General features: G+C 41.3%; 1 protein-coding gene across 9 annotated transcripts; it reads left to right on the top strand.

The window, feature by feature from the left end:
* Positions 1–13,043: 13,043 nt before the first annotated feature.
* Positions 13,044–58,686, top strand: LOC140487181 (uncharacterized). 9 transcript variants are annotated; one of them, XR_011962722.1, is made up of 4 exons: positions 13,044–13,155; positions 30,380–30,474; positions 54,530–54,640; positions 58,374–58,686. XR_011962722.1 is itself a non-coding variant. In XM_072586831.1 (3 exons), exon 3 carries the CDS (start codon positions 38,101–38,103, stop codon positions 39,304–39,306), a length of 1,206 nt encoding a protein of 401 aa, XP_072442932.1. In that variant the 5' UTR covers positions 13,044–13,155; positions 30,380–30,474; positions 37,986–38,100; the 3' UTR covers positions 39,307–41,514. The 9 variants fall into 9 exon arrangements, 4 of the variants coding, with proteins under 4 accessions (XP_072442932.1, XP_072442933.1, XP_072442934.1 ...); XR_011962721.1 differs by lacking the exon at positions 54,530–54,640; XR_011962725.1 differs by lacking the exons at positions 54,530–54,640; positions 58,374–58,686 and adding an exon at positions 43,965–44,243.
* The last annotated feature ends 13,403 nt before the right edge of the window (positions 58,687–72,089 follow it).

Below are 72,089 nucleotides of genomic sequence, written 5' to 3'. Positions count from 1 at the left end.
GATTCATTGAATCAAACTTCAATGATTGATTCAGTGACTCAAAAGTTATTCAATGTTTCAATGAAACAAACTGAACACTCTTATTTAGTGAATCAAACTGCACACGATCATTCAATACAAGGGTCTCTACTTGTCAATTCAATGAGTAGAGCTACTCTCATTTAGTCAATGGCAGAAGTTTCACGCATTGTCTCTATCAAACTGCAGACGTTTCCTGCATGAACCAAACTGCACTCGTCAATTAAATGAGTAGAGCTTCTCTCATTCATTCAATGTGTCAATTTAATTCATACAATTTAATGAAACAAACTGCTTTCGTTGAATCATTGAATCAAACTGCATTCATTGATTCAATGAATCACACCAATTTTCTTGTTTCAATCGATGAAACCTACCTCACTTATTTAGTGAATCCTACCACACACGTTCATTTATTGAAACAGACTGCACATGATAATTCAATGAGTAGTAGTACTCTTAACGCATTGTTTCAATCAAACAAATTGCACACGTTTAGTTCATGAAGCAAACTGCATTTGTAAACTTAATGAATAATGCGACACGTTCATTCAATGTCACAAGCTTCACACATTTTGACAATCCAACTGCACTTGTTAATTCAATGAGTAGAGCTTCTCTCATTCATTCAATGTGTCAAGCTTAACTCTTTCATTGAATGAAACAAACAGCATTCTTGATTCAGTGAATTAAAGGTGATTCAATGTTTCAATGAACCTAACTGGACAAGCTTGTTTAGTGAATGAACCTGCACACGATCATTCAATGCAAGAGGCTGCATTGTAGAGCTACTCTCATTCATTCAATGGCACAAGTTTCATGCATTGTATCTATCAATCCGCATAGGTTTACTACATGAACCAAACTGCACGTCTTCATTCAATGAGTAGAGCTTCTGTCATTCATTCAATGTATCAAGCTCACCGTTTTCATTTAATGAAACAAACTGTATTCATTAAATAATTGAATCAAACTCCATTCATTATTTCAATGAATCACAGCTTATTCCTTTTCTGAATCGACGAAACCTACTTCACTTATTTAGTGGATCCTACCACACACGTTCATTCAATGAAACAGACTGCACTTGTCAATTCAATGAGCCGAGCGACTCTCATTCAATCAATGTGTCAAGTTTAACGCTTTTATTCAATGAAACAAACTGCGTTCATCGAATCATTGCATCAACCTACATTCATTGATTCAATGAATCAAACCTTATTCCTTGTTTCAAGCGAATACAACAATCTCCATTAGTTAGTCAACCAAACTGCATACGTTCATTCCATGATAGAGGCTGCACTTATCTACTCACTGAGTAGATTCTACTCTCATTCATTCAATGGCACAAGTCTCACGCATTGTGTCTATCAAACTGCACACGCTTATTACATGAACCAAACTGCACGTCTTATTCAATGAGTACAGCTTCATGCAATGTGTCAAGCTCACCTTTTTCATTGAATGAAACAAACTGCATTCATTGAATCATTGCATCAAACTACATTCATTTATTCAATGAATCACAGCTTATTCCTTGTTTGAATCGAAGAAACCTACCTCACTTATTTAGTGAATCCTACCACACACGTTCATTCAATGAAACAAACTGCATTTGTCAATTCAATGAGCCGAGCGACTCTTATTCAGTCAATGTGTCAAGTTTAACGCTTTCATTCAATGAAACAAACTACATTCACTGAATCATTGCATCTTAGCTATCAGCCTCTGCTCGGCCACTTTCCTCTGCTGCCTGTCCCGATGTCCACTTTGGAGGATAGTCATCCGCAGGTCCGAGGTCCTGGACCACTGAAGTGTTCCCCAACTGGGAGGGAACCCTCCTGTCTGTTGATTGTTGTGAGGTGCCCATTCATCTGGTGTCGTAGCCTTTGCTCAGTTTCCCCAATGTACCATGCCTCCTGGCATCCTTGCCTGCAACGTATAAGATGGACATTGTTGGCTGAGTCACATGAGTACCTGCCATGTACAAGGTGGGAGGTGTTCCCACATGTAATAGTGGTATCTATATCCACAATCTGACACATCTTGCACCATCCACCATGACAGGGTTGTATGGAGTTGTCCTGAGAGCCGGGCAGTTTGCTACGAACAATGATCTGTTTGAGGTTTGGCGGTTGTTTCAAGGCAAGTAGTGGAGGTGTGGGGAAGGTCTTGGTGAGGTGCTCATCCTCATTGATAATGTGTTGCAGGTCACGAAGAATATGGCGTAATTATTCAGCCCCTGGGAAGTACTGAACAATGAAGTTGCAGCATGTGTCTGTCTCCTGAGGAGGTCATTACGGTTCCTTGCTGTGGCACGTCGGAACTGGCGGTCGATGAGTTGGGCATCATACCCCATTCTTGTGAGTGCATCCTTGAGTACTTCCAGGTGTCCGTCACGTTCCTCCTCATCTGAGCAGATCTGGTGTATGCATAGGGCTTGCCCATAGGGAATGGCTGCTTTAATATGTTTTGGGTGGAAGCTGGAGAAGTGTAGCATTGTGAAGTTGTCTGTGGGTTTGCGGTAGAGTGTGGTGCTGAGGTGTCCGTCCTTGATGGAGACGCACGTGTCCAAGAATGAGACAGGCAGTCGAGAGTAGTCCATGGTGAGTTTGATGGTGGGATGAAACTTGTTGATGTCACTGTGTAGTTTTAGCAGTGACTCCTCACCATGGATCCAAAGGAAGAAAATGTCATCAATGTACCTGGTGTACAATGTTGGTTGGAGATCCTGCATAGAGAAGAAATCTTGTTTGAACCTGTGCATAAAAATGTTGGCATATTGGGGTGCAAATTTGGTCCCCATGGCTGTTCCGTGTGTCTGGATGAAGAATTGGTTGTCAAAGGTTATGATCGAGGATAAAGCGGATGAGTTATAGGATGGTGTTTGGAGACTGGCAGTTGTTGGTGTTGAGTACTGAGGTTGTTGTTGCTATGCCATCCTTGTGGGGGATGCTGGTGTTGAGTGTGGAAACATCCATTGTGACAAGGAATGTTCCCGGTTTGAATGGTCCGTGGGTGCTGATTTTCTGTAAGAAATCCGTAGTGTCGCGACAAAAGCTGGAGATCCCCTGTACAATAGGTGTCTTCCACATAGCCGGAGAGATTCTCACATAGGGTCTCATTGCCCGACATGATGGGACGTCCGGTGTGTTGGCTTTGTGTACCTTTGGAAGGCAGTAGTAGTCGCCTACACGAGAAGTACGTGGGATGAGGGTGCGTAGGGAACTCTGAAGGACTGGATCCAAAGTTCTGATCAGTGTGTTTAATTCACGGGTGTGTTCTTTGATTGGATCAGCTGGTAGTTGCCTATAGTGTTCCTGGTTGTTCAGTTGTTGGTACACTTCCTTGCAGTTCTATTCTGAATGACAATGGCTCCTCCTTTATCTGCTGATTTGATGACAATGTTGTCATTGGTTTTGAGAGCCTGGGTGGCATTGTGTTGTGAACGGGTGATGTTTTGCTCTACCTTGTGGGTACAGCTGATGAATCTGGTATTTATATATTTCCTGACAGTTTGAGCATACATGTCAAGCCCAGGGCAGCAGCCCTCCGATGGGGTCCATGTTGACACCTTCTTTGGTCGCTCCTCTGCAGATCCCTGTGATGACTGTTCTAGTTCATCAGTGGGCTCAGTGGGATCACTGCCAGCACCTTGAAAAAATTCCCGGAGTTTCATTCATCTGATGAACTCCTCTGTGTCTGCTGCCAGAATCAACGGGTCCATTTTGGTGGTGGGGCAGAACGTGAGACCCCTACTCAGGACTTCAATCTCTTCTGGTCGAAGGGTGTGGTCCGATAAGTTGGCAATAGACTTCCCCGCTGTGATAATGTTGTCTACTGTGGTTCCAGGGCGGGCTTTGCTATTACTACTAAGAATGCCAAGCTTTTCCAATTTTTTGTTCTTGGCGTGCATGTACACGGTGTAAATTTATCGCCTTGTCTGTTTGGCAATGTCACGTGATTGTACTGATGTATCCTGTGTGCAGGCTGTGAGTGTGGACTCCATCTGAATTTCAAGGTTGTGACACCTGCTGTAGAGTTGGTGCACGAGATGATTGAGAAGTTTACGAGAAGTGCGGTGGCAAAGTCTCTCTGCGTAGTCGGTGTTGTAGGTCGACCTAAGTGGGTTCGTGATCCGTAATCCTTTCGGGATCTTTCCTGCTTGCCTGCATTCCTGTAGAAACTTGATGTCTGAGACAGAGAACACAGGGGGCTAACACCTTCAACATATTGTCTACCTATCACCATTGTTAACAGCTAACCCGAGAATGCAACTTTAAAAATAAGGTTTTGTGATTTACACATGAAAGAAGTGAAACTATCGCTGTATTCTAACAGATGAAAGGCTTAACAGACAATCAATTTTTCAATGTATAATTTCAGTTACATCACACTGCCAATTTTTGCTATAAATTCTGTGTTACGATCGAGCCCTCCACTATCACCTGATGAAGGAGTGTCGCTCCAAAATCTAGTGTGCTTCCAATTAAACCTGTTGGACTATAACCTGGTGTTGTGTGATTTTCAACTTTACATAAGCCTTGTTCGTTCTCTTGACAAGAGATTCAACCTCTTTTGTAAACCACAACTCTCTTGCTCGACCTCTTGCTCCCTGCTTGACAGGTACATACATATCAAGGACACACTGTAGCTGTTCCTAAAATAAGCTCCACATTTCAACTGTGCCCATTCCCTGCAGTTTCCTTTCCCATCCTATGCATCCTAAATCTTACCTAATCACATCTTAATTGCCTTTCTCCCAGCCATAACTATTGTCCTCCGGTATACACCTATCTCTTTCCATGGCTAAAGTAAACATAACCGAATTGTGGTCATGATCACCAAAGTGCTCATCTACCTCCAAATCTAACACCTTTCCTAGTACCAAATTGCAAAGTGGCCTCACCTCTTGTTGACCTATCTACATACTGTGTCAGGAAACGCTCCTGCACACGTTTGGTGAAAACTGACCCATTTAAAGTAATCGAACAATACCATTTCCATTCAATATTTGGAAAGTTAAAGCCCCCATAATAACTACCTTGTTACGTTCACTCCTACATCTTTGTAGTACTTTCCTCTACATGTCCGGAACTTTTCAGAGACCTATAGAAAACTCCCAACAGTGTGACCTCTCCTTTCCTGTTTCTAACCTTAGCCTATACTACCTCAAGCGATGAGTCCTCATCAAACATTCTTTCTGCCACTTTAATACTGTCCTTGACTCACAATGCCACACCTCCCCCTCTTTTACCACCTTGCCTGTTCTTATTGAAGCATCTAAACCCTGGAACCTGCAACAACAATTCCTGTTCCTGCTTTATCTATGTCTCCAAAATGGACACAACATCGAAGTCCCAGGTACCAACCCACGCTGCACATTCACCGACCCTATTCTGGATGCTTCTGGCATTGATGTAAACACACTTCAAACCACTTCCTGCCTGTTGTGTTTCACAGGAAGCTGAAGATCACGTTCATACTGCTCTACCCCACCACTGCCTGTTAGCGGAAGGTGGGTTAGTCTCGCTGCCAAAGGAGAGAGGCCAGGCCCGGGGGAAGGTATCCATAACAGCCTCCTGGGAGCAGGGAGTCGGTATTAGACGAAGCTGTCATTAAACCTCAGTGCTGCTTTCACTCCCCACAGCAACAGAAATATCCTTAGTTTACAAGAAAGCTCACTGGACTTATTGCGGCCATAACGGCCATGGTGCTGGCTTGTTGGTTTAGGAGTATGATTCTCATTTCGGGTAGATTACGTAAAATGTGAGAGGGCCTGGGATGAACTCGCAGATGAGCGTCATGTTTTGCATCTAGTTCAATTTTTTTCACTGAGAAGGTGTGATTGGTTCCACTCCCATTTTCCAGTTATTGTCTCGTAAATTCAGCTGTCAAGTCACAATATTTCTCAATACTTCACCAAAAAAGAAGCATCGTGAATATCATAAATAAAAATGCAGAAGCAGAGCAGTTGTTTAACTTGAAGCCAGACCTGGAAATGCCTGTCAGAACAATGCACAAATGTAATTTCCTGGAGATGGAATAACATTACATTGAATGGTTCAGTACCACGTGACCCAATTTGTATTCATATTCCAGGGGCCAGCAAGCAATACAACGTCCCATCAGCCGCAGGCCATCACCGCGTATGCCCTATGACACCACGGTGGAGCCGGAAGCCCCGGAGTCAATTTGTTAAAGAAGCCTCCCTCAGGGTCAGGCAGCCCTGCATTGGGATGACCAACCACTATCAGTTGTGATGGGACACATCTCCACATTAAAGAGACTCAAGGCTAACTCCCCTTCCTCCTAATTCAAGACCCATTAAACCGAAATTCCTCGTGATTGTTTGGAAGCATTTATTCCAGATGTTGGCGAATTAATTCTGTGGACACTTTGGTTAAAGTTTGAACATGGTGAGAAACAATGTTGACAGGATGTGTACACATTGGCCTTTAAACCCAGAACCTGAACTACTCGATCAATACTTAAAGCAATAATGGTGGTATAGAACCTGATTACAGCAGAGAAAGACTCCATTCGGCTTTGTCTGTTTGTGTTTCTAAATGACACCGCAATTAAAATGGAGAAAATAGCAGGTAGGCTGCAGAATCACTTTTTATGTATTCATACATAGGGCTGGTTCCTGGTGACATGGATGTGTTCGCAGTGACTGGGATCAGACTGTCCCCATCTCTCCGCAATGAAAGTCCCAGCCTGTATTTTGGAAGGGTAACACTGACAGTAACAATTGCTATTTCAGGAGCTGCAGTCTGAAGCTTGAAGTCGGTGACGCCCAGTTTTTGGGATCTTACGGGATTTTTTACTGTGAGGAGCATTTAGTCAGCACCTTCGGCTGTTCACCAAACATTCCTGAGTTGATATGGCCCATAATCTAAGAATTACGACCAGACCATTCAAGGTGCATGTTCAGAAGCACTTCTACACGTAGGGTTTGTCAGATGTTTGGAACTCTTATATACGCAGCAGTGAACACTGAATCATTTATTAACTTTAAATCTGTTAACTTCTAATATTAAGGGTTAGAACATAGAACATAGAACAATACAGCACAGAACAGGCCCTTCGGCCCACGATGTTGTGCCGAACTTCTATCCTAGATTAAGCACCCATCCATGTACCTATCCAAATGCCGCTTAAAGGTCGCCAATGAATCTGACTCTACCACTCCCACGGGCAGCGCATTCCATGCCCCCACCACTCTCTGGGTGAAGAACCCACCCCTGACATCTCCCCTATACCTTCCACCCTTCACCTTAAATTTATGTCCCCTTGTAACACTCTGTTGTACCCGGGGAAAAAGTTTCTGACTGTCTACTCTATCTATTCCTCTGATCATCTTATAAACCTCTATCAAGTCACCCCTCATCCTTCGCCGTTCCAACGAGAAAAGGCCGAGAACTCTCAACCTATCCTCGTATGACCTACTCTCCATTCCAGGCAACATCCTGGTAAATCTTCTCTGCACCCTCTCCAAAGCTTCCACATCTTTCCTAAAGTGAGGCGACCAGAACTGCACACAGTACTCCAAATGTGGCCTAACCAAAGTCCTGTACAGCTGCAACATCACCTCACGACTCTTGAATTCAATCCCTCTGCTAATGAACGATAATACTCCATAGGCCTTCTTACAAACTCTATCCACCTGAGTGGCAACCTTCAAAGATCTATGTACATAGACCCCAAGATCCCTCTGTTCCTCCACCTGACCAAGAACCCTACCATTAACCCTGTATTCCGCATTCTTATTTGTTCTTCCAAAATGGACAACTTCACACTTGGCAGGGTTGAACTCCATCTGCCACTCCTCAGCCCAGCTCTGCATCATATCTAAGTCCCTCTGCAGCCGACAACAGCCCTCCTCACTGTCCACAACTCCACCTATCTTTGTATCATCTGCAAATTTACTCACCCACCCTTCGACTCCCTCATCTAAGTCATTAATAAAAATTACAAACAGCAGAGGACCCAGAACTGATCCCTGCGGAACTCCACTTGTAACTGGACTCCATGCTGAATATTTACCATCTACCACCACTCTCTGACTTCGACCGGTTAGCCAGTTTTCTATCCAATTGGCCAAATTTCCCTCTATCCCATGCCTCCTGACTTTCCGCATAAGCCTACCATGGGGAACCTTATCAAATGCCTTACTAAAATCCATGTACACTACATCCACTGCTCTACCCTCATCCACATGCTTGGTCACCTCCTCGAAGAATTCAATATGGGCCAAAGATGTGGTTGCGCCTCAGATCAACCATGGTTTCTTTAAATGGCAGAACAGGTCCTAGGGAAGGAATGGCGTAGTGCTCTTCCTATGTTCCCATAATCTTTACTGATTTCTTCTCACACATTTCCAGCCTGTCAATGGGATACTGTCAGCGAGAAAATATTCTCCAATTATTGATTGTTCTGGGAATATCTGGTACAGGTTGACCCAGGCATCTTATACCAATCTTCTTACAAACAGAATCACAACGTAAATAACTGATTGTATTCTTACTCTTGAAACATTAGACACCTAATGTTCGAGTTTTCAAACAAACCCAATAATGATTCATTTTCCTCAGCCCCATACGGAACAACACGGGGAAAAAAGCAGAGATGTTGAGAACAGAAGTGAGTCAAACAGTCAAGGCAGGCAGGGACAAGGTAGGACTAATAAATTAAACTGCATTTATTTCGATGCAAGGGGCTTAACAGGGAAGGCAGATGAACTCAGGGCATGGTTAGGAACATGGGACTGGGATATCATAGCAATTGCAGAAACATGGCTCAGAATGACAGCATTGGCAACTTCATGTTCCAGGATACAAATGCTACAGGAAGGATAGAAAGGGAGGCAAGAGAGGAGGGGGAGTGGTGTTTTTATAAGGGATAGCATTACAGCTGTACTGAGGGAGGATATTCCTGAAAATACATCCAGGGAAGTTATTTGTGTGGAACTGAGAAATACGAAAGGGATTATCACCTTGTGGGGATTGTTATAGACCCCATAATATTCAGTGAGAAATTGAGAAGCAAATTTGTAAGAAGATCTCAGTTATCTGTAAGAATAATAGGGTGGTTAAGGTAGAGGATTTTAACTTTCCAAACATAGGCTGGGACTGCCATAGTGTGAAGGGTTTAGATGGAGAGGAATTTGTTAAGTGTGTACAAGAAAATTTTCTGATTCAGTATGTCGATGTTCCTACCAGAGAAGGTGCAAAACTTTACTTAGTCTTGGGAAATAAGGCAGGGCAAGTGACTGAGGAGTCAGTGGGGGAGCACATTGGGGCCAGCGACCATAAGTCTATTAGAATTGAAATAGTGATGGAAAAGAATAGACCAGATATAAAAGTTGAAGTTCTAAATTGGAGAAAGGCCAATTTTGACAGTTTTAGGCAAGAACTTTCAAAAGCTAACTGGGGGCAGATGTTCACAGGTAAAGGGACGTCTGGAAAATGGGAAGTCTTCAGAAATGAGATAACAAGAATCCAGACAAAGTATATTCCTGTTAGGGTGAAAGGAAAGGCTGGTAGGTATAGAGAATGCTGGATGACTAAAGAAATTAAGGGTTTGGTTAAGAAACAGAAGGAAGCATATAGACAGGATAGATCGAGTGAATCCTTAGAAGAGTAGAAAGGGAGTAGGAATATACTTAAGAGGGAAATCAGGAGGGCAAAACCGGGACATGAGATAGCTATGGCAAATAGAATTAAGGAGAATCCAAAGGGTTTTTACAAATACATTAAGGACAAAAGGGTAACTAAGGAGAGAATAGGTCAGCAAGGCGGCCTTTGTGTGGAGCTGCAGAAAATGGAGGAGACACTAAACAAGTATTTTGCATCGGTATTTATTATGGAAAAGGACATGGAAGATATAGAATGTAGGGAAATAGATGGTGACATCTTGAAAAATGTCCATATTACAGAGGAGGAAGTGTTGGATGTCGTGAAATACATAAAGGTGGATAAATCTCCAGAAACTGATCAGGTGTAACCCAGGAGTCTGTGGGAAGCTAGGGAGGTGATTGCTGGGCCTCTTGATGAGATATTTGCATCATCGATAGTCACAGGTGAGGTGCCGGAAGACTGGAGGTTGGCAAACGTGATGCCATTGTTTAAGAAGGGTGGTAAGGACAAGCCAGGGAACGACAGACCAGTGAGCCTGACATAAGTTGTTGGAGGGAATCCTGAGGGACAGGATGTATATGTATTTGGAAAGGCAAGGACTGATTTGGGATAGTCAACATGGACTTTCTGTGTGGGAAATCATGTCTCACAAACTTGATTGAGTTTTTTGAAGAAGTAACAAAGAGGATTGATGAGGGCAGAGTGGTAGGTGTGGTCTATATGGACTTCAGGAAGGCATTTGACAAGGTTCCCCATGGGAAACCGGTTAGCAAGTTTAGATCTCATGAAATACAGGGAGAACTAGCCATGTGGATACAGAACTGGCTCAAAGGTAGAAGACAGAGGGTGGTAGTGGAGGGTTGTTTTTCAAACTGGAGGCCTGTGACCAATGGAGTGCCACAAGGATCGGTGCTGGGTCCTCTACTTTTTGTCATTTCAGTGCAGGTTCATAGCTCCTTGAAAGTGGAGTCGCAGGTAGATAGGATAGTGAAGAAGGCGCTTGGTATGCTTTCCTTTATTGGTCAGAGTATTGAGTTCAGGAATTGGGAGGTCATGTTGCGGCTGTACAGGACATTAGTTAGACCACTTTTGGAATATTGCATGCAATTCTGGTCTCCTTCCTATCGGAAAGATGTTGTGAAACTTGAAAGGGTTCAGAAAAGATTTACAAGGATGTTGCCAGCATTGGAGGATTTGAGCTATAGAGAGAGGCTGGACAGGCTGGGGCTGTTTTCTCTGGAGCGTCGGAGGCTGAGGGGTGACCTGAGAGAGGTTTACAAAATTATGAGGGGCATGGATAGGATAAATAGACAAAGTGTTTTCCCTGGGTTGGGAAAGTCCAGAACGAGAGAACATAGGTTTAGGGTGAGACAGCAAATATATAAAAGGGACTTAAGGGACAACTTTTTCACACAGAGGGTGGTATGGAATCAGCTGCCAGAGGCAGTGGTGGAGGCCAGTACAATTGCAACATTTAAAAGGCATTTGGATGCTTATATGAATAGGAAGGGTTTGGAGGGATATGGGCCGGGTACTGGCAGGTGGGACTAGATTGGGTTGGGTTAACTGGTCGGTATGGACGGGTTGGACAGAAGGGTCTGTTTCTGTGTTGTACTTCTCTATGACTCTAAGCAGCAATATTCCAGTCCCACACTTTCCAATTCACTGCTGTCAGTGAAAAGCAACAATGCAGCTTCAGTCGGGGTGTACTGCAAATCATTGGTATGTGAGAATCTGCAACCCAGGTCAACCTCCCAATGCACCAAGAACAGGCTCAGGAAAACTGAGGGAGATAATGTCCTGATCACGAAACCTCTTAGCGGAATTTCCAAAGGTCTGACAGAGTCAACCATAAAAATTGTTCACCAACTTTCTAAAAGTTTTCAACTGTTCAATTACTTTATTTTATTTAAAGACTGACCTTTGCAAATTTGAATGCCAACGCTGGGGATGTGCATTAGTGAGTATCGCATTTTCTGTTATTCGTCTGTCAAATTTGTTGATATTGAAGTGAATTTGCTTTAAAAAGAAAGGCACAAACCAGCCAAACAACATTAAATCCAGCAAGAGATGCTGATAAAACTCGATGTCAATGTTGAGAGGAAGCAAAAACGAAGTGAATTCTCAATGATTTCACTGAGTTTTCAGCTGAAAGCATTGGTGCCGTGGCCCTCTGGTGGTCAATTTAATACATCACAACAATTTTAAACAATTAAATGGCCTTGATAAGAAATGTGGTTGTAACCTGACTGCGTGTCGAGCTACCTCAGTTTGGAGAGTAGGAGATTTTTAATCTCAGGTTGTGTGTTTGACACCCTCATTGGACAATGATCCTTTGAAACCTTGCTTTTTGTTCTGAACATTGACTCTTCATTCCACTTGCAGTGCCATCAGATTGAGTGTGTTTCTCTCCTGTTCAGAGGATTAATATCCCAGTTGGTGGTTGAAGATTGAAATTGGACTGAATGGAAGACACGTTTGTAGGTGTGACTTTATGTTCACCGAACAGTGGCACTTTAAAGTTCTCCTCATGTCCTCGGTCACGCGTGTGGTCACAAGCGCTCAGGCCAGGGGACAGATAAGTCAGAGAGTTAAAGAAATATTGAAAATCTGTCCATCATAGTCAGAAAGAAGCTCACAACCTCTCCAAGTTCCCTTCCCCCACTGACATTGAGCCTCGGAAGGAAGAGACCAGTGCTAACTAGAATGTCATGAAAAATCAAACAGCTTCTATGAAGAACCCCAAGTGGATTTCATAGCTGTTCCTGACTTAAGAGGGGAAAAGCGAGGATGGTAATGATAGAGACCATCTGCAGTTGACTCCAACCTCTCCACCAGTAACATCTGTGATTCTTATCTAACTGGAAGCCCTTGACTAAACTGAGAAAATCCCTTAAATTTGAGTGAAATCACTGTTAAAACAGGAGAAAGCATGGCCAGGGCAGGGAAGAGCAAGCGCAGCTTGGAGCGTCTGCAGTCCCACGGTTTAAGGAAAGTCTGCAATGTTTGACTTTGTAACTATTTCTTTTTTTCTCTTTATACTGAGAAAACCGCAGTGCTGAAAATTTTCACTGATTTATTTATTTTTCACCTTCTGTAACTTAAGAGTTTTGCACCTGGGTGCATTGTCCCCGAGATGCCGCTGTGCATAGGGCTATTGCTCACGTCTCCCTGTCATCTGATAGCACGTGACAACAAACCCGCCCATCCAAAACAACTTTCTGTCTTCAGCCAGCCTCCCACTGGCCCCGCAATTCACTCACACCGAGAGGGTGGTGCTCGAACCCACCCACATTTCCTGATTGGCCAACATTCCCGCCGCGCTTTCCCTGCTTGGAGGACCAGTAGCCCCAGCTCGGTCCTCCAGTCCCGCCCCTTGCGTGTCACTGGCCGTGTGACGTAATCCGTTAAGCGGGTCTGCAGCATGCGCACAGTTAAAGTCGGTTGTGAGAATGTGCGCTGTGAGCTATGTTCGGAAAGAAATTTTGCATCGACGGTGAGTGAAATTTAAAAGGGAGGGCAGCGGACAGAGCTATATTCTGGTGAGAAGGTTTCATGGTTGATCAGTGTCGGGCTCTAGCTCCAATTATGAGGTTTCCGGGGCTACTATTTAAGCCGCAGAGAGCCTCAGGCTTCTTCCCAAAAACAGGCCCCTGTCAATGGCCGCGATTCTTGTTCAGTTTTTACTTAATCGCTTCACTCTTGGTTTATCTGTCTTTAGTGTGAATGGAGTTGAAAACCAAAGTTAACTCATTGCTATGTTCACTGAGGAGTGTGTGCCGTGTGCTGTTGGGAGACGTGTGTTAGTGACTGAAATTGATGGAAAACTGTCCCCATGATCATCCTTGTCACTGAGTTGGTTGTCATTGTGAAAGAGGCTGAGAGAGTGAAGGGAGAGAACTGAACAGGATGGAGGTGTTTGGAAATTGCGGTTGCCCATCACCCCACCACGAAACCCACATCATTGTTTCTCTCACTGCTCCCCAGTTATACATCCTCCTCCCTCCCCCCACCCTGTCCCACTTCTCCCTTCCCCCAATGTCCGCAAACTTGCAAAGCTGTTTTCTTATTTCCTCTGGACAGTGTTGTTTTTCTCAGATTATTTAACAATTTGAGAACTGAATCAAAAGCGAGAGACAGCAGCCAGTCCAGAAGTTTCTGAAATCACTCTGCACCTCCTTAGAGGATTTTCATCCAATAGTTATAAGGTAATGCTGATACCTGTATCAGTTACAGTCATTTTGTTTTTTATGTCCCACCTTTTGACAGAACAGAAACATAGAAAATAGGAACAGGAGTAAGTTGTGATGTTTGATCCTGCTCCACTATTCAGTATGATCATGGCTGATCCTCCACTCTAGTCTGCTTCCACTTTAGACCCATACCCCTTTGATTCATTTAGGCCTCGCAACTATATCTATCCATCTTCTTGGAAAAAAATCCATATTCTGGTCTTAACTGTTTTCTATGGCAGCAAATTCTGCAGGGTCACGAGTCTCTGATTAAAACAATTTTTGTCAGCTCAGTCCAAAACCATATTGCCGGCATTTTGAAGTTACACAGGTCAGATGAGGTAAGGAGAGCAAGGTTTCCTTCTCAAAAAGGCATTGAATCAAACTTAAACTGTGATCCCCCCCTTGGTTCTGGACTGCCTGGTCATTGAGCACCCTTTCTATATTTACCTTGTTAGTCCTTTGAGAATTTTATCAGTTTCTATGACATCCTATTTCAGTCTTTTAAACTTCAGTGAATTTCATCCTAACCAATCCATCCTGTCCTCATATGTCAGTCCTACTATCCCAGGAATCAATCTGTTGAACCTTTATTGTACAGCCTCCATATGCTGAACATTCTTCATCAGATAAATATTCCAAACCTGCACACAACATTCCAAGTGTGGTCTCATCATGACCCTGTAAAGTTTAAACAAGGTGGGGTCAGTCTGCTCTCCCCAAGGTCAATTATACAGACACAGTGGGGTCAGTCTGCTCTCCCCAGGGTCAGTCTGCTCTCCCTGGGGTCAGTGATACAGACACAGTGGGGTCAGTCTGCTCTCCCCGGGGTCAGTGATACAGAGACAGTGGAGCCAGACTGCTATCCCCGGGGTCAGTGATACAAAGTGGGGACCGTCTGCTCTCCCTGGGATCAGTGATACAGACACAGTGAGGTCATTCTGCTTTTCTTGAGGTCAGTGATACAGACACAATGGGATCTTTCTGCTCTCCCAGCGGTCAGTGATGCTGATACAGTGGGGTCAGTCTGTTCCCCCTGGGAAACAGTGAGGTCTGCAGTGCTGGAGATCAGAGTAGAGAGTGCGTTGCTGAAAAGTACAGCAGATCAGGCAGCATCCAAGGAGAAGAAAAATTAACAATATCTGATGAAGGGCTCCGGCCTGACACGTCAATTTTCCTGCTCCTCGGATGCTGACTGACCTGCTGTGTTTTTCCAGCAGCACGCACTCTGCTCTGCTCCCCCTGGGGTCAGTGATAGATATATTGGGATAAGTTTGCTCTCTCTGTGTCACTGATACAGGCACAGTGGGGTCGGTCTCTTGCCCCAAGGGCAACAATACACACAGAGTAGGGTCAGTTAACACTCCTCAGGGACATTGATGCATACACAGTGGCATCTGTGTGCTCTGGCTGGGGCCAATGATACACATACCATGAGGTCAGTCTTTCTATCTGGGGCCTGTGATGCACTCACACTGCTGTCAATATGCTCTCCCCAGTGTCAGTGATATACACACAGTCTGTCTCCTCAGAGTCAGTGATACAGACAGAGTGGAGTCAGTCTACTCTCTCTCTGCAATTAGTGATACACACAGTGTGGGGTCAGTCTGCTCCCCCCAGAATCAGTGTTACACCCAGAGTATGGTCAGTCTGCTCGCTCCAGGTTCAGTGATAAAGACATTTTGCGGTCAGTCTGCTCTTGCAACAGTCAGTGATACACCCACTGGTTTCAGTCTGCTCTCCCCGCCGTCAGTAATATACACCCACAGTGGTGTCAGTCTGCTCTGCTCTGTCCGTAATTCAGACACAGTGGGCTCAGTGATGCAAACAGTAGGATCGGTCTGTTCGCTCCAGGGTTAGTGATACAGACATAGTGGAGTCAGTCTACTCTCTCTGCAATTAGTGATACATCCACTGGGGTCAGTCTGCTGTCCCTGGGGTGAGTGATAAGCTCACATTGGGGTGAGTCTGCTCTCACCAGTGAATTGATGCCATTCCAGCAGGGTGAGTCTGCTTTCCAAATAGGGAGTGACAGAGAAAGAGTCGGGGACACAGGAAGAGAGAGAGAGAAAGTGGGAGACGGACAGCGAGTAGCCAGAGAGAGGGACACAGAGAGACAGGCAGAGAGAGCAGGGACAGAGAGATATATAGAGAGATGGGGGCATAGTGAGATGGGGGTATAGGCTAGGGCTGTTTTCCCTGGAGCATCGGAGGCTGAGGGGTGACCGTATAGTGATTTATGAAATCATGAGCGGCAAGGATAGAGTAACTAGACAAGGTCTTTTCCCTGGGGTGGGGGACTCCAGAACTAGAGGGCATAGGTTTATAGTGAGATGGGAATGATGTTTTCATGCAGGGTGTGGTGTATGTGGAATGGGCTGTCAGAGGAAATGGTGGAGGCTGGTATAATTGCAATATTTAAATAGCATCTGGATGGGTATATGAATCGGAAGGATTTACAGGGATATCTGGTGCTGGAAGGTGGGACTAGATTGGGTTGCGATATCTGGTCGGCATAGAAGATTTGGAGCGAAGGGTCTGTACGTGCTGTATTTCTCCATGACTCTATAACCAGCACTACCCTTACTCTGTTAACAAAGCATTAGGCTGCTTCATTGCTGAAACATTGAATTGAAATGAGAAAATCATGGACGGAATGATTAATGAGTGAATTTGGTTTATTGATGAATTTGGATAAAGGGATATTTCAGCACATTCTTCAGCTGCTGTCTGAACTTAGTCTGGGTCATAGCATAAATCGCGGTGTTTGTACAACAACTGAGGAGCTGCAGCATGAAACCCAATTCCCACGCAAACCAATCCAGTTTCACAAACCGATATACCATGACATGCATTCTGTACCATATAGAATATACCATTAATGTTGACCACAACAGAATGAAATTGATCGAAATCACAAACAGTAAAATGATGGATTTTTTTCTGTTTTGCATTTCTGTGTCACACTGACCATCTCCATTAGTGTGAGCCCAGAGACTCGTGCGGACTTTGTTGGTCACTCAAATGTGTCTGATGGTGAAAACATTGAGCAGCAGAATCAGGAGAAATGGGAGACCCGGGGTTAGAATGTAATGGAGAAACTCGATTGTGACCCAGGTGTTAAAGAATAGGGTGTTGTTTTTTCCCTCACAAAACCAGGGGTCGTTCCCCAACCAATACTGAGATGTGAGCATAAAATACCAGAAAATGTTCTTTGAACAGCTCAGCACAGTCACTGTCCCCAAAACGATAGCAGCCATTTTCTCACTGCAATATTTACTTTTCAGCTTCTGGCAACAAATGGCCACATTTATTGCAGCAACTTAACAAAGTTCAATACAATGAGTTCTCCCAAGTGCCATCTCTTTTTTAATTTGAATTTCCTGCAGTTCTAATTTTCACTGTTCCCTAATATTTCTAGATGATATTCTTTTCCTTCCTCTGTGGAGACAGAATCAACATATTCACCTCACCACACAGAGATTGTCTCTAACAACTCATGAATACATCAGAGGACAGCACTCTGGTACACGATGGGTATGTCACTCACTTCTGCCCAGAAGGTCCAGAATCAAACCAGTTTGTTTTATGGCCAGTGACAGCACAGTCCTCTCCCTGGTGTGAGACTACAGCTATGCTGAAAAAGATGACCGAGGTCTTTGCCCTCATCATTGCTAATGCGACTGACTTCACACTTTGAATCTGGAATAGGGACAACAGTAGAAAACATTCATGGAAATCCCAGAGAGAAGAGTGCAGTATGCTGCTCCTCGTTGCTTACAGAGCTTCCCTTTTCTATGCAGCCTCTGCACCATTTATTAACCAAGTTGCAGATCCAGATACACTATAAATACAGTCCCCATTCCTCATCTAGAGTGGGGTCACCAGACCCACAGGAGTCCCGGAATGAATGCAACAACTGACAACTCAAAATTGAGAAAACCTTCCATTGAACCTTGTCTGATCTTCCAACGAGAGAAACAAGTCAAACTCGTATTTACATGGCAATGTTGAAACTGACTTCCTCTCCTCAGTTTCTTTTCTTGTTTGATAAACCACTACATCTCTGAACAGTCCCAGTGATCGGAAATATTAACAGATCCATCCTCTGCAAAAGTAGTTAACAGTTTACATGCACAATTTTTGAACCTCAGTCACGATAACTTGCACATCCCATTAGTGGATAAACAAAGATGACCACACTCTCAGAAGAGTGACACAGGAGACATAACTTACTTCAATCAAGGACTTAGATGGATACCTCCATGGACATAATATTTAGGAATTTGGGAAAAGGCAAAAAATAAATTAGATTAATCTTACATTTTATTTTAATTCCAGCTGGTCATCAACAATAGCTTTGATTTTTTACAATGTCTCTCTTTCTCCATCTGTTCAACTCATTCCTTCTCCTCTTCAAAACAGACATCCCTGTCACCAACATTGATCACACTATTTCCTAGCTGCTTTCAGTTCTGATGTGTACTCAATGAACTCGAAATGCTGTTTTTCTCTATTCAGAGTCTGTCAAACCTGTTCAGTTTCCCAGCACGTCTTATTTCTTTTTATTTCAGATCTCCACCATCTTTCTTTGTTTGCTTTAACCTTTAATATTGCTATTTACGGGATGTCAGCATCACTGGCAAGGGCATAATTTGAAGACCGTCACTAATTGCCCTTGACTGTGACCATGCCACAAGGCAGCGTACAGCCAATTGCATTGACTCTTAATCCAGACCAGGTCATAATGTTAGATTGGTTAACTGATGGACATCAGTAAAACAGATAGGATTTCAGATAAAATGTTGCTGAAATTTGTTTTTTTTTCCAATTCTTTTCATTTGAACTTATGGTCTGCCATCAGCTGTGGCAGAATTTGAAACCTGTACCCCATATTAGCTGTCCAGCAGCATTAATACTCTGACACGGTGTCCCTATCACTTTAGAGAAAAGAACAAGTTTGTAATCAAAATATTTGTAACTGGAAGAATGGCCAGAAGACAGCTAGAACAGTAAAGTCCAAATTTTATCAGGGCATGGATAATGGTTCATTCACCAACAGTGCTGATGCAGTGGTGGAGACGAGGTATTGTGGAGCTGGCAATAGACAGAGTTGGTGATGGAGACAATATCGAAACATCAATCAGTTCAGGACAAAAAGGGCCCTCGAGGTTGTGAGCAATATTGTTCTCAAATATTTGTGAGGGAGGCGTCTGAAATTCATGAATCATGATCAGAGTTTGTAATTGAAACTGAAGACAATATTTTCCGTCCTTTGCCAAATATAGACAACAGAAATAGCAATTAAGTTTAACATAGTTTATGGAATTAAAACATGGATGCAGATCGAGAGGATTGCCAATAATGGCGAGGATGGGATAGAAACCCGACTGAATAATCAGCAGCACACCTAATATCCAATCTGATAATGTTGCACCAGGCCAGTAAATGATGTAAAGACCCCAGGATAAAGCCCTGTCAATTGCTGAAACATTCCAATCTATTATTCTCAGATTATGATCCATTTGTTTGAATATTTCAGTCCATTGTTCTCAGATTCTGATCTCCCCACTCCCTGCAGCTGGTGATCCCTATTCGTGTTCGAAGTGATGTATCTGCTGCTGTCATGAGACAACATATTGGGAGAAGCCCCTTCCTAATAGGAAAGGGAAAGCCTCTAGTGACATAATTAGAATCCATGGAGACTGACATCAATCACAGTCACTTCACAAACAGCTCCATTTAATGAGTCTACTCTCCCCAGGGTCAGTGATACAGACACAGTGGAGTCAGTCTGCTCTCAACTAGAGTAAGCAGCATCCCTACCAGTGAATCAGCAGTATCATTTGCAAGGACAAATTGTATTCATGGAGCTGAGACTTTGTCTCGTACTCCTACCACACATTCTCCACTCTTTTCTGCAATCTCTAACCTCACTTTACATTATTGAGTGCTTTTCATCTCACCGTGAATTCTTGTTAGCAGTATCTTTTCTGGCAATTGTCCCTCAGGAGTACATATCTCCTATTCTTCAGCATTACAGATTGAGAGTATCCTGTGTCCCCTAATATTGTATCCTCTTCCCTGCTACTCCTGGCCTATGTGAATAAACTTTACCCTTGCATGTATATTTTTTAAGCAGATCTGGCACTTTCTCTTGAATCAATCTCTAACGATCTTGTACACTCTGAGGCAGTTGCCTAACTTCCCCTGTGCTTTTTGTTATTAGTCCAACAAAACTCCCAGGCTTGTCCGGCTTTCTCCTAGCCCACCAACACTCTAATTTTGTGTGGCCCACTTTATTACAATGAAAACACTGGAGACTTTTAATTTCTTTGACACCCCTCAAGATTTTTTTTTACCCTGTTATCCTTATTATCTTCACTAAGTTATGCCTTTCCCTTTCTACCTGACGATTTCTCTTCGCTCCAATTTCTATCCGTGATAGAACTGAAATTGATTTATGGACCAGCTCATAATCATCAGCAATTTCAGCTGCTAACCTTGCTGTTTTAACTCTCTGCTCTTCCACATGAGTTTGCACTACTTCATGCAGTGAATTTTTGAATTCCTCCAAAAGAATTACCTCTCTAAGGGTTTGTTCTATTTGTTCGATTTTTAAGGCTCTTACGCATCTACCAAAATTGCTCTGTTTGATCCTTACGAATTTAATGTAGGGTTGAACTGAGTCCCTCCTTAGATTCCTGAAATGTTGTCTACAGGCTTCTGGTACAAGTTCATATGCACTTTAAAATGGTGTCTTTTTCACCTCCTCATACTTCCCAGTTCCATCCTCTGACATTGATGCAAATACCTCACCAGCCCGACCGACAAGTTTAGTTTGGATCAACAAAACCCACATTGCCATTGGCTACCGCATCTGCTCAAACAATTTTTAAAATGAGATGAAAAAGTCTTCCACATCCTTCTCATCAAATTTAGGCAATACTTGAACGTACTTAAACAGTTTCTTGTCAGGCTTTTGCCCACCGTGGGTTTGCTCATCCCCACTCTCTTCCTCAGCAGACTTGCCTTCAGCCTTCATCTCCACCCTTTAAGCTGACTTTCATTTTAAGTATCAGTTTCTGAAGTTCAAAAGCTCTTTCTTTTTCTTTCTGTTCTGCTTTTAACTGTAACTCAAACTGTTTCATTTCTGCTGCCATTTCCTTATCTCTTGCCTCGAACAGATTCTGATGGTTTCTCCAGCAAGATTAAATGCTGAGCTAAAACAGGAAAAAAAAAGTATTCACAAAATTGCACAATGAAAAACAAAGAACAGAATAAAGAACCCCTATGGAATACAAACTACCCAAACTAGACTTAATTTTGCTCTTCCGAATATACACAACAGTCCCATCAAGCAAATCCCCTTTATAACACAGTACAAATGGAACAAATGCTTACAGGTTGAATTTAGAAGGGCAGAAGAAGAGAAAGCCTGTTCACACAGTCCACTGCTGAACTCCCAACTAGTGCTCGGCTGAGCTGCTCAGCTAGAGATCTGACCACTCCCCTTTCATTACGCAGGTCCCTTCTAAAACATGACTACGTTTGCCTGAAGTGTCATCTGTTTGCATATAAGCAAAACGCCTCTCAAAATCCTTTTCATCTCTGTACCAAACTAGTGTAATTGGAGCCTGGCACATTTATGATCCCTCTGAAAAAAAATCAAGGACGCAGCATCCTTTAGGAAAGGAACAGCTTTTAGAAAAAAGCCACCAACTTTGTGACAATATCAGACTGCATTAATTCAGTCAATGTATCAAACTTCCTTCATTAATTCAGCAATCCAAAGTGCACTCATTCAAAGTATCAATCTGCATTCATTTGTTTATTCAATGAATCCAACTTCATTCATTCATTCAACGAATCAAACTGAATTCATTATTTCAGCAAATAAACCTGTTCTAAATAATTCAATGAATCAAATTCATCATTAATTCAATGACTAAACCTGCATACATTCATTGAATGAATCAAGCTACAATTATTCATTCAATGAATCAAACTTGATTCGTTCATTCAATGAATGAAACTTCATTCTTTCATTTAATGAACAAAACTGCATTAATTCACTAAATGAATCAAACTTGAGTCATTCTTGCAATGAAATGAACTTCATTCATTCATTGAACGAACAAACCAGATTGATTCAGTTGATGATTCAATTGGGAATAACTCACTAAACATACCAAACTGCCTTCATTTGTTCAATGAGTGAGACTGTATTCATTCATTCAATGAATGAAACTGCAACGAACCAAAATGCATTCGTTCATTTAATGAATCAACCTTGAATGATTCAACAAATAAAACTGCATTCATTCTTTAAATGTATCAAACAGGATTCCTTCATTCATGGAACCAAACTGCATTCATACAATTAGTGAATCAAATTTTATTTCAAATGTTATGCATTCCTGCAATGAACGGACATGCATTCATTCATTGAATGAATTAAATTTCAAATATTTATTCAATGAGTCAATGTTATTCATTGATGCAATGAATCAAACTGTATTCATTCATTCAATTAATCAAACTGCAATGATTAATTTAAATGAAATAAACTTCATTCAATCAATCAATCAATCAATCAATCAATCAAACCACATTGATTCTTTTAATGAATCAGTTTGCATTCGTTCATTTCATAAATCAAACTTCATTCATCCATTCAATGAATCAAATCTCTTTCATCCATTCATTGAATCAAACCTCTGTCATTCATTCAAAGAATCTAACTTCATTTATTCGTTCTTTGTATCAAACTGCATTTATTCATTCAATGAATCAAACTTCATGCCTTCATTCAATGAATCAAATTTCAGTCAGTCTTTCAATGATTCAAGCTTCATTCATTCAATCAATCAAACTTTCTTCATTCATTGCAAGAATCAAACTGCATTCAATCAACACATCATACTGCATTCATTCATGCAATGATTCAAACTACATAATTCACTTATTCATTGAATGAATCAATCCTCATTCATTGATACAAACGATAAAACTGCATTTGGTCATTCAAGCAATAAACCTTCCTCCTTTCATCAATGATTCAATCTGCATTCATCTATTCAAAGTGTCAAACTATAATCTTTCATTCCATGAATTACACTGCATTCAGGTAAAAACAAGGAATGCAGATGCTGGAAACCAAATTCTAGATTAGAGTAGTGCTGGAAAAGCACAGCAGTTCAGGCAGCATCCAAGGAGTAGGAAAATCGACTTTTCGGGCAAAAACCCTTCATCAGAAATAGAGGCAGAGTGCCTGCAGGGTAGAGAGATAAATAAGAGGGTGAGGGTGGGGCGGAAGTAGCATAGAGTACAATAGGTGGGGATGGAGGTGATAGGTCAGGAAGGACGGTCTTTGCTACCTTCCTCCACCCTCCTCCCTGACCTATCACCTCCATCCCCACCCCCATTCACCTACTGTACTCTATGCTACTTTCTCCCCACCCCCATCCTCCACTCATTTATCTCTCCAGCCTGCAGGCACTCTGCCTCTATTCCTGCATAAGGGTTTTTACCCAAAACATCGATTTTTCTGCTCCTGGGATGCTGCCTGAACTGCTGTGCTTTTTCAGCACCACTCTAATCTAGAATTACACTGCACTCATTCATTCAATCAATGAATGAGAGTCATTCATTGCTGCAATGAAACAAACTTTGTTTGTTTGTTGAATCAAACTTCATTCATTCATTCAATTAACCAAAATATGCTCATTCATTCAACGAATTTACCTGTATTCTTTCATTCAATGAACCAAACTGCATGAATTCACACATTCATTCAATGAATCAATCTACCTTTTTTCGTTCAATGAAACAAAGTTCAAGCATTTGAAGTTTATTCAGTGAATCAACGAAAAAGCTGTATTCATTTAATCAATAAATCAAACTTCATTCATTCACTCAATGAATCAAACTGGAATAATTCATTCCATGAATTAAACTGCATTGATTTAATCAATGAAGCAACCTTCAATCATTCATGCAATGAAACAAACCACCTTCATTCTTTCAATAGATCAAAATATACATATTCATTCAATGAATTAAACTTCATTCATTCATTCAAGGTTTCAAACTACTTTCATTCAATCAATCTATCAAAGTGACTGCATTAATTCAATGATTAGAACTTCCTGCATAAATTGAATGATTCAGCTGCATTCATTCATTCATTCAATGAATGAAACTGCATTCAGGAATTCAATGATTCAAACTTCATTCATTCATTAAATGAATCAAACTTCTTTCATTCTTGCAATACAACAGACTTCATTCCTGTATTCAATGAACTGAACTGCATTGATTCTTCCAATAATCAAACTGCATTTGTCCTTTCAATGAATGCAACTTCTTTCATTCAATGAATCAAGCTTTATTATTTTAATCATTCAGCGTATCAAAAAGCATTCGCTCACTATTTGAATCAAACATCATTCATTCTTGCAATGAAATGGACTTCATTCTTTCATTCAATGAATGCAATCACATCGATTCTTTCAATGCATATATTCAGTCAACGATTCAAACCTCATTCATCCATTCAATGTTTCAAGCATCATTCATTCATTCAAAGATTCAAACTGTGTTCACTCATTCAACGTAACAAACCACACTCATTCATTCAATGAATGAAACTCATTCATTTAATCATTCAATGAATTGAACATTATGCACTCCTGCAATAAATCAAAATGCAATTATTCATTCAGTCAATGACTCAAACTTCATTCATTTAGTCATTGAATCCAACTGCATTCATTCATTCAATGTTTAAAACTGCAATCATTCATTTTATTAATCAAACTTCATTCATCTGTTCAATCAATTAAACATTATACAGTCATTCAATGATTGAAGCTTTATTCATCCATTGAAGGAAGTTTGATTCATTGAGTCATTCAGTGAAACAAACTGCATTCATTTATTCATTGACTCAAACTGCATTCATTCATGACTCAAAATTCGTTCATTCATTCAATGAATCAAACTGCATTCACTTATTCATTGAATCAAGCTTGCTTCTTTTATTCAACGATTCAGTCCGCATTTTTCTATTCAATGTATCAAACTGCATTCATTCATTCAATGAATGAAACTGCATTCACTCAATCAATTAATCAAACTTCCTTCATTATTATAATGAAACAAACTTCATTCATCCACTGAAAGAATGAAACTCCTTTCAAACATTCAATGATTCAAATTACATTTATTCAATGGATCAAAGTGCATTCATAATTTAAAATTTTAAGAAATCTTTTGATTATTTCACTAAATCAAACTGCATTGATTGCTCAAGCTTCATTCATTCATGCGTAAACCAAACTTTATTCATTCATTCAGCAAATCAAACTGCATTTGTTCATTCATGAATCAAACTTTATTCATTCAATGAATCAAACTGCATCCATTTATTCATTGAATCAAGCTTCCTTCATTCAACGATTCAGTTCACATTCTTCCTTTCAATGAATCAAACTTTATTCATTCATTCAATGAATGAAACAGCATTCATTCAATCAATTAAACAAACTTCCTTCATTCTTGCAATGAAACAAACTTCATTCATCCATTCAATGACTGCTTTCAAACAGTCAAATGTTCAAATTGCATTCATTCAACAGATCAAACTTATTTCATTATTGAAATTTTAAAACATCATTAATTATTTCGCTGAATCAAACCGCATTGATTGCTCAATGAATCAAGCTTCACTCATTCATTCATGAATAAAACTTCCTTCCTTCATTCAATGATTTAACCATGCATTCATTTATTCAATGTATCAAACTGCATGAATTTATTCAATGAATGAAACTGTATTTGTTAATTTAATTAATCAATCTTCATTCATTCTTGTAATGTAACAAGCTTCATTCATTCATTGACTGAAGCTGCATTCACTCATTTAATGACTTAACCTGAAAATATTCATTCAATGAATGAAACTTCATTCATTCATTCCACAAATTAAATTGTATTCCTCCAATTAATGAATCAAAATTCATTCATTCATGCAATGGAATAACTGCATTTATTCTTGCAATGAATCAAAATGCATTCACTCTTCAAAAAAATCAAACAGTATTTATTGATTAAAAGAATCAAACTTTATTCATTCATTCAAGGAATCAAGGTGCATTAATTCATTCAAGTAATGAGAATTCACTAATTAATTAAACAAAAAAATGCATTTGTTCATTCAACGAAATGATCTCCACTCAGTCAATAAATGAATCTAACTGCTTACATTTATTTAATGAATCAAACTGCATTCATTTGGTCATCAAATTAGCCTTTATGTATTCAATAAATCAGACTTCATTCATTCAATGAATCAAACGGTATTCAATCATTCCATAAATAAAAGTGTATTCATTGAATGAAAGAATCAAACTTCATGTATTCAGTTCATGAATCAAGCTGCATCCATGCATTAAAATAATCAAACTTTATTCATTAATTCAAGGAATACAATTATATTAATTCATTCAAAGAACAAAAATTAATTAATTAATTCAATGAAACAGCATTCATTCATTCAACAGAACGAATTGCATTCAGTCAATCAATGAATTAACTTGCATTCATTCATTCAATAAACCAAAGAGTAGTAATGAAGCTTGATTCATTCCTGCAATGCAGCAAACCTAATTCATTGATTCGTTCAATGATTTCAATCTTAATTCATTCATTCTACGAATCAAACTGCATTCATTCATTCAATATATCAAACTGCATCAGTCATTGAATCAAACCTCAATCATTTATTCAATGAATCAAGCTTGATTCTTTCATTTAATCAATCAAACTTCATTCGTTCATTGTACGAATCAAAGTGCATTCAATCATTATCATGTCAAACTGCATGCATTCATTCAATAAATCAAAGAGCATTCATTCATGAAATGAATCAATGTTGATCCATTCCTGCAATGCAACAACCTTAATTAATTCATTCAATGAATCCATCCACATGCTCTTGATTCGTGATGTGAATCAATTCACATTCATTCATTCAATGAATCAAACATCATACATTCTTGCAATGAAATGAACCTCATTTTATTCATTCATTCAAGGAATCAAACTGCATTCATTCATTCAATGAATTAACCTGTATCATTCAATAAATGAATCAAACTTAATTTATTCAATGAATATATCTTAACTTAGTCATTCATTGAATCAAACATTCATTCATTCATTCAACAAATCAAACTAAGTTCTTTAATTCAGTGGAACAAACTACATTCGTTCATTCAATAAATTGAACTGCAATCAGTCAATCAATGAACTAAACTGTATTCATTCATTCAATAAATTAAACTTCATTCATTCTTTCAACGAATCACATAGTTTTATACATGGAATGAATGAATGCTATGTTCATCCATTCAATAAATCAAATTGCATTCATTCATTAAATGAATCAAACCCCTTTCATTCTTATAATGGAACAAACTTCATTCATTATTTCAATGAATCTAACCAAATTGATTCTTTCACATAATCAATTTGCATTCATTCATTCAATAAATCAAACATTACATCCAACTTCACTCATTCATTCAAATTTTCGAACTGCATTCATTCTTTCAATGAATCAAACTTCATTCATTCATTTTATGAATCAAACTGCATTCATTCATTCAGTAAATCAAACGTAATTTGTTCATTCATTGACTCACACGGTATTAATTTATTCCATGAATTCAACTGTATTCATTTAATCAATGAATCAAACTTCATTCATCATGCAATGAACTAAACTTCGTTCATACTTTCAATGAATCATCATTGAATCAAATGGCATTTATTCATGAGGAGAATCAACCTTTGTTCATTCATTTAGGGATTCAAATTGCCTTCATTTATTCATTGAATTACCTTGTATTAATTCATTTAATGAATCAAACTTTTTCATTCATTCAATGGATCAAAGTGATCCTGATCATTCACTGAAACGAGGTGCATTCAGTCAATCAATGAATCAAACTGTGTTCATTCATTCAACGAATCAAACTGTATTTGTTAATCAATGAAATAACTTTGATTCATTCGTTCAATTGTTTTTTCCTCTGTCCAGATTGGGAGGGGAATTTGTTTTGTTGTGGCAGCATTTTGGAATTAGCAGCAAGAGAGGTTAGCCTGGTTGTGAGGGACGTGATGTCAAAGGAACCTGATAATGGCTCCGAGATGGAAAGATATGGTAAGGGTAGCGCTGTGGGAAATAGGGCAGGTATGCTTAGGCTCTGTTCAGCATCATGAAGGCAACCCTTGTGCGAGTAAAAAATGACTCCACATTTCATCAGACCATCTTCATTCCAGAACAAAAGAAAAGACGAAGACCACAACTGCTAATCTCTTTCTGCGTTTGCTGTCTATTCTGGACTAAACATATTCCTAAAGGCACTTCCACAATACTGAGTTGCTATCCCTTTCACACTACGGGATTGAATATAAATATGTAATCTTCAAACATATTTTTAAAAACACTGTACTTGTATGAGAATGTTAACTAGTGCTTCACATAAACACCAAGAAGGACTTAATAACCAAAAGAACTGTGAATGCTGTAAATCGTAAGCAAAACAGAAATTGCTGGAAAAGCTCAGCAGATATGGCAGAGTTAATGTTTCGGGTCGAGTGACCCTTCGTCAGAACCGGGAGTGACCAGGACTGATTTTCTCATTTTAAGATCATAGGAACGTAAAGGATGCATTCGAACTTGAATGAGGATTGAAAGGAAAAACAAAGTCAGAAGCTGCAGCTCATCAAACCCTCAGGATTCACCAAGACATTCATTTAATTTGTTGTTCTTCCTCTGTATAATGTGTTGATGATGCAAAGCACCCTAAAGTGCATTGTGTTTTCTCCAGACGAGAAAATATTTTGACAGAGGATTTAAAAAAAAACATTGACAGGATGAGGACACTATTGGCTCGGACAATATTCATTGCCAGAATCAACCACACTGCTGCGAATCTGGACTCGCATGTCGGCCAAACCGGGTAAGGATGACTAGAACATGAAGCTCCTTGGATGCTGCCTGAACTGCTGTGCTCTTCCAGCACCACTAATCCAGTATTTGGTTTCCAGCATATGCAGTTATTGTTTTTACCTAGAACATGACTGAAGCAGGTGGATTATTCCGACAATCAACAATGGTCTAAATTGAATTCAAATTCCTAAATCTGCTGCAGCAGGATTCGAACTCGGTCCCATGAACATTACCTAGGTCTCTAAATTGATCGTCCACCAAAAATACCCCCGCTTCCCCTCAAGAGACGTTTCAGCAACACTGAGAATCTGAGGAGGAAATAAAGACGCAGGGCGGAGCAACTACCCAGAATTCCGTGGGGTTCTGTGGGTCTTCTATCTGCAGCACAGGGAGCAGTGCGCATGCGCATGCTGGAACGCGTAGGGAGCGTGCGCGAAGTCTGTGTTGACAGTGGACGGAAGGTTTGTTTTCGGCTCCGGAATTGGTGAAAATGAGGTGGCTTGCAGAGTGCAGTAGATCTCGTACGTGGACCCGGAGACTTTGTGGATATCTTGTACGAATTTCGAAACCCGAAGATTAAACTCCTGGTGCCCCGTTTGTGCCAAATGTGGCGAGGGCTCCAGGATTTTCCGCTGAGACAGGCCGCGGACCAGTGTGGGCGGTGGGGGGGATGTGTTGGCGCCATCTCTGTCAGGGTCAATGTTTGAAAAGACCGGGAGGAGCTTCAAGCACACTGTTTAAAATGGAGAGGTCTTGTGCATCAAGTTGTATGAGTCTTTAAACCCCATGTCTTATTGATGAGGCAGAGGAGCAGCAGACAAGGAAAGAGAAGGAAGCAAATCCTGTCATCGAGATCCCATTACCTCATGAGACATCCTGTCCCATGTTTCCCAACATTCCTGGCTCTGGTCAGTCACCTGAAGACCCAAAATAGCCAGGCAGCAGGTGGAGACGTTGATGTTTCTGGTGTACACCTAAAAAGTCGACGTCTCATAGTCCAGATGGTGCCTGGCCTGTTGTGTTCTTACAACCTCCTGCCTGTCTACTTTGGATTCCAGCATCTGCAGCTTCTTGTCTCTAACCTGAAGATCCAGGACAGTTGCTGATGACCGTGATTAGACATCACCATCAACTCAAGGGAGTGCTGATCACATAGAGTCATAGATTGAGGGACAGTGTGCAGCAGGGAGTATACATGAACTATGAGGAATGGATATTGTGAATTTCTGTAGAAAAACAAAGTGCTGCAGAAACTCAGTAGGACTAGCAGCTTTGATGGGGAGAGAAACTATGTTAACACTTACAAAATAATACTGCTGTTTTCTATCCTGGACTGCTAGTAATTGATTTCAGAAATTTCTTTCAGTGAGATTTGAAAGGAGACACACACACGCTGAAAAATCAAAGAAATGATTTTCTGAATTGTAACCTTCCTTGACAATATCTTTTCTCAACTTCTTTTGCAGAATATTTGAAGGGGACAGGAAGCTCCAACCATACATCACATACAAATCTGACAGAATGAGTAGCTTCAGCTACTGGAGATGATTGGTGTTTGAGTGTAAGTGTTGTCTTCCCACTCATTACCATGAATTGTATATGATTTCTCTATCACATCCTCTCTCCCACAAATGTCCAAGATTTTAAATTTATATCCCATAGGAAGTAGCCAATCAGCTGACAGGAATATGTGCCTTGCCTAAAGCAATCATAAACCCTTACAGCTCTGTCAAATCTCCCTTTAGCTTCGCATCACAAATCCTGAAACATTCTGATGATGTACCAGTCTGCCCCCTTTCTGGGACCCTGCCATCTTTCCTGATGTGTTGGGATCTCTGATTTGCAGAGACCCATATGCTTTGTGTTCCTGTGGATGATATCATCACGCAGCAATAATTACACGGTGACATCACTCTCACCCAGGGGATTTTCTCAATTTTTCTCTGACTCCAGTGTTTCAGATATCATTCCAGCTGTAGGCTCCTGGATGAGCGTTTCACATTGAATATAGTGGAACTGTTGTGTATTTTTTGTTTATTCATCAACAATGTTGACCTGTTCGTACTTTGCCTGTTACCTGCAGGAGTTCCTGTGGCTCTGGTGTTAGTGTGGGTCTGAATTCATTTCAATGTATTGCTCTGTTTTACTTTTGCCCTCCCTCAGCATGTTAGTTTTGCCATCTGTGTCAGATGAGGTTTCTCCCATATCTTTAGAGTCATACAGCTTGGAAATAGACACTTCAGTTCAACTCGTCTTCACTGAGCAGATATCCTAATCTGATCTAGTCCCATTTCCCAGCTTTTGGCCTATATCCCTCTTTGGCTTTAATTTTCATGTATCCATCTATATGCTTTTTAAATGTTTGTAGTTTTACCAGCCTGCACCATTTCCTCTGGCAGCTTTCCTCTACCATCTCCTTTTTATATCTTTCCCCTCTCACTTTATCCTGTGCCCTCAAATTTTGACTCCCCTACCCTGGGAAAAAGGCCTTAGTTATTCACCCAATCCACGTGCTTCATAATTTTACAAGACCTCTATAAGATCAACCCGTAGGCACCAATGTTTCAGGGTAAGTTGCCATAGTCTATTCAGCCTCTAGCTCAAATTCTCCAAGCACAGCAACATTTTTGTAAGTCTTTTCTGCATCCTCTCAAGTTTATGTTCTGGTGATCTCCTGACCATAAACTGTGGACATACAAGCTTTCCCACAATTTCTTCCTTCCTGTATTGCAGTCCTTTTCTGTTTGTGAGCTTATGTTCAGTATCAAATATTACACCGTGTATATTCTCTGCAGTTCCTTTAGTATGGCCTGAAACATTAACTCTCTTTCTCTCTCTCCCCCTCCCTCCATTCATGTTAGTAAATATATTGTCAGTCCCCAGTTACTCATGCAGAAGATGGTGTTTGACCCTCTTGAACAACAGCAGTCCCTGTGGTGAATGTGCTGTTCGGTAAATATTTACCAAATGATCGTGAAGGACCAGGGTTTATGTCCAAATTAACAACAGTTTTATTTTTCCTCATTTGTGATGTAATAAAATGATGCAATATTACACAAGGTATTCATAAAACGATGTTTGACATCAGACCATGTGGAGATATGAGGGCAGGTAATGAGAAATTAGGCTAAAGAAGTCGGTTTTAAGGAGCAAAGTGAATGAAAGAAAGTAAGGATGAAAATCAGTGGTTTAGGGAGTAATGCAAGAGTTATGGCCTTGGAAATTGAAAGTCTGGTGATAAAGATGGGACCCTTAAAATCAGGAATGCTTAGAAAATTGGAATTTAAAGTAAACTGTAGAGTTGTGAGGCTGGAGTGGGAGGTGCTGTGTAGAAATTTGAAAATAAGGATAAGGATTTCAATATTCTTCGTGCTTTGCCATCCAGAAAATGGAGAGGTCAGCGTGAAGGCAGGGTCTGAGTAATCACATGGGAGTTTTGCATGACCTTAAGCTTACTGGGATGTTAAATGTGCCAGGAGTGTGCAAGGCTAGTTATTTTTAGAGCTAAAAAAGAAATGGATGAGAGTTTCAGTATGAGGTGAACTTAGACGAAGGTGAAGTCGGGTGATGTTACTGAGGTGGAAAGAGGCGACGTTGGTAATGATGGGGATATGTGGTTGGATGCTCAACATAGGATGAAATATTTCATGGTGCTAGAGAACAGGGTGGTTCAGCTTTAGACAGTTATCAGGGAGAGGGAAGGGTCCAGTGAGGTGGGAGTGGGGTTTGTAACAGAAAGTGAAGCCAATGCCTTCGGTCTTCACACAATCTAAATAAAGGTGAATTCTGCTCACTCAAAACTGGGTGTTAGGTAAGTGAGGTTGGTGTGTGACTGAGTTATGATAGTTGTCCTTTAAATGGTGGAGGTTGAGATTTTGGAAGAGTGGCGGCTGGGAAATTCTGACAGTTCTGGATGAGTTGTAAATATTTAAAATCCCTTTCCTTCCTGTCCCTTCCATTTCTTGCTCTGTTCCCCTATAGAAACCAGAGCCTTGTAAAGGCCCAGACCCGCTAGCAAGGTCACTCCCTCAAGGACCTTAGTGAATCAGTTTACCTTAATACATTCATACAGCATAGTACCAGGCCCTTCAGCCCACCATATTTATACTGACCAACAAACACCAGATTGCACTAATCGTATTTACCTTCTCTTGGTCCATAGCTAACTATGGCCTGGCATTTTAAGCACTCATCCAGATATGTCTTAAATGTTCTGATAGTACTTGTGTCCACCGGTCACTCGGGCAGCACAATGTCTCCATCTACCTCCTCCTGAGTGAAGTTTTTACTCAGATCTTGTTCCTTTCCACAATGCCCTCTGGTCTAAGCACGTTTGACATGGCAAAGAGACTCGTGATCTATCCTGTCTAATGCCGGTCAAAATAGTGTATACCTCATTCAATTTCCATTGCTCCAGGGCAAACAAACCCAGCTGTCCAGTCACTGTTCATAATTGAGACTCCCCATCCCAGGAAACATCCTGGTGAACCTCCTCTGCACCCTCTCCAGTGCAATCACATCTTTCCGATAGTGTGACAACCAGAACTGCGCATCATATTCCACCTGTGGCCTAACCATTGGTTTATAAATTTGTAACATGACTTCCTTGTCCCTGTATTCTACACCACCCTGTCTACTTTTCTTACCGTTAGGGATCGATGGACCTCTCCACTACAGCCCCTTTATTCCTCAGTACTCCCTCAGGACTGACCATTTATGCTGCATATTCTTTGTAAACCACCAAAAATACATCTCTTGGGATTAAATTCTATCTGCTATTGCTCTGCCCAATTTACCAGCTGATCATTTTCGGACTGTAGCCTAAGACCATCCTTCTCGCTATCAACAGCACTAATTTTTTTGTCATCTGCAAACTTAGTAATTGTACCTTCTACATTCACATCTAAGTCATGCATGTACACACAAACAACAAGGGTCCCAGCATCAATCCCCATGGTACACCATTGTTCACAGACTTCATCACAGACTTCCAAATACAAAAATTCCCTCCACCATCGTCCTTTCCCTCCCATTTGTAAGCTAGTTTGGGATCCAGTTTGCTGCCTTGTCTTGCATTTCGTGGGCTCCTCAGTGAAGACCACATCAACAGCACAACCTTTACCAATATATGTTGTCCCCTTTTCAAAAATATCAATTCAGTTAGTCAGACAGGATGACTAACAAATCCTTGCTTACTATCTCCGACCAATCCTTGCCTTTCCATAATCTTGTCCTTCAGAGTTTTTCGGAGAAAGTGAGGACTGCAGATGCTGGAGATCAGAGCTGAAAATGTGTGGCTGGAAAAGCGCAGCATGTCAGGCAGCATCCAAGGAGCAGGAGAATCGACGAATCCTGAAGCCCGAAACATCGATTCTCCTGCTTCTTGGATGCTGCCTGACCTGCTGCGCTTTTCCAGCAACACATTTTCAGCCCTTCAGAGTTTTTCCCAATAATTTCCCTGCCACTGACATCAAACTAACTGGTCTGGAATTATCTGGCTGATCCCTGCTGCCTCTTTGAACAAAGAAACCACACTAGTTATCTTCCAGCCATCTGGCACTTCACCTATAGCCAGTGAACCATGAGATATCTCTGCCAAGGCCCCAGCAATCTCCTCCCTTGCCTCCCATTGCAGCTTGGGAGAGTTTGCTCCATTAGATATCATGGAATCAATGGTGAGCTAGCCATTTGGATACAGCATTGACCTGAAGGGAGGAGACAGACGATTACTTTTCAGACTGGCGGCTTGTAATCAGTGGTGTGCTGCAAGGATTAGTGCTGGATCCACTGCTTTTTATCATTTATAGAAATATTTGGATGGGAATATAGGACGGATGCTGAATAAGTTAGCAGATGATGGCATCAAAATTGGTGGTGTACTAGACAGTGAAGAAGGCTACATCAGAGTATAATGGGACATTGATCAAATGGGAGGATGAGCCAAGGTTAGAAGATGGAGTTTAATTTAAGACAAGTGTGAAGTGCTGCATGTTAGAAAGGCAAATCAGGGCAGGACTTATAAAATCTGGGGAGTGTTGCTGACCAAAGAGACCTTGGAGTGCAGGTTCATTGTTCCTTGAAAGTGGAATTGCCGGGAGACAGAATGGTGAAGGTGGTTGGTATGCTTGCCTTAGTTGGTCAGTGCGTTAAGTGGATCATTGGAATCTCTTCTGGGGTAGAAATAACCTGTACAAGAAGGACAGATTGCTCCTGAGTTGGAAAGGGACTATTATACTGGCAGGGAGATTTGCTAGAGCTGCTTGGGAGAATTTAAACTAGTAAGGTGGGGGTGTGGGACCCAGGAGATAGTGAGGAAAGAGATCAATCTGAGACTGGTACAGTTGAAAAAAGAAGCAAGTTAAACAGTCAGGGCAGGTAGGGACAAAGCGGAGAACAAGGTAGGACCGATAATTTAAACTGCATTTATTTCAATGCAAGAGGCCTAACAGGGAAGGCAGATGAGCTCAGGGCATGGTTTGGAACATGGGACTGTGACATCATAGCAATTACTGAAATGTGGTTCAGGGATAGAGAGGACTGGCAGCTTAAATGTTCCAGGATGAAATTCTACAGAAAGGGAGGCAAGAGAAGAGGAGGAGTGGCGTTTTTGATAAGGGATAGTATTACAGCTATACTGAGGGAGGATATTCCTGGAAATACATCCAGGGAGGTTATTTGGGTTGAACTGCGAAATAAGAAAAGGATGATCATCATATTGGGATTGTATTCTCGACGCTCTAATAGCCAATGGTAAACTGAGAAACAAATTTGTAGGCGATCTCAGTTATCTGTAAGATTAATATGGTGGTTATGGCAGGAGATTTGAACTTTTCAAACATTGACTGGGACTGCCATAGTGCTAAGGATTTAGATGGACAGGAATGTGTGTAGTGTGCGGCATGGCGGCGCTGTGGTTAGTACTGCTGCCTCACAGCGCCAGAGACCCGGGTTCAATTCCCGACTCAGGTGACTGTCTGTGTGGAGTTTGCACATTCTCCCCGTGTCTTGACTGGAATGTTCAGCTACATTGTTAAAGTTGAGATTTGAGATGGCCCAGGGAATCCCTTATGAATTCAAACCTGTAAACCTCTCTCTTGGTTCATCCTGGAGATCGTAATCTTTGGAAGTCTGGAATAAAAACCTCTTACAGACAGTTTATTTAATTTTAGTCATCCCCTTTTATTCACCAATAACATGACTGTTACAACATAACACTGATAACTGCAAGTTAAACTAACTAGGTTCTAATAACCTAGGAGAATAGGGTACCAGCTCTTCCAGTGCCCCAGCAGGCTACTCCGATGTACTGATACAAAGTGGCTTCCTATATACAAAAGTTTACAAAAACATTGTTATTGGTCTAATTAAGAACTTGCAGTGAAAGACCATAATTGAAAGGAATTCCTGATGAAGGGCTTTTGCCCGAAGCGTCGATTTTACTGCTCCTTGGATGCTGCCTGAACTGCTGTGCTTTTCCAGCACCATTCTATTGAAAGGAAGAAAAGTTAATTTTAGGTTTGTGTACGCTTGACTAATCATTCCTACAGTCCCTAAGCCAGGTGGGAAAAACATACCCAGCCAAGTTAGGCCCCTGTTGGCGAGATAAATTCCTAAGATAAAAAGGTACCATTCTGAGCTCATTGGAGAGTTCATAAGGTAACCTCGCACAGCTCACATGGCAGATACAATTGTTTTACAAAATAGCTTCTTAGCAAGGAGGGCAAACTTTTGACCATAAAATGGCTTCGTGACACATTAGTGCCAGAATCTCTTCAATGTTAGGCTTAGAATAGTTTTTAAGCTCGGAGCAGACTCCTGCTTTTTAAGCACTGCATCATTCTGTACCTGAGGCTGAGATGTTACCACAAGGTTGCATTTAAACTGATTCATTAGTCTTTGAATTAACATGCTTTCTTTTCAGGGATTGATTCAAATTCAAATAAGACATAAGATCTGATTAGTTAGAATTGACAGTGTGCAGTCTGTAAGGTCTGTAGAATGGTCTGCAAGAACAACCAGTAAGTTAAAGCTTCATTAATATTACTTTTTACAGAGTTTGTATTTAATAACTGGTAATGGCTACTCAATATCATCATAAAATCCCAAAATGCAATTAAATTCAATCCATAGCAGATAACCACTACTAAGAGTTAATTTTCTACTGGCTCCAACACTAAACTGGTCTCTCTCTCTCTATCTAGTGTCCTTTTGAACTTTCAAGTCAGCAAAGGTTTTTTTTCTCTCTGTGTCTGCCCTGCTTGCAAGGGGTAATAAGGACCCATTATAATTGGCAGCATCTGATCGTTAATTACAAAGCTTTTGATAGTACCAAATTTCAGTTACATAATCAATTTCACAAGGGAAATGCTGTGAATGTCGATGCTAAGGCAAATGTTCTTAATTGCCTATCAGCATCCTGTTATCACTTGGTGAGCCCAGACGACCCTATCTTCTGAATTCTTCGAGTTCTCCCCTTTTTCTGAGCCTTCTTGCCTGTCTATTTTCTAGTGTTCTATAATTCAGCATTACATTTTAGTCTAAATGTTTAAAGACAAGTTCTAAGGCTATAGACTTTCTCAACATAGACAATAGACATAGACAGAGATTTCACATCTTACCCACAAGCTCTGACTCAACACACAGGTTGTCCCTCTGGTTTCTAATAGGTCCCACTCCTTTGTTTACAATACCCTTATTCTAAATATACCCGTAAAATGCTATGATTGTATCTGCCAAAGATATTTCGTGGCCACTCTTTATCCATCTAATTTATTTTTTAAGCATTGTGCCCCTCACACAAACTGTGCTTCTGAAAGACCTACCCTGTTTTTATTGCGCTGTATCCAACATATGCACTTTTGTTTTTCAAATTCTCGATATCCCTTGACATCCGGGGTTCCCTGTGCTTACTGCCCTTGCCCTTCACTGATTTGATGACAAACCTGCAGCCTTCATGGTCACTTTTATAGGCACCCCATGCATTCACACAAAGCTTTAGTAGAATCTCACCAAGTCAATTCCCAAATTTTGTGTTTGCAACTTTTTCATTATCTTTATTCTGTTTTAAATCAGTTTCACAGGGTATTGGAGGGGGAAGCTTTGCAGTTGGGAAATTACATCAAACACCTCATCAGGATCTGATGGTGTCACACAATTTATTCTAACTTGATTATCATCAATTTTGAATATGGAAGGTAAAAGCACCAATTACTGTGGGGAGAAAACATGCACATGTTCTGCGTTTGGAGCAGGATTCAGACAATCATCTGGACTCGCAGAACATAAATGCAGTCACATTGGAGAGAAACCATGGAAATGTGGAGACTGTGAGAAAAATTTCAAATCCCCCTCTGATCTGGAAAGACATCGGCGAAGTCACACCGGGGAGAGACCATTCCCCTGTTCCAAATGTGGAAAGGGATTCATTCAGTTATCCCACCTTCTGAAACACCAGCAAATTCATATTGGGGAGATTGCACTTGAATGTCCAAACTGTGGGAAATGCTTTACACGTTCCAAGGAACTAATGTCTCATCAACGTGTTCACACTGACCAGAGACCATTCAAGTGCTCTCACTGTGGGACTGCGTTCAGATACTCCTCTCGACTCATTGTACACCAGAGAGTGCATACTGGAGAAAGACCATATGTCTGTTCCGAGTGTGGGAAGGGGTTCACTCGATCATCCAGCTTACTTACACACAAGCGAGTTCACACTGTGGATGTACGTTTTAAATGCCCAGACTGTCAGAATTGCTTTGAAAGTTCCAGAGAGCTGATGTCCCATCAATGTGTTCACACTGAGGAGAGACTATTCAGATGCTCTCAGTGTGGGAGCGGCTTCAGGCACTCATCTCGACTCATTGTACACCAGCAAATTCACACTGGCGAGAGACCGTTCACCTGCTCTGAGTGTGGGAAGGGATTCAGTCAGTCACGTTATCTGTTGAGACACCAGCGAATTCACACTGAGGATAGACCATTCTCCTGCTCTGAGTGTGAAATGAGATTCACTGATTCATCTGCTCTACTGAGACACCAGCAAGTTCACACTGGGGAAAGACCATTCACCTGCTCTGAGTGTGGGAAAGGATTCATTTTGTCATCCCACCTGTTAATACACCAGCGAGTTCACACTGGAGAGAGACCTTTCAAATGCCCAGACTGTGGGAAGTGCTATAAAACTTCCTGGGAATTGATGACCCATCAACGAATTCACACTGGTGAGAGACCATTCAGGTGCTCTCACTGTGGCACTGGATTCAAGCGATCATCTCAACTCACTGTCCACCAGCGAGTTCATACTGGGGAGAAGCCATTCACCTGTTCTGAGTGTGGGAAAGGATTTGCTCACTCATCCAATCTGATGAGACACCAACGAGTTCACAAGTAAATGCTGTTAATGTCCTCCAGAAGTGGATCATGTTTATTGGTCTGTTTCTGCAGATTTTAGGAAACTAGGATCTTTTGAGTATGGCTCGGTGTGGCTGCTTGTATGATGCTATTAAAGAGGAAGAGGTATTGTGCATCTTAAACAGTATTACATAGATATGTCCCCAGATCCTGTTGGAATCTATCCTAGAATTTGAGAGGTGCAAGAGAACAAATTGCTGGAGCGTTGACAGACATCTTTGTATCCTGTTTGGCCACAGATGAGGTTTCAGAGGACTGGAGAAAAAGCCAATTTTGTTCCATTGTTTAAGAAGGGGAACAGAGATAATCCTGGAAATTGCAGGCTTGTGAATTTCACATCAGTGGTAGAGAAATTATTGGAAAAGATTCTCAGGATCAAGTTTCTTTGTTCTCTGGCCTCTGCTCTTTGTAGTTTTTATAAATGATTTGAATGAGGAGGTCGAGGGGTGGGTTAGTAAATTTTTGGCTGACACAAAGGTTGTATTGAGGGCTGTTGTAGACTGCAGCGTGCCATTGACAGGATGCAGAGCTGGGCTGAGAAATGGCAGATGGAGTTCAACCTGGATAAATGAGAAATGATGCATTTTGGGAGGTTGAACTTGAAAGCTGAATATAGGATTAAAGACAGGATTCTTGGTAATGTGGAGGAACAGAGGGATCTTGGTGTTCAAGTGCATTGATCCCTCAAAGTTGCCACCCAAGTGGATAGGGTTGTGAAGACAGCACATGGTGTTTTGGCTTTCATTAACAGCAGAATCGAGTTTAAGAGCTGCGAGGTTTTGCTGCAGCTCTACAAAACCCCAGTGAGGCCACGCTTGGAATATTGTGTCCAGTTCTGGTTGCCCTATTGAAGGGAAAATGTGGAGGCTTTGGAAAGGGTGCAAGGAAGGTTTACCAGGATGCTGCCTGGACTGGAGAGCTTGTCTTATGAAGAGAGATTGACTAAGCTTGGACTTTTCTCTGTGGAGAGGTGATGGAGAGGTGACCTGATCGAGGTGTACAAGGTAATGAGAGGCATAGATGGAGTAAAAAACCAGAGACTTTTCCCCAGGGCAGGATTGACTGCCATGAGGGGGTCATAATTTTAAGGTGTTAGGAGGAAGGCAGAGAGGAGACGTTGGTGGTAGGTTCTTAACACAGAAAGTTGTGAACGCATGGAATATGTTGCCGGTGGTGGTGGTAGAAGCAGAGTCATTAGGGGCATTGAAGCGACTGCTGGGCATGCACATGGACAACAGTGAATTGAGGGGGCGTAGGTTAAGTTATTTGATTTTAGATTAGGATTAATCCTTGGCACAACCTTGTGGGCCAAACGGCCTGTTCTGTGCTGTACTTTTCTATTTTATGAACTAGGAACAACATCTATCTGCATTTTGAAGCAAATGGACTTATTAGTGATAGACAGCATGGTTTTGTGCAGGGAAGTTGTGCCTCACTAACTTGATTGGGTTTTTTGAGGGTGTGATGAAGAGGATAGATGAGGGAAAAGCTGTCTGCGTGGACTTGAGTAAAGCCTTTGGCAACATCCCTCATGACAGACTAGTACAAAAGGTGAATTCACATGGTGTCAGGGGTGAGTTGACAAAATGGATAGAGAGCTGGCTTAGTCATAGGAGGCAGAGAATAGCAGTGGAAGGATGTCTTTCAGAATGGAGGGCTGTGACTCGTGGTGTCCCACCGGGTTTAGTGCTGGAACCGCTGCTGTTTATGATCATCACATTGCTGGTTTGGTACAAAGTTACTTTGCCTTTGAGTATTTTTTCAGAGAGGGGGTAATTGGCCAGGCTCCATTGTGTCAGAAGTTTGAATGGTTCATTGGGACCTTATTGTTTATCCTAACAAGCTAAAAGCTTGAAAGGTCTTTTGAAAGACGAGTATAGTCAAACGGGCATGGCCAGCTCCCCAGCTGTGCAGTTCAATTCAGTTCAGGAGTGAGTTGAGTAAGAGTCACAGGGGAAACTGGAAGCTTTCTCTCTGTCCTTCTGCCATTATGATTTTGAAGTGTAAGTTGCCTGTGCCATTGTTTACTGTTTGTGCTAAGGGATGTGTGCATTGGGACTGTTGCAAGGTTTTTCCAGAACAGCATCATTCACGTGGGTTTGGATAGGATAAGTTATCCGATATTCTGTTTTCATTTATTCGTGTTTCAGTCTGTAATTTGGAAATAAATTTTGTTTATTTAAAACTAGGCAGTCGACCCAGCTAATTTACTCTGGGAATATCCACTGTGCTCCCAGCTAAACAAATAATAAAGTTATGGTCTGGGCTACCTGCTTAAAAATGTTTTGAGGGGTCTGGTTTAATCTGTAATAGTGATCTACATAAATGATTTGGAGGAAAATGTAGGTGATTTAATTATTAAATTTTCAGACAATATAAAGATTGGTGGAGTTGCAGATAGTGAGGAGGATTGTCAGAGGATGCACTGGGATATGTATCAGTTGGAGGCATGGGCAGAAACATGGCAAAAGGAACCTAATTCCAGGCAAATATGAGGTGATGCATTTTGGAAGGTCAAATGCAAGTGGAAATTATATACAGTAAATGGTAGAACCTTTACGAGTAATAATATGCAGTGTGATCTGGGTGTGCAGGCCCACAGACACCGAAGGCAAGGTAGTAAAAAAGGCTCACTGCATACTTGCCTTCATTGGAAGGGGTATAGAGTATAAGGATAGATAAGTTATATTGCAGCTTTATAGAACTTTATTTAAAGTGGACATATATGGAGTATTGTGTACAGTTCTGATCACCACACTGCCAGAAGGATGTGGATGCTTCGGAGAGGCTACAGAAAGGTTTACCGGGATGTTGTTTGGTCTGGGGGTTTTTAGCTATGAAGGAAGGTTGGATTGACTGGATTTGTTTTCACTGGAACGCAGTTGTTTGAGGGGTGACCTGATAGAAATTTATAAGATTGTGAATGGCATGAATAGAGTGGAAAATAGAGGCTTTTTCCCAGGGTGGAGGAGTCAGTTGCTAGAGGACACTGGTTCAGGGTGCAAGCTGGGGGGGGGTTTAAAAGAGATCTGCAAGACAAGTTTTTCACACAAAATGTGGTGAGTATGTGGAACGCGATGCCAGAGAACGGCAAACACAAGGAGACACAACTTTAAAGTGAGGGGAGATAGGTCTAAGACAGATGTAGTTTCTTTAATCTGAGTAGTAAGGGTATGGAATGCTTTGCCTGCAACAGTAGTAGATTCACCAAGTTTAAGTGCATTTAAGTCATCATTGGACAGGCATATGGACGTACATGGAATTGTGTAGGTTAGATAGGCCTCAGATTAGTATGACAGGGCAGCGCAACAGCGAGGTCCGAAGGGCCTGTACTGCGCTGTGTTGTTCTATGTTACTTGTTGTCCAAAAAAGGGGCTCACTGAGCCATTTTAGAGGGCAGTTAGGAGTCACACACATTGCTGTAGGTTTGGAATCATATGTAGGCCAAACAAGGTATGAATGACAGATTTCTTTATGTCAAGGACTTGCTGAACCAGATCAGTTGTTCCTGTTGTCATTGGTAGTTTTATGGCTTGACCAGAGAGTCTAGCTTTCAAATCCCGTCTTATGAATGGTATCTAAATTCCACCAGCCACTGTGTTGTTTTGATCCTGTGTCCCTTGAGCATTAACATTTGGATGATCAGTTGTCCAGTGATATTCTCATCACAATCCTTAACTCGAACTCAGTTTTAGATGTTAATCTTCCATATAAAATTCCAATCAATCAGCTTTCTATAAACCAGTGCACTGAATGTTTTTCAAATTCTAACCAGTTTAGTCCTTCTGAAATGCTCTCCCTTTCCCATGTATTCTTCATCCTCCCCTCCAACGATCAGTGTGAAGAGCTCCTGGAGTGTCTTTCTCACTGAGATTGACAAGATCTGATTGGCTGTTACCCTTTTCCTGTCTACCAAACGAAACTGTCTCTCATTGTCCCCCATGCTGGCGGTACGAATTTTCACCTTTCACCGTCCAGACTCTGTAGACCAGCAAGTTGATACTGAAAAGAGGGCGTGGCAATACTTTGCCTATGGCAATTATTAAATTCACAGTCACTGTGGTTCCATTCCATTGAGCTGTAGCAACACTAGTGAGTTCACTCTGGGGAGAGGTCACTCGCCCGGATTCACTAATTCATCAGATGTACTTGCACAATCCTGAATTCACACACAGTGTCCACCAGAGCACTCACACTGAGGAGAGGCCATTCAGCAGCTCCCAATGTGGGATGAAATTCAGTCACTCCTTCCCATTTCAGCACACAGCAACATTTTCACAGTGATAAAATCCTGCTTCAAAGCTCTTCATGGTTTTAAAGCAAAATAGATGGGCGGCACGGTGGCACAGTGGTTAGTACTGCTGCCTCACAGTGCCGGAGACCCGGGTTCAATTCCGGCCTCAGACGACTGACTGTGTGGAGTTTGCACGTTCTACCCGTGTCTGCGTGGGTTTCCTCCAGGTGCTCCGGTTTCCTCCCACAGTCCAAAGATGTGCAGGTCAGGTGAATTGGCCATGCTAAATTGCCTGTAGTGTTAGGTAAGGGGTAAATGTAGGGGTATCGGTGGGTCGGTGTGGACTTGTTGGGCTGAAGGGCCTGTTTCCACAATGTAATGTAATGTAATCTAATCTAATCTAGATCTGCAGCATGAACTGATTCACCTCGATGGAGGGATCGTTCATTACTCTCTGTAGGGGGAAAGGATTCGCCTTGGTCATCTCACCTATAACACTGAGCCACCAGTGAGTTCACAAGTGACTCTAGTCTGTTGTAACTGCTACTGTTGTCACATCTAGGTGTGAATCATATTCATTCTGATGGTTGGTGTTTCTATCTGCTTGTATTAATAATCCCAGTAACTGGGCTGGTGTGTAATAAGTTAGACAGGTATCAAATAAATCAGCCTTGGATGAATGACACCACTGTTGGCTTCTGTTTTTTTTTCCACCTGAATATTGTTCATCACCTGACTGCAGCTCAGACCAATCTGGGGCAGTACAACAAAAATAGAACATCAGCCTGAACACAAGGATGACACTAAGAATGACAAACAGGACTTGGGTCTTTCTCCTCTCTGTTCACGAACAGGAAAGTTCTTCTGAGAGTTCACCTTGAAATGGGGAACAAAGTGTCTGAGTCGCTCTCCTCCATGGTTCACAGCTCCTAGACCCTGGACACAAGCTCCATTAGAACTGGGTTCAGATTCAGAAAGTACAATGGAGAATGATGCGGGGGGCTGGCAAATCAGAGATTGGGGTCTAACTGAATGTGAAACGGGAGGTTTAGGTTTCCAGTCTGATGTAAGATGTAAGGAAGTACATAATGTGTGTAGCTGTAATATACCTGTTTGGTAGTCCTGAGCCATGCCATATTTTAAAATAGATGTTACTTCTCTCAAATTTAAATAAATTGTTTAAACTCTGCCTTGTAATTGCAGATAGAGGATTATACAGGAGCTTAGTAACTGCTGGTAGGCTTATACAACAGATATGTGCTCTCCAGACGGTGGCACAGTGCTTAGCGTTGCTGCCTCATGATGCCAGCGACCTGGTTTTGATTCCAACTTTGCATGAAGTTTGTGCATTATCCCCATAGGTTATATGGGCTTCCTCCAGGTGCTCTGGTTTCCTCACACATGAAGATTCACATCCTGGAATATCCAGGAGGAATGTGATTCTGACAGTCAATCTGGGATCAAACCTGCTGTGAACTCTTTTACTGACCTCACTGAAGTTTGTAGGCTCAGGAAGTGGACCCTGAAGAAGCTGCGTTCAATACCCTTCCAGTCTGGTGTTTCATCTGTCCTTGTCATTCTTGTGGTGAAAACAGGAAAAGTTATATTACTGTATACTCTCTCTATGCCCCTCATACTTTCATTCGTTGCAATCATGTACACCTTCAGTGTACATGATTTTCCAAGGAAGACAACCTCTCTTTCCAACCTCTCTTTCCAATCTCTCCAGGCAGGAAACATCCTGGTAAATCTCTGCATCATCTCCAGTGCAATCATAATGTTCCTCCTTCCAGAACAATATCTTCACTGTGGCCTTATGAAATTTTCATACACTTCCAGCCTAATCTTCCACTTTTAGAATCTATGCCTCAGCTAATAAAGGCATGTACCCCACATGCCTTTTTAACCAGTTTATCTCCTTGATACCTCAGGGACCAGTGGAAATGCACACGAAGGTCTCTGTAATCCTCAGTGCTTTCTATGGTTCTACTGTTAGTTATGTACCTCCTTGCCTTGTTTGTCCTTCCCAAATGCATCACCTCACATTTACGTTGATTGAATTTTGTTTGCTCCGATCACCCTATCTGACCAACCAATACTAACCCCTGTGGAAACAGATGTCTCATCACAAAAACAGTTCTCAACCATCATCCTTTGTTTTCTGCCATTCAGTTAGTTCTGGATCATATTTGCCATATTTCCTTGGATCTCAAGTGTTCTTCCCTTTAGTTCATAGGACCCTTTCAAGAGCTTTGCTGAAGTTCACGTAGATTATATGAAATACATTGATGTCATCTACGCACCTACTTACCTCTTCAAAAAATTCAATCAAGTGGTCATACATGACTTTGCTTGAACTAAACTCCGCTGAATGTTTTTGAATAATCCCTGCCTTTCCAAATCCAGATACATTCTGTACCTTGGGAATGCTTCCAATAGCTTCCCCACCATTGATATTAATATGACAGGCCTGCAGTTTCCTGGTTTATCCCTTGCTCCCTTATTAAATTACCGTGTCACATTGGGTGTCCTCCAGTCCTCTGGCACCTCTCCTGTGGCAACTGAAAATTATATCCAGCATCACTCACTGAACGAGCACATCATCAGTTGATGACTGGCCTGAATCCTGTCTTGATTGAAAGGATGAGGACCACATATTGTCACTGAATCATGAAAAATTGCAGTACAGAGTAGGTAGTTCTGCAGTGCTGAAAAAAAGCTCTCCAGTCTAATCCCAAGTTCCAGCCACTTGTCCTGTTACGCTGGGAGTTACAATAGCTCCACTGTACAATGGAATAATTTTGAAATGTGACATACGTTTCTGCTTTTGCTTCCCTTTCAGACAGTGAGTTCCCGAACCAAAAACTCTCTGAGTGAAGTCATTACTAAATTTTTACGCTAATCCTTTCCATTACTTTGGATCTCTACCTCCTGGTGACTGACCTCTGTCAATGAATTAGGTTATTGCTCTCCTGTTGGTCTAGGGACATCATGACTTTATGACCGCCTCTGTTCCAGTGAAATCAGCTCAAACCTATCCAAATTTTCCAGATTGTTAAAACTCTTCACTGTGAACTTCATCCTGATAAATCTCCACTGTGCACTCTCATACAGTCACATCCTTCCTGCCAGCGTTTTTGTTACAGATCAAGAATAACTGCTCTCTAACCTCCCATTGGCTTCAATGTTATGAAGACTGACAGTTCTAACCTGTCAGTATTTGAAAAATACTTACAAATGATGTGACAAGTTTTACTTAGTTTTTGATGTGATCCTCTTTTACATAGTCCACCTGAGGTGATGGAGAAAAGCTTTTGATGAATATTAAGTCGGGGCTTTTAGCCTTGACGTGTTTCCATCTTGGCTTTAAATATTGCATCTTGTGGTTTTAACACTAGATAACGAAACTCACAATAACACATTGTTGTTTGCTGACTTCATGCACAAAGCATGGATACCAATCAGATTAAATTTGATTATATTTGATTTATTGTCATGTGTACCTAAATAGAATGAAAAGCTTTTTTTTTAAGTGCAGTACAGGCAGATCGTAGTAAGCAAGGACATACAGATCATAAGGTGGAAAATAAAACTGAGACAGACAAAACTGTTTACGTCATACAGTAATGGCAGTAAGCATGATCAGTATTAGCAACATCAAAATTATTTGAAGTTAGAGAATGCATTTATCAGTCTAATAACAGCAGAGAAGCTGTTCTTGAACCTGCCTGTTGAATGTGTTCAAGCTTCTGTATCTTCTGCCTGACAGAAGAGATTTTAGGCGATCATTACCGGGGTGGGTAAGGTTTTTGAAGATGTTGGCAGCCTTTTTGCTGTAATACGTGGCAGTGGACTCCATGGATGGAAAGTTGGTTTCTGTGATAGTCTGGGCTGTGTACAACCACCTTCTGTAGTTTCTTAAGTCTTGAGCAGAGCAGTTGCCATACCAGGCTGTTGTGCACCCAGACAGTATGCTTTCATTGGGGCATCTGTAGAAGTTGGTGAGGATCTTTATGAATATGTCAAATTTCCTGAGCCATCTGAGGAAGAAATGGCACTATTATACCTTCTTAACTGTCATATCTACATGGGCAGTCCATGACAGATTGTTGGTTATTGTCACTGAGTAACTTGATGCGATGTCCCCTCTCAACCTCTGCTCCATTGATGTAGATGGGGGCATGTTCTCCTCCTTTCTTTCTGAAGTCAGTGATAAGTTCTTTAGTTTTTCCAAAATTGAGAGTCTGTTATCATTGCACCACATAAACAAGCACTCTATTTCCTTCTGTATTGTGACTCATCATTGTTTGATATCCATCCTACCACGAGAAGAGAGATGATTCAGACCTCTCAGCTCTAATAATACAGAAGAATAGTTCATTCATCCAGAGAAAAGCCAAGAGAAATTATATCATCTATGATTTGTCATTAAAAATCCAAAAATGGAACAGTCACTAACGGCATAGCAATTTGTCTGCTCCTTCCCTGGTGATGTCAAGATCTCAGTTGAGTGGGTGAAACAAAGTCCGTTTCTTTGACAGGTCCCTTAATGTTAAATCTGAGCTCAGTTACTGGATTACTAACATCAGAATGAGTACACTCAATTTGTCGGCATAACCATGGCTCAGTCTTGACATGACCGACAGCAACAAAAGCAGCAGAATCCAATATTGGTCATCACCTGTGAACTTGCTGATGTCTCAAAAGGTGGGATGAGTGAATGAATGCCTTCCCACACTGACAGCAGGTGAATGGTCTTTTCCCACTGTGAACATGCTAGGGTGTCACTAGGGTAGATGACATGATGAATCCCTTCCCACACACATAGCATCTGAATGGCCTCTCCTGATGGTGAACCCACGGGTATGTCAGCAGGTCACTTGTGGTCTTATAACTTTTCTTTCATTCACAACATTTGAAAAACCTTTTATTAGAATGAATGATTTGGTGTTTGGAGAAGTTGGAGGATCAAGTTAAGATTTTTATACACAATGAGCAGGTGAACAGCCTCTCTCCTGTGTGAACTCGCTGGTCTCTTACTAGTTCACTCCTGGTTTTATAAAACATAGAACATTGCAGCGCAGAACAGGTCCTTCGACCCTTAATGCTGCGCCGACCTGTGAACTATTCTCAGCTCGTCCCCCTGCACTATCTCATCATCATCCATGTGCTTATCCAAGGATTGGTTAAATCTCCATAATGTGGCTGAGTTAACTACATTGGCAGGTAGGGCATTCCACGCCCTTACCACTCTCTGAGTGAAGAACCTGCCTCTGTCTTAAGTCTATCACCCCTTGGTTTGTAGTAATGCCCCCTTGTACAAGTTGACGTTGTCATTCTAGGAAAAAGACTCTCACTGTCTACTCTATCTAATCCTCTGATCATGTTGTGTGTCTCTATCAAATCCCCTCTTAGCCTTCTTCTTTCCAGTGAGAACAGACCCAAGTCTCTCAGCCTTTCCTCATAAGACCTTCCCACCAGGCCAGGCATCCTGGTAAATTTCCTCTGCACCTTTTCCAATGCTTCCACGGCTTTGCCGAAATATGGAGACCAGAACTGTACACAATATTCCAAGTGTGGCCGCACTAGCGTCTTGTATAGTTGCGCATGATATTGTGGCTCCGGAACTCAATCCCTCTACCAGTGAAACCTAACACACCGTATACCTTCTTAACAGCACTGTCAACTTGTGTGGCAACTTCCAGGGATCTATGTAAATGGACTCCAAAATCCCTCTGCACATCCACACTACCAAGACATCCAGAACATTTGAAACATCTTTTATCAGAGTAGCCATGTGTGAACCCCTTCAGACCCCTACAGACAATGCAAGTGAATGGCTTCTCCTAGTCTTTTTGTGTTCATGTTTAATAAAACTGTGTGAGTGTTTAGTTTCCCACTGTAAGAACAACTGAAGTGTCTGCCAGTCTGGGGCTTGACCAGATCTATAGAGATTTTAAGACTGTCTGTATTGTCCAAACGATTAAACAGCCTGTGAGCAATGTGATCTTGCTGATGTTTCTGCAGATTAGGTGACTGAGTGAATCCCTTCCCACAACAGAGCAAGTGAATGGTCTTACCCCAGTGATGCATTTCTAGCAAGAATGGATAAATGAATCCCTTCCCACACCCCCCACATTTTCAGGGTTTCTCTGTAGTGAGGGTATCCTTGTATCACGGTTAGTGTGGTGCTGGAAAAGCACAGCAGGTCAGGCAGCATGCAAGGAGCAAGAAAATCGATGTTTTGGGCAAAAGCCCTTCATCAGGAATAGAGGAATCCTCTGTTCCTGATGAAGGGCTTTTGCTCGAAATGTCAATTTTCTTGCTCCTCAGATGCCGCCTGACCTGCTGTGCTTTTCCAGCACCACTCTAATCTAGACTCTGGTTTCCAGCATCTGCAGTCCTTGTTTTTACCTATCCTTGTGTCACTTCAGGTTGAATATCACTTGAAACCTTAAGCAAACATACAGAATGGGTACATTATTTTTCCCTGTTTGGAATAGGACTACTATTTTATGTTCTACTGACTCTGGAAGTGCTTAAAACTCATTTCACTAACAATTCACTTAAACAGTCACTCAGTCCATGTAATTGTTTAATGTTCTATCCACAGCCAATTCACTGCAACACTCTCAATCACGCTCTATAACTAGTTAAAACTCTTTACTGGAGCACTCTGAATCAGTCACACTTTCACCCAGATGTGACTGTGTCTTGATGTCTTTCTAGTCATGGTGATGTTTGATTATGTTTCCCCTTAGACAGAATAGATAATTATTTCTGCTTCAACAGTAAAAAGCTGATGATGTTCAGGCCATAATGAACTGATGGTCTCTATCAGATCTTGATGTCTGATTTAAATTTCCCATCTGTCTGGATAATGAAGTTCAGAAAATTATCATTGAAAGTGCAGGACAGACATTCAGACTGAATTTGTTTTATTTTGCTGGAACATTCTTATCTTGCTGGTTTCCCCAAACACAAGGTGAATTCCAACTAAAAAGAGAAAACCTGTTCTTCATGTTTATATGAGACTGTGCCATCTTAAATACTGACTGATGTGGAAGAGATTAAGTGTAAAGGTGCACATCACTTGCTCCCTCTCCAAAGCCATCTCAGCATAAACAAGGGTACAGAAGATAGACAGACCTTGAATGAATTGCAGAAAAGGACATTTAGTGGAACATCTAACAGCCACACTGATGAGTGCACACCATTCGAGTCTGTGACACCAACTCTGTTTCAGGACATAAACAAATATATAAACTTGGAGGAAAATAAGAAGTGAACAGTGGCTGGATGAACAGAAGTTTATGAAACTTAGTTGTCAAAAACTCTGACAATGGTCACTGGAATTTATACGTTAACTTTTTTTCTCTCTATGAATGTGGCCAGACCTGCTTAATTTCTGCAGCATTTTATCAACTTTGTTTCAGAATCGGTCTTTTCTTTTACACGTCATTACTGTCAGTTGGAGTGTGAAACCTCAGAAGAGTCATTTCTCTTCTCTACCTTATCAATAACATGTGCAGCTCAATGAACAAGTTGTCTCCATTCTGAAGCAAGCTCCTTCCAGCCATCCTAATGATTTCCCTTTACAACGTAAGAGTCCACACATGCATCTTGCTGCGCGCCCAATGAGAAAGTGTCTCAGGGCCTACCACTAAAAAGAAGCCCAGAACCTTTGTCCGTTTGGAGCAAATAGTAGATTATGAGGTTAATGGTTTACACAAGGTGACCACGAAGCCTCCTTCTCCAACCTGCAAATCCATCACTCCATCCGCCCCCGCATCATCTCACCGTTTGCAGATCCGAGAAAAGATGGTTGGTCCATCACCATGAGCCGTTCAGCGCATGTTCCCTACAGTGATCGGCACTGCGCTAGCCCACTACTCTCCTGTTGTGTGGATAGGAGACATACCGAACTATGGTGAATGCTGGGTAAGCAGACCACCATGCATTTGGTTGTTGTTACTTCTCAGTGACGGTTTGGACGAGATTCTCAAATTTAAAAACAAACTGCAAATCCCCAATTTTACTGCAAATCTCCAATTTGTATGGCTGTTCACGTCTTACAAGAAGGAGAATCAGAACTGCTGTAGAATTAAGCATTTACAACAGAACAGAATCTGCAATCTTGAGTCTTTGATAAAATCAGTGTCCCAGGGTTTGATAAGAACGAAGGAACCGCAGCAAACACACATAACTCTTTTAAAAAATCAACACTGGAAACGTGTGCAATATACATTCCACTAATTTAAACTTGCCAAGTTGGTGTATTTGGAGCTGGAAAATGTAATACTTTCACACATATATCTGAGGGGTCACTGTGCTACTTCTTCAGTTGATAGGATGTGTCAGAATGCCGTTCCACAATCAGAGGTGGAAATCGTCTCCCTGATGGCACTGCACACATTGCTTTCAGGTTAATAGAAGATAAAATACTCTTGATGTTGGAAAAATGTGTTAAAGAGACGAAATACTGGAGAAACTCAGCAGGTCAGGAAATATCTTTGGGGACAGAAATAAAGTTAACATTTTGAGTCCGATGTAACTCTCTGTCCGACCTATGGAGTTTCACTAGCATTTTCTCTTTATATTGGAGTTCAGTATGGCATAGCAAAGGTGTCATGCCACAGCTAGGATCAATAACAACAGTGAACAAGTATACAATAGTCTTTAATACTATAAAAAACTTCCTCAATATTCACATGCCATTGACACACCTTATTATCATATTTGCAAAGAACTTTGGGGGTGATAGGACAGATTAAGGGAGTTGTTGAGTAAAGTAATCTAGATCGTGGGTTTCATAAACAGTTGTTTTGAGAATAACAGCAAGAAGACTTAGTGAACATTTAGAAAACTTTGGTTTGGCCAAAGCTTGATTGCATCAACTTCTGGCCCCAAATAATCAGGAAATATGTGAAGTTTTTGTATAGTGACAGAAGAGATTTATCAGTATGGATTCAGCAAGGAATGTCGGAGAAATTTGACTGATGTGAATGACATTTATGATACATTGAAATAAAGTAGAGAAAAAGTTCCCATTCACTCATTGGATAAGAGCTAAGAGTGCTGCTACTGAACCACAAAGACTTAACTCTTCATTACCTATTATCAGTCTGTTCACATGCATTATTACACACCACTGGAGCAGGGTGGGGATTGAACTGGGGCTCCTTGAAACACTTAACTGTAAGTAAATAATAGAAATTTAGAGCAAGCGACCTTCAGTGTTGTGGAATATCTTTTTTTCCTCTTTTATTCTCCCAAGCTGCAATTTCTTGCCTCACACTACACTCAAAACAGTGACCATTAATTTCTCACTTTTTAAAATGAGTTTGTACACGTGTGTGTTGAAAGGGATGGGGAGAAGGGGGGATTCATTTGAAGCTGTGGGACTTTTGCCTAAGTTTCGACTTACGTTGAAATTGTAAAACATGCTACCAGAGCTGCAGTATTGTTTCCAGTTCTGGGGTTAACATTTGGATATAATTTAAGATATTGGGTTGAATGGAGGTTCTTGATTTATTCATTCGTGTTATCTGTCACTGGTTGGGTCAGCATTTATTGCTGGTCCCCAGTTGTTCTGGAGGAGGTGATGTTGAAGTATCTTCTTGAAATGTTGTCGTCGTTAGATTGTAGGAATACCCACAAACTGTTGGGAAGGGGTGCCCGGATTTTGACCTAGTAACACTAAAGGAATGTTGATCTAGTTACTTGTGTGTGGTTTGTCGGAAAGTTTACGTGTTTGTTGCCATTGTCCTTGTGGTGGAGGTCACGGTTTGGAACGTACTGTCAAAGGAGTTTGGATTTCTTACAGTGCAGCTTGTTGATGTGGCAAATCTGCCACTTTGCAACAAAGGCAAATACTTAAGGGCAGTAGCCAGTTTAATTTCTTTAAAATTTAAAAACGGAGCTACTCTGAGGAATTTTACTGAAATGTAATTTCTAAACTGCTGGTTTGACAAAAGGAAGTTTATTTCCTACAGAAAGCACACCAGTTCAGTTCAGAACAGAGTTGTGCGACAAAATTGGTTGGTTTGACGAAGGATGAGCGCTGGGAAAGCTGGTGATTGTCAATAAACTGCTGGGACCAGAACCTGCGGTCACGTACTCTTCTGACTGACCAGGAACGGGGCGGCTCCGTCCAGCAGCCAGTGGGAACGAACTAAGGGGCGCGGTGGGACTGGTAGCCAATGGGATTATATGAGGGGCGGGGAGGGCTCAGCAGCCATTTGGAGTGAATGAGGGTCGGATCTGTCCAACAACCAATGGGAATCAATAAGGTGGTGGGTCTGTTCAGCATGCAATGGGAATGAAAAAGGGGAGGGTGTGTCCAACAATTAATAGAAGTGAATTTCGGGCTTGGACGGGCCTTGCAACCAATGGGAGTGAACGAGGGTCGGATCTGTTCAGAAACCAATGTCGGGGCGGGCCTCCCCAGCATCCAATGGGGGTGAGGGGGTGGGTCTGTTCTGCAACCAATGGGAGTGAGTGAGGAGCGGGCTTCACAGCGAATGGGCGTGAGAGAGGGGTGGACATAAGTATCATGTGTCCTTGGTAAAAACAAGGACTGAAGATGCTAGAAACCAGAGTCTAGAATGGTGCTGGAAAAGCACAGCAGTTCATGCAGCATCCGAGGAGCAGGAAAATCGACGTTTTGGGCAAAAGCCCTGGCTCAGTGGTTAGCACTGTTGCCTCACAGTGGCAGGGACCCGGGTTGGATTCCAGCCTCGGGTGACTGTGTGTAGTTTGCACATTGTTCATGTAGAGTGGTGGCCTAAAGTTTTTATCGCTGGATTCTTAACCAAGACACTCAGGCAATATTCCGGGGACCCAGGATCAAATCCTGCTACGACAGATGGTGGAATTTGAATTGAATAAATGTTGCTCTTTTCCTGCTGAAGGGCTTTTGCAATCTGCACTGACAGTAATGGATTTTTTAAATACAAATTGTTTGCAGCACATTAAAAGCGGAAGATTTGCAGACAGGAAACTCAGAAACACATCTCATTCGGGGACAACTCGATTCATCACTTTCGAATATCCTACACCTTTTGTGTAGAAGTTTCAGGTTTGTTTCCCCATTTCTTTGTGTAAGATTTTTTTTCACACATGCTGATGGAGAAGGCAAAATCGTGAAGGGATTAGAAAACTTTACAAGAGAAAATTCCAAAATTCTGCTTCCCCCTCTGTAACTGGATCCTTTGATTTCCTGACTGAACTATAGGTGACAACACCTCATCCACACTAATCCTGAACACTGGAATCCTGCAAGGCTGTGTATCAAGCCCTTTACTATAGTCCTTGTACACTCCTGACTGTGGAGCCAAATTCAGCCTTAACTCCATTTCCAAATTTGCTGATGACACCACCATAGTGGGATGGATCTCAAACAAAAATGACAGAGTATAGACAGTTTTATTGTCTTTACACAATGCCACTATATTTCCCTCTAGTCAGCAAAATGAAGAAGCTAGTCATTGATTCAGGAAAGGGAGTAGAGGACACATCCCCATCAGGATCAATTGTGCTGATGTGGAGGTATAGGTACAGAAGTTTGAGGACTTGTACCAACAGATTCTCAACAAACCAATCTCTCATATATTCGAGTTTGTATTTATTTGCATTGTTTCTGTACCTGTAATGCTATTATGCATTCTGTTTTGTTACCCTGATCCTGATGTACTTATGAAAGATACTATTTGGTTAGCATGTGATACAATACTTTTGCTGTATCTCAGTACATGTGACAATTATTATCAGATCAAAGATTTGCCTTAAAGTGCAGGTGGGTATACCAGGAGCAACATTGAGCATTCCTAAAAATGAGGTGTCAACCTGGTGAAGTGACAAAACCCTCACTCAATGAAACTGACCTAAGCTCCTCAGACCAGTCACATCTAATCGTGAATTGTGATGGACAATTTAAACAACTTAGTTCAGGTTCCACCAATATCCCCATCCTCAATGATGAGGCTGTCCAGTAAAACAATGTAAGAGATAAAACTGAAGACTGAGGAAGAAGAGGTTTGTATGACTCCAAGATTACACAGCAGTTAAATGGGGGAGGTGAGCCAGGACTGTGTTATAATATTAATGTATAGAGATAACACAGGAATGGATGAGAGTTTCAGCAGCAGGTGAGCTGAGATGAAGGTGGAGTCAGATGAAGTTACTGAGGTGAAAATAGTCGGTCTTGGTGATGATGAAGTTATGTGATTGGATGCTTGACTTTGTTGAAAAACTTTGCCATGGTTATGAACAGTCTGATTCAGTTTCGACATTTATTAGGGAGAGAGAGATGGAGGCAGTGGCAGGACCCTGTCTATATCGAACAGCAGTGTCCCAGTTGGATATTCTGATAATCAAACCACTTCCATGGTTGCTTTTTGAAAGTATCAGCCCCACACATTTTAAGATTCACTTACCTTAATTTCACAACCTGCCACCCATGTTTTTGTAGGTTCGCACTCATTCCCATTTTTTCTGTTTGGTATCAATTCCACAGGAATTTAGAATGAGAGGATTGACAGTCACAAATCTCCAAACCAAGCATTACATCGGTATCTGATGGAACCAGGAAGCATATTGAGATGTGATCATCATTGGGTTTTGAACGTGATAGGAAAGAGCACTGTTTACAGTGGAGAGAAACTGTACATGGGGAAAAAGCTCCAGCCAATCTTCTGACCTCTCAGGCACTAAAATGGAGAAGCCATGGAAATGTAAGGCCTGTGGGAAGGGATTCACTTCCCCGTCGAAGCTGGAAATTCATCAGCGCAGTCACACTGGGGAGAGGCCATTCACCTGCTCCAAGTGTGGGAAGGGATTTACCCAGTTACCTCACCTACTGACACATCAGCGAGTTCACACTGGGGAGAGACCTTTTAAATGCTCCCATTGTTGGAAAGGATTCACTCAATTAGGTCATCTACTGACACACCAGCGAGTTCACACAGATGAGAAACCATTCATCTGCAGTGAGTGTGGAAAGAATTTCAAGCATTCTGACAGCCTGATTACACACCAGCGAGTTCACACTGGAGAGAGGCCATTCTCTTGCTCTGACTGTGGAAAGGGATTCAGTCAGTTAGGTACCCTGTTGACACACCAACGAGTCCACACTGGGGAGAGGCCATTCATCTGCTCCATGTGTTGGAAGGGATTCACTACTTCATCCCACCTGCGGAGACACCAGCGAGCTCACCAGTGACACTCAGCACTGGATTCTGCTGTTGATAGGAGGGTAAGATACCACATGGAATTGCTCACCATGAAGATGATAGTACTGTATATAAAAGATGCACAAAATACTTACAACTGTCAAATCCTGCAAACATGCCAAGACCTATCAAGAAGTGTTTCTATCAATGAGAGCACTTTCTTCAACAGTGTGCCATCTGCAATGTTGAACCCTGAGTAATCGAACTGAATTTGTTTTCTGTTGTGTGCATGGGGGTATTTGTGAATACTAGATGAGCTGGCATGGTGCGTGATGGGGGAATGATGCTAAATGGATGTAAGCATTACATTAGTGTAGCAGGTGAGGGTGAATGTGGGTAGGGAGAGGGTTAAAATCAATTAGGTATTGCATGACATGGATGAAGTGCAGGCAAAATGATGGGGTGAGTGATGGAGCATGGTTTCTGTTTTATTGCTTCATTTAATTTTTGGTCATGGTGTTGGAATGCAGGACATGCTGTCTGCCCCAGGCCTCCTTGGGAGCTGGTGACCTCCTCCATTGTTCCTGAGTCATTTCCCTATTGATCCTACTGCCTCCAGACTGACAATGGACAGTGTGATGGCCAGAATTAACGGGCAGATTCACAGCGCCAGGAATTCTCTCCGTATGCTAGGCATGACAATACGAATCCCGGCCGTCGGGGGGGTTACTTTCTACTGATGCTCATGATTCCTATCATTAGGCTGGAGTTTAATCTTCTGGATCTGTAGCAGTTTAAAATCTCCAGTCAGAAAATGCTGATGAAATTCCTTGTAATTCCCCTTTCTCTCTGTTTGTAGGCACTGACTTTGTCAGGACTGCAATGACACTTGTAAAGTTAACCTAGAAATGTGGTTCATGCAACACACTCTTAGATACTGAAGGAATTGTTTAAATTGAAGGTACACTCATATATATGCCAGAATAAATACAAATCTAAAGAATGAAACCATTATTCAATTTGCAAGACCATCAGTTTCAAAACGTCTGTGCTTTTGATGTAGTGTTCAAAATTACAAAACTGGAGTTAGCAGTCTGGAATTCCTTTGTGGGAGTCCCATTAAATTTCCCTCGAATGACATCTGAGAAATATGCATTCAATTTTACTGTTTCCATGAAAGGATGTTGATTGCTTGTACAGATTTCCTGCTGCTGTTTACAGGCAAGAAGCTTCATGGTCATTGCTTGGAGTTAGAGATTTAGATTTCAACTGCAGTTGTTGTTTGAAGTCTCATTGTCCATTTAACCATGAGCTATTTCAAAATTGTTGAAGGGAGTTGAGGTCAACACTATTGGAGTCGTGAAAAAGTTTGCTTTTTGGTCAGTGTGGTTAGCGGGAATGGAGCCATTAAAACTTGACCATCTGTCTGTGGCAGTTTATAACACAATAGTTCAACATTCCAGTCCCTTTGGCAGGTACATGAGATGTAGGTATTCCAGCTAACTTTAACTTCAGAAAACATTTCTGAAAAGTTGTCATTAGGTCCAGTCCTATAATTATAGAAGACATATATGATGATATAATGTTCAACAATCACTGAGTATCTCTGTATTAATTTTTTTTACGATCTATTTTTGACAGTGTATATGCAGAAAGGAACTGCACCAATGCTGATTTCCAGAAGACTCCACGACAAATATTCTTCCACCTGTAAAACATCAATTTTTGACTTCTTCCTGTCATTCAGTCACTTCTATATTTACGTTGTTGCTGTCTCTTTTGTTTCAGGAATTCTGACCTTGTTCACAAGTCTGTTGTGTGGCACTGTCTCATGCTTTTTGGAAGCTGGTATGTGCCACATTAGCACTCACTGCAACACTTTCTGTTAGCTCTTCAAAGCGCTCAAGCAAATTAGATGAAATTGATTTTGCCGAAATAAATTCCCTTAATTAAACTGCAATTGTCCATGCGGGTGTTAATAATGTTTGGAATTATTGTGTGTTTCTAAAAGTTTCTCAACCCAAGTAAACCTGACTGGCTTGTAGCAGCGAGGTTAATCTTTGCACTATTATTTCACAACTAAGGCATAATGTTTTTCAATCCTTCAATCCTCCAACACCACTCTGAAATGAAAGAACATTGATATATTATGACAAACATAATGTGCAATTTCAGCTCCCCCTTTCCTCAGTTGGGCTGCATCTCAACCAGTCAGTGCCTTATGAAAGGATGGACAACCTATCCAATACCTCCTAATAATAAATGATAAACCCAGCAATTAAGTGTACAATCACTGTAGTTATTTGTGAATTTGCAGGTGGGCTGACTAAGTATGTCCCTTCCCATATGAGGAGCAGTTGAATGGGCACTCCCCAGTGTGAACCCTCAGGTTTATAGTGTGGTGAGATGAAACCTTGAACCCAGTGTCACAGTGAGAGCACTTGAGTGCTGTCTCCTCAGTGTGAATATGCTGGTGTGTCCATTAGGGTGGATGCCTGAGTGAATCTCTTCCCACACTTGGAGTGGATAAATGGTCTCTCCTCAGTGTGAATACACAGATGAATTTCTGGATTCAATGGGGAATTTAATCCATTCCCATAGTCCCTGCTTTTCCATGGATTTTCCAGTTGGTGACTGAGTTTGTGTTTTGACAGATCAGATGGTCAGCTGAATTCTCATCCACACACACCACATGTACGGTTTCTGCCTACTGGGAACAGTGTTTTTTTTCCCATTCATTATTGAAAATCTGATGATATTCTGTTCACATAAAATTGGGCAGCTCTGCTAGGTACTTATGTGATGTTTGATTTCAGTTTCCTGATTGCAAATCTACCTCTTCTTATATCATGTGAAATGAAACGAAAATGGAACAGAAGGCAGTCAGATAGAATCCATAAAGACATAATGACAGGTTGTGAAGCTGAGCTGAATGAATCAAGTAATTTGTGGGGCTGAAGTTGGGAAAACAAGGTAATACAAGCTGTTGGCTTAGAGTAAAACCCAACTAGTTCATGAATATCCTTCCAGCAATGAAGATGCCACATGGTCTGGATTTACACAAGGCAGGAACCTCAATGGAAGGACAGAGAGAAATTAATATTGTGGTGGTTGTGGTGGTGAAGAGGTTGGGCATGCAATTTTGTAAGTTAAAGTGCACCATATTAGCACTCACTCCAACACAATCTGTTAGCTCTTCAAAGCTCTCCAACAAATTAGTTGAACATGATTTTGCCTGAAGAAATTAATGCTAACTTCCCTTAATGAAACAGTAATTGTCCACGTAGATGTCAATAATGTTCCAAATGATTGTTTCTAAAAGTTTTTATTTCAACAACTCAACTATGTTTTTGACAAAATTCTCCCAAACCTTTACCTTTGCCAACAAGAAGGACCAAGTGAACTCAATGACATCCCAGTCACGGCGACTTGTCCAATATTCAGTACTGGGTGAGTAGACATTTCCTCCCAATTAAATATTGGGAAGCTTGAAGCCATTATATCTGGTCTCCACAACCTCAGCAGTGACTTCATCTCATCATCCTATTGATAACTTTGAGGTTCACAATCATCGGGAAATAGTTCAACACCACGATGTCCATTGTCCACCTCAGTAACATCACCCAGCCCCACCCTAGTCTTAGCTTATCTGTTGCTGAAAAGCTCACCTATTCATTTGTTACGTCTAGACTTAACTGTTATGACACATTCCTATCCAGCCACCCACATTCAACCTCCTTGTAAACTTGAGCTCATCTAAAACACTGATGTCCGTCTGTGAACTCATACCAAGTCTTGTTCACCCATCACCATTCTTTCATTCAAATGGAAAGGTAATAAATCGAGGGAAATTAACCACAAACATAAAAATGCGATAGATTTCCTAAATTGAAAAAAAATGTAAACAGGAATGAAGGATAAGGTGCAGAGGAATCAAATTGTTAGTAGATGGAACAAAGCATGAATAGTAAGTTTGCTGATGACAAGAAAATAGGTGGTATGCTGTACAGAGGAAGGTTGAGGGGAGATCTGACAGAAACTTACAAGATAATACATGGCTTAGAAAGGGTGGATGCTGGGAAGTTGTTTCCGTTAGACGGGGAGACTAGGACCTGTGGGCACAGATCAATTGAGGGCGTCAATTGAGAACGGAAATGAGGAGGCATTTCTTCAACCAGAGAGTGGTGGGCCCCTGGAATTCGTTGCCGCAAAATGTAGTGGAGGCCGGAATGTTAAATGTTTTCAAGGCAGAGATTAATAAATTCTTGATCTCACAAGGAATTAAGGGAGAGTGCGAGTAAGTGGAGTTGAAATGCCCATCAGCCATGATGAAATGGTGGAGTGGACCCGATGGGCCAAACAGCCTTACTTCCACTCCTATGTCTTATGGTCTTATGGTTATCAGAAATCACAGCAGGACCTTGATCAGCTGGAAAAATGGGCTGAGAAATGGGAACACCCTGTCTCCAAATACATCCCACTGAATCATCATTGGCACAACAGAGCAGTACACTGGCTGTGCAATGTTTTCTCATCAACTAGTATTTCATTGAGTACATTTGTTGAATGGATATTGTAAGAAAGGGAATTGAAATGAAAAAGTCAAACTTAATAAGATACCACACGAGAGAATTGTGCGCAAACATTAGTTCCCATGGATTTGAAGGGACACCAACAACATGGATTTGAAATAGACTGACTGAAAGGAAACAGATGACTGGTTAATGACTTTTTTTGTCAGGTGGAAGGGATCTAAAGGAACTGCGTGTTAGGATCTATCTTTTCCTGATATATATGTTACTGACCAAGCCTCAACGTCTTGGGCCTGATTTCAATATTTTCAGTTAATGACACAAGATAAATTGTTGTTCAGAGAGCTAACATGGGTTTGAAGAGTGAAAAGGCCTCTTGACAAAAGGAATTTATGAATCATTTATGAACGATTCTTCTTAATCTTACCCTGCCCAGTTTCGAGGAATCGTTCAGATAAATCTGCTCTGCATTCACTCGTGACCAATACAGACTATCCTTCCTCAGGTGTGGTGCCAATACTGAATACCAGGGGTGGTTGATCTAGGATAATGAATATCTCAATGCTTTTATGCTCAGACCTATACCTGAGCTATTTTACCAAAGACAGAACAGACAAACCTTTCTTCATTCCACAAAGACCAATGACATTCAGATGTATAGGCCTTCCAGCAGTAGTCTGGATGTGGAGCTGAAAATAAATCGGAAGGTAGAATAGACACACAAGAAAGATACTACTACAATAATCACGGGGGACCTGAATATGCAGGGAGACAGGGAAAATTATGTTTGGTAGTAGATACAACAAAAATAAATTTGTGAATGTCTTATGAGATTTATTTTTGGAGCAGCTTGTCAAGCACACGAGGAAACAGGCAAGTCTGGACTTGATCTATGGAGCTGTAGACTTGATTAGGGAAGTTAAGGTGAAAGAACCCTTGGGGACAGTGACTATAATACAATGGAATTCATTCTGCAGTTTGACAAGGGGAAGCTTGAATTAGCTGTAACAGCATTACATTTGAGCAAATACAGGAAGGAAGAGCTGGCCAGAGTTCATTGGAAGGGGAACCTAGCAAGGAAGACAATGGAGCAACAATGGCAGGGAATTCTGGGAGTAATTCAGGAGACTTAGAAGAAATTCATCCCAAGGAAGAAGAAATCTACTAAGGGGAGGACAAGACAACAGAGTCTGACAAGGAAAGTCAGGGACAGCACAAAAACTAAAGGAAAGTGATACAGTGGTGAAAACTGGTGGGAAGCCAGAGGATTGAGAGTCCTTTAAAAGAAACAGCAGATTGTGACTTAAACAAGCAATAAGTGGGGGGAGAAAATGAAAATTAAGATTTAAGTGAGCTAGTAGCACAAAATAATATTGCAAGAGATATAGGTACATAAAAAGTTGAGAGAGGCATTGGACCACTGGAAAATGAGGATGGAGAAATAGTAATGGGGAACAAAGAAATGACAGAAGAAAAGAATAAGGACTTTGTATCAGACTTCACAGTGGAAGACACCAGAAGCATGCCAGAACATGAACAGAGTTTGGGACAGAGATGAGGTAGTGGCCATCACTAAGGAGAAGTTGCTGGGGAAACTGAAGGTGGATAAATCACATGGACTGGATGGAGTACACCCCAGGATTCCGAAGGAGATAGCTGCAGCCATTGTAGAATCATTGGTGGTGATCTTTCAGGAATCACTGGATTAAGGGAGGCTCCCCGAGGACTGGAAAATGACAAATGTAATCCCCATGTTTAAGAAGAGAGGAAGGTAGAACATGAGAATTTAAAAAGCCAATTAGCATTACCTTATGTTAAAATAAGACTGAATCAACATGGCTTTGTCCAGGAGAGGTTACACCTGACAAATCTGTCAGCATCTTTGAGGAGGTAATGAGTGAGATTGAGAAGGAAGAGCGAGGGGATGTCAGCTATTTGGATTTCCATAAGGCCTATGACAAGGCAATATGCAGGAAGCTGCTAAATAACAAATGGTGTTTGAGGCCAGGTATTGAAATGGGTAGAGGATTGGCTGATTGACAGAAGGCAGAGTGGGGATAAAGGTGTTTTTTTTTCAGTATGGCAGCTGGTGACAAGTCGAGATCAGATGAGAGGGTCAGTGTTTGGAACCACAACCATTAATGTTATTATATTAATAATCTGGAAGAAAGAACACAGCTGGTTGGGCAAAGAAGTGGCAGGTGCAGTACAGTGTGGGGAAACTGAAGTTTCACACTTCGATAAGAAGAATAGAGGTGTGAAATATTTTCTAAATGGGGAAAGGTTTTGGAAACCTGAAGCACAAAGTGATGTTAGAGTCCTAGTTCAAGATTTGGTTAAGATTAACATGTAAATTCACTTAGCAGTCAGGTGGGCAAATGCAACGTTAACATGAATTTCAAAAGGACTAGATAGGAGAGCAGAGGTCTAGTGCTGAGGCCATATAAATCTCTTGTCAGATTGCATTTGGAATATTAAGATTGGGTTTTAGGCCCTGTATCTAAGGAAGGATGTGGTGGCATTGGAGGGGGTCCAGAGGAGGTTTACAAGAATGATCCCAGGGATGAAGGTCTTGTCATGTGAGAACATTTCAGGACTCTGGGTCTGTACTCAACAGAGTTTAGAAAGATGAGTGGGAATCTCATTGAAACTGAAAGGATACTGAGGGGCTGGATAGAGTGGGCATGGAGATGATGTTGCCACAAGTAGGGGAGGCTTGGGTCCTAGGCACAGCCTCAGAGTGAGGGGATGACTCTTTTGAACTGAAATGAGGAGGGATTTCTTCAACCAGTGTGTAGTTAGTCCGTGGAACTGTTTTCTGCAGTAGACTGTGGAGGCTGTCATTGAGTTTTGATTCATAAGGGGATTAAGAGTTATAAGGAGAAGGCAGGAGAATGGGGGTGATAGACATATCAGCTATGACTGAATGGTGAAGTAAACCCAATGGATTGAGTGGCCTGATTATGGTTTTATGATCTGAACACTGAGCAAACCTCCACAATTTGAACTGAAGAACCAAAAATGGGGAAAGCATGGCAGGTTGCACATCGTGGGAAAATAGTAAATTAGTGGTCACTGTTTCAGGTGGGAATCTTCAGAATGAAAACTTCCCAACAGTAAATCCCCCTCCCTGTGAACTGAACATTCCTTCTTATCCACCCAATAGCTCCCAGCATGGATTCAGCATTGTCTGATTTTATGTGTGTGACAGCCCTTTTCAGGCTGGAGTACATTTGGCAACAGAGCTGGATTGTCAATCAATTAACAACTTTATTTAGACAAAGTGTGGAGAAGTCTATCTGTTGTCAAAAAAAAATACAGTGATAAACCCAGACAGCTATTTCCAGTTGAATGCAGGTTACACTGCTTATGTCAATAACTGGACAGTACAACAGCAAAATGACTTCTCATAGTTTTTGCAGCTTTGGTCTTCAAGTTTTTTTCTCTCTCTTGGCCCTTCATCTTCTGATTCTGATTGCTTTCCATTGCATAAATCTTTCTTGAAGATCTTTTCTATCTTTGATCTTTTCTGATGAACCTTCCCTGTGCCCAGTAACAGTCTGCATGAACAACACTCACCTCACATAACTACATTATATTCTGCATAGTCATCACTATTCTGATTTCCTCTTCCCTGAGGGCTGCAATTGTTATTTATTTCACCAACATTTCTCTAAATTGCTGACAAAACAGGTTCAAGAGTTGTCTTTAGCTTTTAACTGCATCTTCAAACCCAACTTGCAATCCCAGGATCTCTAATTTGGCATCTTTCCGATCGAGATTAGATTCGATTCCCTACATTGTGGAGACAAGCCCTTCGGCCCAACAAGTCCACACCGACCCTCCGAACAGCAACCCACTCAGACCCGCTCCAATTTATACCCATAAGAATTTGTACTAACATACAATACTGCAATTCAGCATATCATTAGCTTATTCAATGTTTCACTGTAGAAGGTGTAAGGTGTTATCACACGAGGTAAACCCTTTTGCTAATTAAACCAAACACACAGAAAAGCTCACCTCACCTCATACCCTGTGACAGAGGATTACCTAAATTCCAATATTTAGAAAAAAAAATTATTCTTTACTGCCGAAAGAGAACATTAAACAACAACTATTCACAATGCTAAGCCTCTTTTCTCTTAAAATGTTATCTACCACTCATTGTATAAAAATATACTGATCCAATAAAGCCCCTATTAAATTTACAGCAAATCAATTTTCAAAACCAGTTGTCATCTTCCGGTGTCGAACTTCCTCCGTTTGTCGATTCCCCTGAATCATCTTTGGTCTTCTGCTGAAAAGATGTTTCATATGAAAAAGGTTCCTTTCAGAGAGAAGGGTTGAAGGCAGTCTGTATGACAATAGCGGGTGGTGCTCTTTTTCTGCTAAGTGCCCAAAAGTGCATACTTTTTATACCCCAAAACATCAGATCATCTCGTTGGTTCAATGTTGTCAAAACAGGAAAATTCAAATTCAGTTGGTTTTTAATATCTTGGGGCATAATTTAAACTGATTGGTTAAATTCGAACTGCTATGAAAACATAGCAACCAAGCTCAATTTTGTTTCACAGCCAAATTTTAATTTTCCAGTACACGTTGAGACTGCTGCCAATCATGCGACAGGTGCCTGAATTCACTCTCTCTTAAAGGTACAGTAAACAGCTTCAACTTCATAACACCTCCCTTCTTAAGAAAAAAATGAGCCATCATAATGAAAAGATGGCTTCACTTTTTTTCTAATTCTTAATGCTATTATCATGAAATATATAGGACATTAATCTGAGTTAATATTAACTTTTACACACACACACATATATAAAAATATTGGTAACAATTCAAACTTGTCTATCCTTTCTTTATCCATTAAATCCATTATATCACATTCTTACGAGTCGCAACATGTATCATTTGTAAATTAAAAGTTGGTAACATAAGACTCCAACAAAATTGTCTCATATTCTTGTCTTTAAAGCGTTCCAAGAATGTAAGAGGATTGTGGTCCGTGTACACAACCATCTCTGAAACATTATTCATGACATGAACAAAAAAATATTGTAAAACAGTACCAAACTCAATAATTTTCAATTGTAGAGTATTTTCTCTGGTGGATGTTGAGTTTCTTTGAAAAGTAACCAACTGGCAGTTCAATTCCATCATCATCTTCCTGGAACAGTCCAGCTCCAACTCCTATATCGTTAGCATAATTTGCAACTTTGAAGTGCTTCAAAAAGTGTAGTGTAGCTAAAACTGGTGCTGTGATTAATGTTGCTTTCAAATTGTCAAATGCCACTGAAATTCTGTGTTCTCCTTCAGAATATCTGTTGATGATATCACTACGCTGCTGAAGTTTAGAACAAACTTCTGATAGATTCTGCTTAGTCCCATAAATTGAAGCACCTCTTTCTTCGAGGTTGGTCATGGAAATTCCTCGATGACCTTTGTCTTTGCATTCCTTGGGGTCATCCTTCCATGACTGATGTTATGTCCCAAGAATGTCACCTCTGCTTTCATAAATTCACTTTTCTGTAAGTTTATTACCAGTTCTACAAGGCTAGGTTATGCCCGTTGGAAGATAAAGTGAGAGTGACCAAACATGCCCCGGCCCCCATGTCTGTCCAAGAGGTCTGATAAGTAATTACAGAAAGTTCATCCAACCTCGGACCATTGAACCAACTCCTTAAAAAAAAAGGGTCAGCCTTGGAAATGGTCTCATCGACAGACGATACCTTTTAAAGGAACAACTATCATCCTATTATGTTTTGGCATACTATGATTCCAAAAAAAGATCTGGTATTGACGTAAAATGCTTTCTCAGATGACATTGGGTAGTATTAGTTCACAGGTTGGCCAAGGGATAAGAATACCCAATAGCTTCTATATCCAGGACTGCAGATAATAGAGCATAAAAATTCTCAAATTGAAAAAGGAGGATTGGCAGTCATATTTGGAGTTATATTTGGAGTTCCACTAATAAGAGACAATAAAAGATATATAAATATAGTTGCACTCTCAGAAAAGAAGGTAGAGAATATTCCTGTTCCTTGACTTTTCTTGGCATTTCCTTTCCTATTTTCACTAATGCCATTGGCATAACTTTTACAACATCTTTGCCCACAGTGCCTTCCTTTTACAACCAGCGCTGTGACTTTTCGTGTCCCACTTTAACTCAGTAGAAACACCTGAAGACTTTCATCTCCTTTCTAACCTCTTGGGCTTCTTTCTAAATCTGTGGTAAACAATTACCAGTGTTCTCTACTCTTTGTTTCATACTGGAAGATCTCCCATCTTCCCAATTTTTATCCCTCACAAGATGAAAATCTTGCCGGAAGCCAAACTTTGCCTTATGCACCAATGTATATTCATCTGCCATCTCTGCTACTCTTCTCATTTCCTGAACTTCCTTTACATCCACGTGAATTCTTATCATCTCTGGAAGTGAGTTTTTAAACTCCTCCAGCAGAACTATCTCTCTAAGAGCCTCAGAGGTCTTATCTAGTTTTAAGGCCCACACCCATCTATCAAAATGACAATGTTTAATTCTTTCAAACTCAACTTAAATCTGACCTGGTTTCTTCTTTATGTTTCTGACCTGCTGTCTGTACAAATTCATAAGTACTCAAAATGGTCTGTTTCACATCTGCATAATTTCTTGACCTGTGATCTCTTGATGCACTTTTAATCTGATAGTGCTGCAAATACCTCACTAGCTGTGTCTATGAGTTTAGTCTGAGCTAGCATTACGTGCAAGTCCTTGGACCATAACCTCTGCTTTACCAATTATTCAAATGAAATAAAGAAGGCTTCGACATATTTTTTATCAACATGTGGCAGTGTTTTAACATATTTTACTCTTTTCTCTTCATTTCCATCCTGTTACACAGAAAATCTCACCTCGCCTCATAATCTGTTGAAGTATGAGTGACAGAGAACCACCTAATTTCCACTATTTAAAGAAAAAAATAACAATTTTATTCTTAACCTCCAAAAGCAAACATTAAACAACAACCATTCACAATGCTAAGACTCATTTCTCTCAAACATGTGTTATCTACCTTCCACTCTATAACAATATACTGATTCAATAAAGCCCTAATTAAATTTACAGCAAATCAATTTTCAAAACCAGCTGTCATCTTCAGGTGTCGAACTTGCTCTGTCTGTAGATTCCCCAGTCCTTCTGCTGTGAAGATGTTTCATATGGAAAAGGTACCTTTCAGAGAGAGGGGTTGCAGGCAGTCTGTATGACAAAGGCAGGTGGCATTCTTTCTCTGGCTAACTATCTAAAGTATCTGCTTTTTATAATCAAAAACAATCGATTGTCTCATTGGTTCCATGCTGTCAAAACAGGGAAATTTAAATTTGATCAGTTTTTAGTTCATGGGGCATAATTTAAACTGATTGATTAAATTCAAACTGCTGTGAAAACATATCAATCAAGCTCAGCTTTATTTCACAGCCAGTGTTACATACTTTCAATTTTCCAGTATATATTGAGGCTGCTGTCATTCACGTCAGATGCTTGCATTCACTCTCTCTTAAAGGCACAGTACACACCCTCAACTTCATAACAAAGGTGTGGCTCAAGTCACCATTTAACCAGGTGACTTGAGCCAGGGAAAGTTAGCAAAGAACACCTGGAGACTTGGATATAGTCCTGAGGTGTTTGTTAAAAGGCACATGTGTGCCTTGAAGGGAAACTAGTCTGTTCTAGTTCCCCGACCATTCCTCTGTGACCGACCTGATTTACAGGTTCTACAAAGCCAGGTTACTTCCATTGGAAGATGAAGTGAGTGACCAAAGTGTCCTGTATCCCATATCTGTCCAAGAGATTGGATCATTTCTGGTTCTAGTAAATTATTACAGAAAGTTGATCCACAGCTGGCAACCAACCTGGCACCATTGCAACAACTCCTGAAAAAGATGGTCAGCCTTGGAAATGGTCTCATCGACTGACCGTAACTTTTGATGAAGTAAAAGGACAACTATTATCCTGCTATGTGCCAGCATTCTATGATGGAGAAAGTGAGGACTGCAGATGCTGGAGACCAGAGTTGAAAAATGTGGTGCTGGAAAAACACAGCAGGCCAGGCAGCATCCGAGGAGCAGGAGAATCGATGTTTCGGGCATAAGCATTCCTGAAGAAGGGCTTATGCCCGAAACGTCGATTCTCCTGCTCCTCGGAAGCTGCCTGGCCTGCTGTGTTTTTCCAGCACCACATTTTTCAACTCTGGCATTCTATGATCCCAAAAAAAGATCTGGCATTGACATGAAATGTTTTCTTATATGACATTGTGTATTATGAGCGCATAGGTAGTCCACTGGATAGGAATACCCAATAGTTGATATGTCCAGGACTTCGGCTAATACAGAGCATAAATATTCTTGAATTGAAAAAGGAGGATTGGCAGTCATATCTGGCATTAGAAAGTTCCACTAATAACCTTTATGGGTGAAAATTTGTGATAATCATGCTCCACTAAACTCTGCTTGTCCTGCTTCAAGGGGATTTGTACACAAAGCTAGCAGGAGGTTTGTCTTTCACGAAGTTTGACGTAATCATGCTTACTTGCAATTCCATTCAGCAGGAGGCTCCAATATTAAGTGCTTATCGTTACAGATTAGATCACCATGCCAAGAGGCTGAGTAACGAATGTGGATGTATTAATCCACTTTCTAAAGTCGAATGGCACTGGGTATATAAGGACAGCTCCATTGTTGTTCAATGGTCTGGCGGAAAGAGCAGTCCAAACCTTGCAGGCTGACTTAAAAAACAGCCTACAACTTCATTCCACCAAACTGCCCCAGTTTCTCTTTGACTATAGAACCTGCCCTCATGCAACTACAGGGACAGTGCCAGCACAATTGCTAATGCAAAGAATACTTTATAACACATTAAATCTCATCTTCTCCGACCTTGTGGGGAGGGTGAAGTGGTATCAGGAACACCAATGCCGGCCACAAGACACCCCTGCTTGAGACAGGCAGTTTACTTCATGGCATCAAGTTTGGTGTTGAAACCATGGAAATCCTGCATGGGCAAGAGGTATATTTAAAGTGAAGATACGTCCCACAATGTCCAATTTTTGGGAAGGAAACACAGTCCTTAACAAGCAATTGGATCACATGATAGCTTTAACATCACAAGTAGGGCTGGAGGAAAAAAAACCTGCTTCACAGAACATCCAGCAGGGATGCCAGGACCTGTGGGTTCTCCCCATCCTCCCAGTGTGGAAGAAACCTCTGAGGGAGAGATGGACATGGCAGATGTTGCAGCCTTGACACCATTACTATCTGAAGAGGAAGATGAATTACTGCCTAACACTCCAGGGGCAGGAGGTGGGCTATAGTCCAGTAAATGCCAGCTTTACCCAAGCCAGAATCTGCGTAACTGGACTTGATGCGGAAACGCTTCAGGAGATGCTAAAGGAATAACAGTAGGCCTATATTCCAGGACTAAGAGGAGAGTAAGGTAGTGATCGGAACGAGGTCAGCCATCTGGGCCTCATTGAATACAATTCCCCTGATTGGAGCTTTTAACCTGTTCGGATCAAGAAGGCTTAATTAGAATGTGTCACCATCAGATGTGTCAGCAGTTCTGCTGACTCAAAGAGTTGGCTCCAGGAAGGCTCAGGCAGTGTCATGTACTGTGCAGGTTCAAATTCTTAAACACATTCTATGAGCTCAGCAATACCCAAGCCTTGGGCAAAATAAAGAAGGCAGTCCACCAACATAAGAACAACAAGGCTGCAGGAACAGATAGTATTGCTACGGAGGCATTGAGGTAAAGAGGCAGAGAGCTCCCAATGCAGCTACCTGCCCTGTCTGCCTTTCCGTAGAATCCATAGAGTCCCCACATTGTGCAAATGGGCTCTTTGGCCCAACAAATCCACACTGACCCTCTGAAGAGTAATCCACCCAGGTCCATTCCCCTACCTTATATCTACCAATGACTAATGCACCTAATCTACACATCCCCAAACACTATGGGCAATTTAGCATGGCCAATTCACCTGAACTGCACATCTTTGGACTGTGGGAGGAAACTGGAACACCTGGAGGAAACCCACACAGACACGGGGAGAATGTGCAAACTTCACACAGACAGTCACCCAAGGCTGGAATCAAATCCAGGTCCCTGGCACTGTGAGGCAGCACAGCTATCCATGGCTCTACCTCATGAATGTAAATACTCCTGTGAGTATGAGCAAACTGCCTGTGAACATAAACACGCTGTGAATATGCACACTCCCCATGAATATACCCACACCCATAAATATACACACTCCCCATAAATACATAAACTCCTGGGGATATACACACTCGCCATGAATATAAACACATTCCTCCTCAATATAAATGCACTCCTCCTGAATATACACACTCCCCGGGAATATACACAATCGCCATGAATATAAACACTCCTCATGAATATAAACACACTCCCTGTGAGTATAAACACTCCCCGTGAGTACAAACACACTGCCCATGAATATAAACAAAGTCCCTGTGCATATAAACACACTCCCCATGAGTATAAACACACTCTCCGTGAGTATGAACACTCCCCATGAGTATAATCACATTGGCAGTTAATATAATCATTCTGGAAGGCGAAGAGCTTCACAGGAGAGCTCCAGGATGCCACAGTCATATATATTTTCAAAAAGCAAACATGTCTGATGGTGGTAACTACAGGGGAATATCCCTGATGTCAACTATTGGAAAAGTCATCACCAAGGTCCTTTTCAACTGTCTCCGCCCTGTGGCTGCCAAACTCCTTTCAGAGTCTTCATGTGGCTTTCGGCCACAGGGGGCACAA

The sequence above is a fragment of the Chiloscyllium punctatum genome, chromosome 16, assembly GCF_047496795.1.
Source record: "Chiloscyllium punctatum isolate Juve2018m chromosome 16, sChiPun1.3, whole genome shotgun sequence".
NCBI classification, from domain to species: domain Eukaryota; kingdom Metazoa; phylum Chordata; class Chondrichthyes; order Orectolobiformes; family Hemiscylliidae; genus Chiloscyllium; species Chiloscyllium punctatum.
This window is presented reverse-complemented; position numbering and strand designations above follow the sequence as displayed.

What these genes read in the sequence shown, in the direction of transcription:
- LOC140487181 (XM_072586831.1), top strand. Translation starts at nt 38,101, where the DNA reads ATGGAAGGTAAAAGCACCAATTACTGTGGGGAGAAAACATGCACATGT.